A 72,089-nucleotide genomic window follows, 5' to 3' on the forward strand; every position below is an offset into this window, starting at 1 on the left:
AGTTCCAGGCGCTCGCTAGAAGGAATACATTCAAGAAACTCAATGCACACCAAGGTTCTTTTTAAATTGAAGAACAAAAAGCAGCTCATAACATGAAGCTGCACTAACAAACTATCAGTAGGTGTTCCATTTAATGTGAAATCATGACCGTGGCCTATCACTCCACTCAGCAGGGTTTGGAGCCTTCATCCACCTTCCTCTGCTGGTTTCTCCTCCAGGGGAAGAGCCGCTTATTTTGGAGGGAGAATTTTGCTGAGCTGAATGGTAGGATACAGGCTGGTAATCATAGAATTGGGAACCCTTGACTGCAAAGACAGAAAGGCACAGAGACCTACATACACCGTCACCATGTGAAGCTAGAGGAACACCATGATAAGATCTCCATTGTGAACTGGAACCAATATGCGACTGTCTCCACCAAGATTAATGCAGCAAGGAACTGCCTTTTGCATACTCTTATTAAAATGATAAGCCTTGTCTGGGACAAGGGAAAAGCTGAGCAAACAGTCAGAGCAATTAGAATTCCTTCCCGGCAAAAGGAGAGGGTCACACTGAAAGGAACAGTGATGTGTCTGATGGACTCGCAAAGACAGAGCTATGAAGATGTACAGCCCCTGTGCCAAACACCTATTGAAATGCAAATGATCCGTAAGCTGCTCGCACAGTCTCATCTGCTACCTCCTTATTCTCCAGGCACTAACAGTGATGGTAACAGATGCAAGCTATTATATGAATACAAAGGGAAAGCAAAATGAGAGGATCGTTTCAGAACTATAAAGCGTGCCTGGAGACTGTTTGCCTAACAGTCTGAATGGTAGGCTCAGAGTATGGAAATGAACTCTGGGTTGTAGTACAAGAATGGCTTAAGCAGCAACGCTTTGTGATTTAATGAACTTTACAAACCTGAATACGGGCCTTGACAAGCAGTCACAGCAGTTAAGTGTAACTCAGTTGTCTTACCTTGCTGTTAGGAAAATTGCAGTCCTTAATAATTACACCCTTCTAAACTCATTGATTTCAACAGATTTATAAGGGTGTTACTCTTCTTAGGATAGGGTTGCCAGGTCCTTCTTCCCCACCAGCAGGAGGGTTTTTGGGCAGAGACTGAGGAGGGCAGGGTTTGGAGAGGGATAGGACTTCAATGCCATAGAGTCCAATTGCCAAAGCGGCCATTGTCTCCAGGTGAACTGATCTCTAATGGCTGCAGATCAGTTGTAATAGCAGGAGATCTCCAGCTACTATCTTGAAGTTGGCAACCCTATCTTAGGATGTAGAAAAGAGCAAGAGTCCAGTAGCACCTTAAAAACAAAATTTCTGACAGGGTATGAGTTTTTCGTGAGCCTCAACTCATACCCTGCCAGAATTTTTGTTAGTCTTTAAGGTGCTGCTGGACTCTTACACTTTTCTACTGCTACAGACAGACTAACACAGCTACTCATTGTGATGCATCTTCTTAGGCTGTCCAATTATTTTCTTACTACCCGCCCCTCAATAACATAGGTTTAATGGCGAAATCCCCACTCCCTCCCCTGAGCTAAACCAAGAATGCCAGGCAGGGTTGCCAGGTCCCTCTTCGCCACCAGCAAGAGGTTTTGGGGGCAGCGGCTGGGGAAGGTAGGGTTTGGGGAGGGGAGGGACTTCAATTCCATAGAGTCCAATTGCCAAAGTGTCCATTTTCTACAGGGGAACTGATCTCTATCGGCTGGAGATCAGTTGTAATAGCAGGAGATCTCCAGCTAGTACCTGGAGGTTGGCCACCCTAACGCCAGGACAAGTACTCAAGCACTTGGTTTTATTTATCTGCAGCATTTGTATACCATTTTCATTCAGATAAAACCACAGTGGCACAGATTGTCTCTTCTATAAAAGGAGCAAAACTAGGTACTTCACATCACCACTTTTTGAGGTTTGCTAGGCTGTGTTTGCAAACTCTAATAAGTTTTCAATACTTGTCTTGCTTGTGCTAATTGACTTAACATATGTTAATTATGTTGGTGTTAATTGACTCATCCCCCCCAAAAAAGACGCTGGCCTCTGCTTTGATCTAGTAATTCAGTTCTTGAACTCTTCCGCCAGTCTTTACTCCCTTCATATAGTTTTTATATGAATGACCCCGAGGGCTTCCTAAGGACTCTGTCTAGTTGTTATATTTCTCTCCGGTAGATGCAAACACTGATACAAAATTTTAGCTTTAATAATGTAGAAAGTAGCTTGTGTATGCTCTCTCCACTCCTGCTGAATTAATTTGAAATACAGGTCACTGTAATTGGGATGGAGCTTTTATCTTCTTGTGCCAGGTTGCTTGGTGTAAAAAGTCATTCCTGGCAGGGCAAGAGTGTCCCTCTCTTTTATGATAGCATAGCTCAGGTTTTCTCGGGTACCTGTTGCTAAAATCGTTGCCAGGCTCAAAACTATTACGTTGATAGCCTCTCGCTACACCGGCTGGTGCATTGGCAATAAAGTGTGGAAGCTTTCACAGATAACAGAAATCTTCAAGCAAAATAATAATAATAATAAAAGAAGAGCCCAATAGGACCAGTGTAGATCACAATGTCTGGAAGATGTTGGCCCAATAAAGAAATCTACCAAGTGTGAGCTCGCACACTCAAGGATTTGCTTCTCTCAGTAGAAACTATTATTTTGGGCCGTGCAAATTCATTCTGCTTTGCCTGACTGCCAAATGCTTAATATTTTTCATTCCTTGCGGCCAGTTTTTTTTTAATTAATGCCATCCAAGATGCCCCAAAATAGCCCAGGCTTTTGCTAAACATGCAGCTATTTTATATTTAGTATGCATTATCCAAATATATTAATATAAGCACTTTGGCTGCAATACTGGGATGGGGGGGGGGAGCTTCTTAGGGGCCAGCATGATCCCGCACCAGCATAAGTGCCCATTTAACCCAGGATAAGGTGCACTTACAATGGCATGGGGGACATTCACACTGGCCCTGGGATGGCATGCTGCTGCAAGGGGCTTCAGTGTCAGCGTGGCCTCCCGCTGGCATTCTCCTGGCATATTTCCCCATGCCAGCATCCTGCGAGGCATTCCCGGGGTGTACCCGGGGGGGTGGAGTTGCCTTCAGGCAACTTCCTAACCCCTTTTTGTCCAGGAAGGCCCCCTTTGCCCTTACTGCAAGTTATGACATCTTTTTAGGTGGCATAGACCCATGGAACACTATGAAGCAGTTCCACAGGGGTTACAAGTGCCAAGCTTGGCAGCCTGCGGAGGCGGGCGGGGGCTTGGTTCAGATCCACGCTGCCAGGCTTGACAGCGTCGATCTCTGTCAAAAAATTTTCAGCATATTTTGGGTCCGGGTTTATTGACCCGGAATTTTTCAGAAAATCCGGGTTTTCCAGATTTCTTGAAAATTTTCTGGTTCAATAAACCCAAACCTGAAATATACCGGGGGGGGGGGAAATTAATCAACAGCCCTAGTTTGGGCCTTCGGAAGTAAATGTTGATTGCTTCACTACTGCTTCTGATACCGACTCTTCTGAATTCTGTGAAACAACCAAAGCTGCCTCAATTTTCTGTTGTTTCTTTCTTCTTTATTCCACATGCAGTTCCTTCAAAGATGCCAGCTCAACTTTCCTTATCAGCAGATATTTTATCTTGTAGTCACGGCCTTCTGTTTAATATCTGCCATTTCACTATAATGCTGTTTTGATTTAATACTGCATAGCATGTATGGCTGCATTTACTATTATCTACTTTTCTTTTTTATGAAATTTTTTTACTGTCAGACACCAACCCAGTATGTCATATGCTCTTTTCTGATACGGAATACACTCTATGCTTCTTTCAGTCTTTCTACACCTCCTGTTTTCTACTGACATTTTTTTTTTTTGCAGGTCATTAATACTGTTGCTGTTCTTGTCACTGATCTAGTCAAGTGCAACTTTTACATATGGCTTTTTTATTCAGCTAGATGTAAATTCTCCTCTTTTATTCAGCTAGATGTAAACATAACAAGTTGGAGGTCACTTTTACAATCTGTCCCAGATGGAGAAATAGTTAAATTAACACAAACCCAAATAATACTTATTTTCAATGAAGAATGCTAAAGACTGTTACATTTCCACCAGAATACCATAAACGCAGCCCCCCAGCCTGTCCATCCAGAGACTACGAGGCCATTCCTGAAGGGAGAGTGAAGCTCCTTAGGAGCTGGCATGACCAGCATAGGTGACACCTTATCATGGAATAAGGTGGTACCTACACCGGTGTGGGGCAAACACATCAGCATCCTAGAGCCACCAGCCCATGCCACCAGCACAGCAATGCCAGCTGGGCTTTCCTGGAAGGGAAAGCCCACACCAGCGTGTGTGTGTGTGTGTGTTCCAGGGTCTTAGGCAGCTTCCTCACCCCTTTTGCCCTAGGAATGCCCCATTGCGCTGTGGTAGTGTTGTGCCCCTTTTTTTGATGGTGCAGCCCCATTGGAGGCAATGGGGGATTTCCCCCTTTTTTGTGCTTTTTTCTTCTTCTTTTTTTGCCTCCATGGTGGCTGGGAAGCCTCCAAGGACTGCTCCCAAATGCTGCAGATCTACCCCCCTCTTCAGGATTGGGCTGCCCGAAGCACACTAGATGTTATGTAACTAGCAAACTAGATGTTGTGTAAGGCACGAGTTGGGTTGGGATTCCTCCACCCTCCCTGATATTTGTGAAGTCAAACTTAAGTTCCCAAGTGCTGCAGGGTCTGAATCAGCTTGGGAAAACACTGTGGGATGGAAGGTTGATTCCCCTCCTCTTGGCACACCAAGGGCCTGAGCCTAATCCAGCCCCAGAACTCTTGGGAACTTGCATTCTCCAATGTTACATTTGGCTGTTCAAATATCAAAATTATGCCAAACATAATGTGTGGCATGGACCGAACAATGCCATCCTAAGCAGAGTTACATCCTTCTAAGTCCATTGAAATCAATGAATTTAAGGTAGAACTCTACTTAGTGTTGCACCATGAGTAAATATCATTAGCTTGTCATGTTTGCCTGGGTCACTTCAATCTGTTTCCTCTTCAGATGTAAACAGAATGCTGGTGGTGAAGGAAGCACTTATTTGTAACCTTAACCTGACTTCCTGATGGTGGACCAGAAAGGATTGATTCATTTTTGTTGTGGTCATAAACATGGATTGCTATAAACCTACTATTTTGGCTACTCTTTCTCTTTCTCTATTTTAACATTGGATTGGTTTCTTTCTGATTGAGCTCAAGAAATAAGATTTCTAGACATTAGCACCTCAAAGAATTCAGAGCAAGAAGAAAGAGTAGGACTGTGCCGAATTTCATCATACTTACTGGGGAATATGACTTTTTCCAAGGCAAGCTGTATCTCGCCCAGTATACACCAATTTTACCATTACTCATGGCCTCTCAAGGGATTAATTGATGAGCTGTCAACAGCAAAAGGATTATGTTTTGTTAACAATCTGCCAAATAAAGAAATTTACTCACATTATCATTCCCCCTAATTTTGTAATTTGAAGGTTTTGAATTGTTCGCCTAAAACCCAGTCCAATAAGGTAATCAAGAGTGCCTCCAAACACATAGCTCTCACCTGGAGACACCCCCACTCCCATTTCTGTTTTTAAATATTTCCAGGACCTCACAGTAATTTCTCTTCAGCTTACCAGATGGCTTATCTGTCTACTCCTCTGGTACCCTCAACGGTTTCTATACCTAGAAGGAAAAGAATATGTTATTTCTAACTCGTGCTTCTTGTCCTATATCTGGAGTCAGAATCTGTCCTCAAATGTAAACTGCCTTGCTAAGTATCCAGAGGTTCATGCTGTAATGGCTCCAAATCACTCATGTTTGTGTGGAATTCCAGGACTGACATCCATCACTTACCTCAGTTGCCTTTCCCTTGGGTTCCATATTAGATTATTGGCTGAGCAGATGCTCAGGCCCCTGCCTACAGAATCAGATTTTTGTCAGACCAGCACAAACTGTAGTTTCTCCATCAGATATTTTATAGGTATTTTTGTGGGTTATGGCCCAGATTAGAAGTGCTTCTTAAACTGGGTGTAAAACTTAATCCAGGTGCTCATTTATTACAGGAGTGACAAGTAATAGATTTCTTCCTTATGTTCAGGCTTTTTTAGCATAGATTTGGGTGGAATTTGGAAAGTGGATTTGTTATATAACATACATGCACACGGTTATATAGGTTTAGAAGGGAAAGTCTAAATAATGGAGCCAAATGCCCATGGAATGCAAGAGGTACAATGTCTGGCAAATCTATGTAAAACTGAGATTTATAGAAATAGTATCCATTCATAACAGCAGTAATTGGCATACCTGTAGTGGGGGAGAAAATACTTTAAACCCAGCAATTTTATGGTAGAGATTTCCCCCCCCCCTAGATTTTGAAGATTCTTCATTGAAAATTGTGTCTTTCAGGTCAGCAGTGGAATGTCCCAGCAGACAGAAATTTCTCCCACTACTCTCTGAATATTGGACACTGTGGAGTCAGATCTGTCCTTATATTCTTTTCCATAGACTAACCTGTGTGAGATAAAGAGTAGAATATCATTGTTGGCAGGTGATGGCCTATTATACATTGTAGGCGGAGGAGCTGAATGAGCCCTTGACAGTATGGCTGATATCAACAGGGTCTGTAATCATTAATATGGAAGGGCAGGCAATATGGTATAGCCCGAAGCTAAGCAGGGTCAGTACTTGGATGGGAGACAACAGAGGAAGACTCTGCAGAGGAAGGTGATGGCAAATTACCTCTGCTTCTCATTTGTCTTAAAAGCCCCTTGCTGGGGTCACCATAAGTCAGTTTTTCTTTTTTACTATGCACCTTTAACAATTGAAGGCACGGCAAGTGAGAAATCGGTCTTATCATGCGGGAAGGTAGTGTAATTGCACAAATAAACACACCCAAGCAGCTTACTGAATGTTTGCCTCCCTACTTTCATAAGCAGTAAACAGTACATGTACTGAACCAGTCAGTATTCAAACTTAATTGCAGAGAACTCAAGGGCAGTTGCCAAGCGAAAGCCAGCAGGGACAAAATTCCACAAACAAAGCCCCATGGCACAGAAATCCCAGTTTCCGGGACCCACAATCTCATCTCAGAAGACGGGGGCAGACTGAGCAGGGCCTCTGAGGACAGTGATCTATGCAATGGAATAGACTCCTGTAGGAGTAGGCAGCCCTAAGACACCCTGGTCACAGTGCATTTAAGGCATTCAAGATAAGAACCGACACTTCAAATTCAGTCCTGAAAAAAATTATCCCCATGAAATCACTGGAAAGTGAGGAATAACCATAATTAGATCAAATAGCTATGCATATTACAAATTTAGTCATTCAGGGAGAAAAATCTTCCTGCTTTCAGGCAGATTCATGCATGGCCCTAAAAGACACCATATTCTCCATAGATCCTACAATGAAACTGCATCATCTGGAGTCAGACAAACCAAGCCATGTAAACTAGCACTGTGTACTCCAATTGGTGATGGGTCTCCGCTCTTTCTGGATGAGGTCTTTCCCTGACTTCTGCCTCTATTACTCAGCTATACCCCTACCCTAGGGATCCAGCATGGTGCAGTGGTTAAGAATGGTGGTTTGGAGTGGTGTACTCTGATTTGGAGAACAGGGTTTGATTCCCCACTCTTCCACACAAGCGGCGGACATTAATCTGGTGAACTAGATTTGTTTCCCCATTCCTACACATGAAGCCAGCTGGGTGTATTGGGCTAGTCACACTCTCTCAGCCCCACCTACCTCACAGGGTGTCTGTTGTGGGGAGGGGAAGGTAAGGTAAGTCGGTTTGATTCTTCCTTAAGTGGTAGAGAAAGTTGGCATATAAAAACCAACTCTTCTTCTTCTTCTTCTTTCAAGTCTCAAACATGGCAACACTGCCATTGTTTGCTAGCCAATGTATGATGCTCTAAGAGTACATTCTCCCTTACTGAAACAGGCTTTCATGGCACAGACAGAAGATGCAACTCCCTTTCTAATGCAATGTCTCCTTGTCAAGTGAGATGGATGAGGCTTTGGATATTTTTCTAAGTTTCTGTGCAATTTTTCACTTTCTCCATTTCCTCCTCACTGGCAGCCATCTAAATAATTCGCCTTCATCCTTAGCAGTTATGTTCCTTAAGTATTTGTAGACTAGGTCCCCTCCCCCTTAGTTGCTTTGCCAAGTGATACATTATTAACTCTTAAATCAATCCTTCTAGCCCACTAATTATGTTGCCTGCTCTTTGCTGATCTCCTCTTCCATTTGTCAATATGTGTCTGCTGGAAGCGAACACAGAATTCCAAATGCAGACATGCCATTGTTTGCTATGTGATGCAATGCTGATCTTAGGTTTCTATGCAAAGGCAACAGTTTGCTATGGCATCTAAATGCCTCCTTCTGTCTCAGTTGTACAAATATCACCTTAATCCTGAGTCAATATAGGAGGTTTGGGTCACATTTTCATATCTGCATGAGTTTGCATTTTTCCAAAGGTGAATATATACATATATCCGATGGGGGTGGGGAGTAGGGAATCTAGCGATCTCCATCATATAGATACAAGTGGAGCTCCAGGATTGCTTTTTCTAATCTGGAGAAGGGATTTGTGTGTTGGGGGCAAGATTCACAGCGAAGTCCTACTCTTGGATATATTCAGGTAAATATTGCAAAAAAACTTTTGCAAAAACCTTTGGTGATAAAATGACACCAGTACACTGTGATCTGGATGCCAACTGTAATATAGGCATTCTGCAGTCACTCCACTGGAATCAGTTACCAGGCTCAATTCAATGTATTGGCTATCACATACAAAGCCCTCATGGCTTGAGGAAGCCTAGCATAATATAGAGGAAGCCTAGCTAATATTGTATTTCATTACTAGGAATATGAATTCAGAATGTTTTTAAAAAACAAAATCCTGTTTTGTTGGTTAACCAAGAATAACCAACCTGAAAAAATTATTTCCAAGGTTCAGTAAATGTCCAAATGTAGCAAAGATATTTCCATTTAGTTTATTTCCACACACACACACACACACACACACACACACACACACACACACACACAAATCTGGTGCCAGGACCAGCTTTCCTTCTCTGTCTCTGTTTCTTGACATCACAGAGACAAAAAGCAGGGAGCTGGCAGAGGATGCAGGACCACACTTAATTCCTTCATGCCTGCCATTTAGAGCTTTCCCATTAAATAAGAGTCATGCCTCCATTCTGCTTCTGTCTCTGGGCTACTTGTACCAATAATCCAGTCTGTACAGTATTTATTGAGGACATGTCTGTGCTGCCTCTCCTGGATCCTACTCAGTGGCGTAGCGTGGGGGGTGCAGGGGGGGCCGGCCGCACCGGGCGCAACATCTGGGGGGGCGCACTCGCAGCTCTCTGCCCCTGCCTGGCTCACTCACTCACTCTCTCTCACTGCAGTGAAGACGTCTTCCAACCATTCATAAGCCGCGGTATCCAAAAAACCCTTTCAAAGCGGTGTTTTTTGTATAACATTTTCAAACTCTCAGCAGGCCTCCAGGGGGCGGGAAAGCCGCGGCCCCGCTCCCCAACTCACGGCAGGGCCGCCTCAGGCATTAATCTCCCTCCCCCTCGCCGCTGAGGCAGGGCCGCACGGCGGAGCCCACAGCGTCGGCCTCACCCGGCCCAGCCCACCTTGGGGGTGGGACTCAGCAGCTCCTCCCTGCCGGGCCAGCGGAAGGGGGGGGGAGTTTCAGAGGAGGCTGGAGGGCGGCGGCCGTCTTGTTTGTGGCGAGCAGAGGCGGCGGGGAAGGAGGGGTGGGGGGCGAAGGCGAGACAAAGCTGAAGGGCGCGGGGCGGCGCTGGGCCCTGAGAGAGGCGCCGGTCCCGCGAGGGCCGTCCCACCGGCCCGGGAGCGCCGCCTGCAACAGGTTCCTGGGCACGCGAGGCCGCCGCACTCCTCCAGGCCTCGGCCGTTGGTCTCCGCCTCGGTCCCGGGTGGTGGGAGCCGGCGCCACCCGCCTCAATGCGGTTCGGGGCGAAGATGATGCCGGTAAGTGGCCTCTGGGTTGCCATAAGTCGGCTGCGACTTGACGGCACTTTACACACACACACACACATTGTTAGAGAAACCACTTGTGGATTAGAATTTGATGCTTAGTGAGAATTGCCTCCTGGACTTTTCTTTTTCAAACTCATCTTCCACTTATTACTAATTGGTGAATTTGAATTGTATACAGTTAATTTAGTTTTGCAGCATGGGCCAATTTACTATACATCTTTGCCTCCTGTGGCCAGGATGTGCACAGAGGTGTATAGCAAGCATCATATCAGTAAACAGTAAATATATGTTTTGGGCATATGAAAATGAATGGGGGGGGGGGGTACATGAAGTCCCAAAAGGAAGCCAGTGGCTGCTTTCCACCTAAACAACACAGGAGGAGTATGGCCCAAAGACAAGCAGGCATAAGGTTTGTATTGCATCTTCCAAACACCTCTTAAACACAAATTATTAAGTACAGAGGTATTTGCAAGTCCCACAGCTGCTTGGTATACCGAAGGCCCCAGGTTCAGTCATTTTACTTTAATTACATCAGCACAAACAATACATGTGCTTAGGGGGTAAGGGTTTCTTTAACTAATCTAGTGGAAGAGACTCGAGTGCTAAAATCCACGGGTTAGGGGGCGCAAATTACTTGCCTTGCCCCGGGTGCTGACAACCCACGCTACGCCACTGATCCTACTTGAGGCAGCAGTATGCATTGCCCTCTAAAGCCCTACCTAACTGACCAGACTAAGATTTGCCCCTTCAAGCCCTTCCCACTCTACTTTTCTTAGTACTTTCTTTGGGGTTATTCCAGGACTCTGGACCAGCCCTTGTTTCCCTGTTGACTAGTGTTGCCAACCTCTAGCTGGTGATCTCCTGCTATTACAACTGATCTCCAGCCGACAGAGATCAGTTCACCTGGAGAAAATGGGTGGGGTTTGGGGAGGGGAGGGACTTCAATGTCACAGAGTCCAATTGCCAGAGCGGCCATTTTCTCCATGTGAACTGATCTCTATTGGCTGAAGAGAAGTTGTAATAGCGGGAGATCTCCAGCTACTACCTGGAGGTTGGCAACCCTATCTGCGGCATCCAGGTGCCAATGGAACTGCCCCTGCTGCCAGCGTAAGTGCCTCTTATTCTATGATAAGAGGGCAATTATGCTGGCAGCGGGGTCACGCTACCTCCACTACACTTTCAGCCCAATCCTCAGTAATGGGCTGTAATTCTGTATTTAAGGGGGGGAAAGGTTTAGCAAGAAGTTGACATAAAAAGATTTAACAAGAAATTACCATAAATTGAGCACAACGGGGGGCGGGGGGGGGGGAGAGCACCATGATGAAAATACTGAATATTTTGCAACCGTATTTGTGATCCTTCTTCCAGATTGCCAACTCTGAAGAGGCAGTGGACTTTAGGAAATCCATCCATATGCTATCCCTGAATGGGAAAGTGACCAGATTTTAACAACTACACAGCAAATCCTGCACATTATTGTAGTTTGCTGCTTTAAACCTCTCTGAAAAGTAAGGCAGAAGCCTATTATTTTTCATGGCAGCGGAGCTTCTGGAAGGATTAGGCTAAATCTAGCAACCTTTCCTCATTTACTATCAAATCTGCAGAGAAGTGTTAAGCTGCAAATTCACTGCCACTGCTCATAGAAAGTCTGAGGAAGAAAAACAAAATGCTATAGAACTGCCAAATCTTCCTATTTGGATCTCAGACATCACCACAGAGGTCTCACTGCCAATTTGGAATAATGGCCAGTACCTTGTAACTTTTTTTTTTTTTTGCTTTCTTGAAACATTCCATTTTTAAAAATAGTGAATACACATAAGTAAATGTGTTCCTGTGTGTGTGTGTGTGTGTGTGTGTGTGTGTGTGTGGGAGCACATGTATTTGATCCAAGTCATTTAACAATTGAACCCAGCAATCACACCACAACTGAAGGATACTAGTGAAGCAGAATTCTCTTCCCTCTAGAGCCACTATTTTGTAACTCTTCTGATGCAGCTGTTCCCTATGAAGTGGGATTTGATACATAGTGTCCATTAAGAGCCAGTGTGGTATGATGGCTAGATTTGAGTAGATCTAGGCTCAAATTTCTGTTTGCTGTGAAACAAACAGCACATTCCTGACAACAAAAGGTGGCATATCACAGGGGGGGAAGAGGGTGTTCCCGAGCCGAAATGGCTCAGGAGGCTGCCTAACAGCGGCCTCGTACCTTAGCCACATCTCCGCCTGGCCCCAAAAACCCGGTTGCACGGGAGATACGCCACCTGAAAGGTGGAGTATCTTGGGGGGGAAGGGGGCGTTCCCAAGCTGAAAAGGCTCAGGAGGCCGCCTAATGGTGGCCCCACAACTTAGCCGGCACCGTAATGCCCCAGAAATGCCTCCCGGGTCGCCACCGTGGCCTTTGCCGGCGTCCAGATGCCAGCGGCAGGGTCCATCGGCGTGCGGGCCTGGCGCTGCCGCGCCAGCGGTCGGAGACCAATGTTTAGCCCGGCACTCTGGTGCTTGGGCCACAAACGCTGGTGTGTGCCTCCCGGATGCCAGCGCTGTGGGCCCTTGCGCCGGCGTGGGCCTTTGCCGGCCTCCAAAGGCCTTTGGGCGTGGTCACTGGCGCAGCTCAGGAATGGGCTGAAACTGGGTGACCTTGGGCAAGTCATTCTCTCACATTCTCTCTACATTGCACTGTTGTTGAGGGAAGGGAAGAGTCTTGTGACAAAGATGTATGCAAGCCTCCCTGAGCTCCTTGAAGGAAAGATGGGATATAATATATTTCTCTTTCTCCCCGCAAAGTTGTCCATAGCCCCTTTCCAGGCAAAGATTCAAGGAGTAAGACAGAAATGAAAGCCAAACTTTCAAGGCCATGTGCAGCTGCCTTTTACTGAGTTAGATCAGTGGTCAATCCAGCCCTGGTCTGTCTCCTCTGAGTAGCAGTAACTCTCCAAGGTCACAGGCAAAGAAAGGTCTTTCCCAGCCATGCCGCCAGAGATCTTTTAAAATGGAAATGTTAGAGACAGAACTTGGGTCTTTGCATGCCGAGCATGTGCTCTGCCATTAAACTATGGTCACTCCCCGAGGGGCCAATTTCCCCTTTTTAATTATAAGCACAGAGCAGACAGATAAGAATCTACCCTGATCTTGATTTTATATTTTGTCCGTTATTACAAAATGCAAATGTTGAAGAAAGACATTTTGCAAGCTCTTTCTTAGGCTGCCAACGATACAGCCTCAGCTGAGCCAGTGGGACAGAAGCAGGCTGGAACCTGGCATAAGGTAGAAACTGCCTGGCTTTTGAAGCATATTGGCTTTTCAGGAGAAAATACAGGGTTTTTTTTGGCAGTGCAGGGCTTTACTATAAGAATAGTGGCCAGTTCGCAATCTCATTCCCTGTTGGAATGTGCCTGATTGACAATCATAGCTGTGAGCTCAGGAGATCTCCAGCTAGTACCTGGAGGTTTGGTAGTCAAACAGAAATAACTAGTGCCCCAAAGGTGACTGTGAAATCAAAAAATTGAGCACTTATGGCATAAAAAAAGCTGTTAAGCCTATTTCAGAGTAGTGCAACCTTTATCTAGGTCCTTGACACTTGTAAAATACAGTGTGTAGCCCGCTAGCAAGGGAGCGCCTTGCCGCTGTACAATTTACAATTTTTTCACAATAAAGTGGCTTTTTAATATTTGTGGTGTATAACACAACACAATAGAAATGTCCATAGAGGCCACCGACAATGGGGTTCTGGTATTTTATCCCATTTCGCATCTGCTTCTTGGGTTGTGGGGATCCTATGTTGATTGTTCTGACTGGAATTTTTGTTTTGCAAAAATTTAATATATACCACACTGCATAGTGAAAAGGGGAGGAGCAACCTGCTCAGCCTCCTCTTTAGTTAGTCAAAAACGTTTAACAAGAATTTGGCAATATGGAGGGTGTGTGTAATGCATACTGTAGCCCCCATGAGGCAGTGCAAAAATACCATGGACATGCATGAATTATTTCAGATTCTGAGCATTCATTTGCCTTTGCTGTTAATTATTAGAGTCCAGCAGAAATAAGGAACACTGAGGCCATTTATGCAGGCTCAATTTGATGCTCTCTCAAAGCTCCATTTTTAAATCCGACCTTTAAAATGCGTATTCATGGTCCAGACGCAAGAGGAGAAAGTCAAACAAATTCCACCCCCACTCGCCTGCTCCTTTGTTTGCATAGCCATTAGCAATCCTTGTTTGCATAGCTAAGCCGCAGCTGTGATTCTTCATGCTTCCTTCAGTGAATGCTTTGATGTGTGGGCGGAGCAAATACCAAAGGTCGCGTTAAAGGGGTTCTTAAGAAATGCAAAGCAGGTATGCACTGGCTTCCCAGTGACATCTGGAATGATGGTTCAGCATGAAGATCTAAATATATATACGGGGCACTTCAGTCTGGAAAGTGCTGCTAATTACCAAGCATAAATGGCCCGAGAGGCACCATGAAATTGTAAGTCACTAAATGTACATTACTGTTTTGTGCTGCTAAAATTATGGCAAATAGCAGATGGAGGGGTAGCAATGATGGTGGGTGGGAAAGTGGATGTGAATAAGTTGGGAGATACAGTATACAATTTGCAGATGCACAATTCACTATTTTGCACCATCAGGCACAGGTGAACATTTTGAATACAGGTAAATAGTTTGCCCAATGTTTAACTGTGCAACTGTCTAACCGACCATGAGGCAAACCAGTGCATGGCCAGTCATACAGTGCTGGTAATACAGCTGCCATCAGGTTTTAAACAAGCCTTTGAGTTTTTTTTTTCTGCCATCAAGCTTGGCTTCGAGGAGCAAACAAGTAGTAATTTGTTAGTATTTGAAATAAGGGTGTAGTTTTGTGCCAGGACTCAAAATTATCTCATCACACTGCAGAAAAATGACGTAGTCAATTATTGCCCTGTCACCAATCTGCATTTCTGGGCAAGGTGATTAGGAGAGCAATGATGGAACAGCTCCAGACCTCCTTGGATAACTCATAATCTCTGGACATAGATGATGTTTGTGGCTTTAAGTTAATGATCTCCATCATAATATGGACAAAGGCCATGCCTCTTTGCTTCTCTTATTGGATTTAAGCACAGCTTTTTGATACAGTGGACCTGATATCTTATTGAGCTATCTGGAGGCAGAAATGTGTATCGGGTTGTCCTCTGGATTGGCCTAAATAATTCCTTGTGAGCCAGACTCAAAAGGTTGCCATTGGACACCAGTTATCGTCAAGGTGGGATTTGTCCTGTGGGGGTTCCATCGGGTGCGCACTAGTCCCTCGTGCTATTCAATCTCGATTTAAAGCCCTTAGGAGAAATCATTTGCAGTTTTGAAATTGGATGCCATCAATCAGCTGACAACACCCAGCTCTATACCTCTCTATCGAAATCTCCGAGTGATGTGGTAGAGGTGTAGTGGTTAAGAGTGGCAGACTCTAATCTGGTTAACTGAGTTTGATTCGCTACACTTACACATAGAATCATGGAATCATAGAGTTGGAAGGGGCCATACAGGCCATCTAGTCCAACCTCCTGCTTAATGCAGGATCAGCCTAGAGCATCCCTGACAAGTGTTTGTCCAGACACTACTTAAAGACTGCCAGTGAGAGGGAGCTCACCACCTCCCTAGGTAGCTGATTCCACTGTCGAACAACACTTACTGTAAAAATGTTTTTCCTAATATAACCTTGCCGCCCACAATTTAAACTCATTATTGTGAGTCCTATCTTCTGCTGCCAACAGGAACAGCTCCTTGCCCTCCTGTAAGTGACAGCCCTTCAAATACTTAAATACATGAAGCCTGCTGGGTGACCATGGGCTAGTTATAATTTTCTCAGCCCCACCTATCTCACAAGGTATCTGTTGTGGGGAGGGGGAGGGAAGGCGATTGTGAGCCACTTTGAGACTCCTTAAAGGTAGAGAAAAAATCATGGTATAAAAAACAACTCTTCTTCTTTGGTCACTCACTGCCTATCTGCAGTAGTTAAATGGCTTCGTATGAACAAACTGAAACTGAATCTTGATAAGATAGTGGTAATGCTGGTTGGGAAGACTGAGGTCTTGAAAGAGTTCAGCTGACCCTTGTTGACTTCATGAAGAGCCTAAGAGTTAATGTAGACCCATCTAGGAATTAAATAATCTGAAAATTTATAAGCATAGTGATTTACTTCATTACTGAATGCTTATTATGCATATAGAATCATAGAAACATAGAATTTGAAGGGTCCACCAGGGTCATCTAGTCCAAACCCCTGCACAATGCAGGAAATTCACAGGTGTTTCCTCCCACACACACCCAGTGACCCCTACTCCATGCCCAGAAGATGGCCAAGATACCCTCCCTCTCATCATCTGCTTAAGGTCATAGAATCAGCATTGCTGACAGATAACCATCTAACCTCTTCTTAAAAACCTCCAGGGAAGAAGAGCTTTCTACCTCCTGAGGAAGCCTGTTCCACTGAGGAACCGCTCTGACTGTTAGAAAATTCTTCCTAATGTCTAGACGGAAACTCTTTTGATTTAATTTCATCCCTTTGGTTCTTGTCCGACTTTCTGGGGCAACAGAAAACAACTCGGCACCCTCCTCTATATGACAGCCCTTCAAGTACTTGAATATAGGTGTAAGGGTTAAGATTTTTTGAGCATTAGGCATAAGTCCAAGGTTGGCTTTAGCTTTGGCACCTCTATTTCATTTTTACTTACATATTTTCTCCCAACGGAGACCCAAAGTGGCTGACATCATTCCACTCCCCTCCATTTTATCCTCATAACAACCCTGTGAGGTAGATTAAGCTAATAGAAAGTGACTGGTCACCCAGTGAGCTTCCACGGTAAAGCAGAGTTTGAACCTGGGTCTGCCAGATCATAGCCTATCACCGTAACCAATTCAACATGCTGGCAATGTGGTCAACTACTCTATGCCTTCAAACTGAGGTAAGAGAAAGGTACCTCCCGATGATAGAAAATGGCAAATTGCTACAACTTTTCCAATGGAAAATGGCAAGAATTTTTCATGTACTGTTGCCTCAGTCAAGGGAGAGATCAGAAGACAGTAAATTTGTCTATGGTAAACAGGAACATTAATAACATTATTCTTCCACTTCTAATGTTTCCACCCCCGCCCTTCACAGAGTTTATCATGAACCCTTTGAAAGTAAAGTGTAGGGCACATAAATATTAAAATGGGAAAAAAAGGATTTTCACAGCTCTATCAATTAAAGATGTGCTCAGAAAATATATTGTGGTGCTGTGAGTTCATTTGTTATCAGTATTCTTCTATTCTTTTTTTTCTTCATTTTCATTGTTTGCAAAGGAAAACACATTTCTACCTGCAACCCCTCTCCTCATTCCAACCAATTGGGATCATCTTCTAAAAGACTATATCCAAAGTGAGTTCCCTCTACCAAATTTATGGTGATAGGATAACATATTCCCATTGGAGAGAGAATTACAATTTTCATGACCACAAGGAGGCATGACTTGGCATGAGAATGCACTTTTCTGCCTCTCCTGACATCTTCAAGTGTGGGAGATAGGAGTGGGTGGATAGGGGAAGCACATTGGAGAGGGAAACTAAACCTCCCTGTTCTTAGTTGATTTCAATACATTTCTCCTAGAGATGTTGATTTATGGTACTGAAACAGGGCTGAAAGGAAAATGCCTGGAGCACCAGAGTGAGGTACTATTTTTGTGCTTCAAGACAGATCCCCATCCCACACACTTTCTTTACATGTGAACATAACATTGCCTCTCTTTTTTTCTGGTGGGGATAATAGCAGCTCTATGTGTGTGTGGGGAGGTTGTACTGTGTGGCTGGTTTGACAACAACTTGAAGATGGGGGAGATCTAGAACCAGAAGTTCTGTCTTGCAGAAGGGGGGCAAATTTTTGGCCTTTCAGAGACCTCTTGTGTCTCATGTGGTTTTTTTGTGAGTGCACTCTACCCTGTCTCTACTTCTCACACACATTCTGCACATCCATGCCTGTCAACGAATATAAGCCCAGTGATTGCTGCTGTCATCCCCTACAGGACATGTACACTACCTATCATTGCTGGGGAGGGGATCCAAAGCCTGGCTTCTGCATCTGTCCCCACCACTTTGCGAGCTTTGTTTTTTCCTCACCAAAATTAACCCCAACTAACAAAATTGCTCATGCAAACAGAGCCATGGGTTGGATCCAGTCAGCTTTACAACTGGTGAACAAAGACCACCCAAAATACCATGCTGGGGATCATGAGATAACAGTCATGTGGGATGGGGGATGTGGTAAGGAGGGGAAATGGACAGAATCAGGTGGAAAAAACCCTGCTAAATCCAACTCATGGTTATGCAGAACCGGAAAATCTTCCCAAAGCCTTAGATGGAGTAAAAATTGGTAGAAAGAAGAATCAATGAACACAGAAATGCTCTGTGTTCTGGCTTGCTGGTGAATAATTGCTGAATTTTTATCTGTCTTTGATGTCCTTTCCACTGCCTGAGGAACTGTCTGAAGCCAGTCAGTAAGTAAGGTGCCAGTGCAACCCTTGTAATTACTTAGTCTCAGAAATTATTGCACTCATATTTATTTTTTTAACTATGGTAAAGAATGGGGATGACTCTGGTTAGATTTAGATTAGTTATTATGTGCACCCACATCTGTACTGTCAATATCATCAGGGCCATCCATGAGGTATCTTTATTCCTCCTATGTAAGCACCTTTGAATTGATCTACTGGTAAACATTTGGCACAAATGTTAACAAATACACCATGTATCCTGTGCTCCCTCCCTATTGAGCAAAAGATCTACAGAACAGAAGCACTGGACAGAACTTGCCAAAGATGAGAGAAATGATCCATGGCTTGGAGTATTTGTATAATGCCATTCTAAATAACTAAGAATGGTATGTTGTCTAGAAGAAGAAGAGTTGGTTTTTATGTGCTGACTTTCTTTACCACTTAAGGAAGAATCAAACTGGCTTACAATCACCTTCCCTTCCCCTCCCCACAACAGACACCCTGTGAGGTAGGTGGGGCAGAGAGAGTATGACTAGCCCAAGATCACCCAGCTGGCTTCATGTGGTGGAGTGGGGAAACAAATCCAGTTCACCAGATTAGCCTCTCCAGATCAGAGTCTACCGCTCCAAACCACCGCTCTTAACCACTACACCGGCTCTCTCTTTTTATAAGGGTGGGATGCTATGATACAGCACCTCAGAGATAAGGGACAAAATCAGGGGTGGGGTATGTGTGGGTTATGTCCTTACTCTCTCGCCAGTTTTTTCAGGGCCAAACTAGATATGTTGGCATCCTAGTGTCTGCCATGGGGATGCCGCTGTCATATCAAAGTGGTTTAAAAATGTTGTCAGGGCCCTCAGTGCAGCAGGATGAGGTACTCTTGTCTCCCACCCACCCACCCTTGTGCTATTTCAAGTGCTGAAAGGGCTGTCCCCAATGGCTGTTTTGCCACTTTAAAAGGCATGTGGTGATCTTTTAAACACAACGCATATTAAATTGTGGAACTCCTTGCCCCAGGATGTGGTGATGGCTGCCAACTTGGAAGGCTTTAAGAGGGGAGTGGACATGTTCATGGAGGAGAGGGCTATTCATGGCTACTAGTAAAATGGATACTAGTCAATGTGCATACCTATTCTCTCCAGGATCAGAGGAACATGCCTATTATATTAGGTGCTGTGAAATACAGGGAGGATGCTGCTGCAGTCGTCTTGTTTGTGAACAGACTGCTGGACCTTGGTGTGATCCAGTATGACCTCTCTTAAGTTCTTATGACAGTGTCTCAGCCCACTGTGCTGTGGGCCAGATGAGGACTGGGCCCTTGTGGCATTTTTTAAACCACTTTGAAATGGCCGCTGTGGTCCTGTGCTGGACACCAGGATGCCATCACATCTAGTCTGGCCCTTAGTGACTGTCATCTAAGCTTGGTACCTCCCTTCCACCAAGCCTGAAAAAATACCTTAAGGAACCTGGTACAAATCCCAATTTGGCATTTTTCTCTCATCTTGACCCTTACAAAAGGACAAGAAGAGTTTGCATTTTGGTCTTCATTCATCATATTTACAGAGTCTTAATGCATGTAGTTATCTAAGGAAGAACATCTGCTTTTGTCCAACTCATATAACTTTGAGACCACTTATGAATGAATAAACAGGCAGCCGACGTTGTGCTCTACCGTCACAGAATTTCTCTGAAGTAACTCAAAGGGTTGTGGTGCATGCGTGTGTGTGTGTGTGTGAAAGAAAGAGAGACCTACCCAATCCAATAATTGTATAAGTGGTTTTCATTCATTTAACAGGCTGCCAACTCTGAAAAATACAGTATTTCAACACAGATCTTTAGTTATCGAGTAGAAATCTGCAGAAAACCATTATACAGAAAACCCTCATGCTCTGTTTTATGCAGGGCTACATTTCATAAGCAAGGCGGGCAATTTCCCCCTTATATTTCAGAACATGGTGTGGGTGTTACTGTAGAGCAGCTGGCTTTTGATGTGAGAGAACCCACTCGTTCATACCCAATATATTAGCCCAAGGCTCTGATGTTTGATTTTGAACTCCGGACTTCCTCAGACAGCATTTGTAGCTGGCTCCCATTTATACTCTGTTTAAGAAAAAAACTGCCGACTGAGAAGCTGCAGTCCACTGATGTCTTTAACTTTATTTGAAAGCAGCTGCGGGGTTGGCAATTTGGAAGGGGGGAAAACCAGCCTGCCAGATTCAGGGGCAAACTACTCAACCGTCATTATGCTGAAGTTCCTACGTAAAGCAGTGAAGGGGGGCAAAGGAAGCCAAACCCTGCAAGCTTGTGTGCCTTTCCTAACCATGCTCCACTGGTTCAAGCATTTGTCCCAACACTGCTCCCAAATAAGACACAGGATAACAAATCTTGGGGTTAACTTGTTTATTGTACACTGAGATAGGCAGCATTTCATTTAAGCCACTTCATCTTGGCTCCAAATGAGGCCAGAAATCTTGGCTGACTTTGTTTATCCTCACCTGCACATGAGCAGTGCTGTGAGGAATCAAACTTAATCTCCTTCCTTCTGCCGCACAGGCAGCCAAGGGTTCGGTTGGTTCATCACAGAAACAAGGGCATTCCTTCCCAACTCAACATACTGTGCAACAAATGATGGGGTGGTTCATGAAGGGCCCTTCATCATATGATGCCTCAGGGATAGGGTTGCCAGCTCTGGGTTGGGAAATACCTGGAGATTTTGAGGGTGGACCCTGGGGAGGGCAGGGTTGGGGACAGGAGGGACCTCAGAAGGATATAATGCCACAGAGTCCATCCTCCAAAGCAGGCATTTTCTCCAGTGGAACTGATCTCGGTTGTCTGGAGATCAATTCTAATAGCGGGAGATCTCCAGGTACAACCTGGTGTTTGGCAACCCTGAGGTGCTCACTATATAATCCTACCCATCATGAGGAACCCAACCTATTCCTGCCATTCCTAGTTGTAGTCTAGAAAGGTGGAAAACCAGGCCTATTTATCCCATCGCCCCGGAACCAATATGAAGCAGGTTAAAAATGGTCTCCTAAAAGGCCAGTCACAGGACAATCAACCACTGGTGCTTGGCCATGAAGCAACCAGCTAGTCCCATGTTGGGTGGATGGGTCATAGCATACAACAAATGCCTGCATCAGGAATGTAGGCAGCTCCCTTTATGGCTCTACCATCCCCTATGGGAGCAATCAGCTGTCTTTATGCCTTATTTCTGGAAGATGCTGTGACAATGGCATTCCTGGCCCCAATGGCTGTGAGGGGATTTTTCTCCCAGAACAATTCCAATACTAAAAGTCAGGTGGGCTGGGAGAAAAATGCTAAAAGTCTGCTGATGATAGTGGGGAGAGGATGTGGCTCAGTGGTAGAGCATCTGCTTGGCAGAAGGTCACAGGTTCAATCCCTGGCATCTCCAATTAAAGGGACTAGGCAGGTAGGTGATGTGAAAGACCCCTGCCTGAGACCCTGGAGAGCCATTGCGGGTCTGAGTAGACAATACTGACTTTGATGGACCAAGGGTCTGATTCAGTAGAAGGCAACTTCATGAGTTCATGTGGCAGGGGAGCGGGGCTGAGCTCACCTTGCTTGTGCCCTCCATTTTTGTAAAAAAAACAAAACACAAAACCTGCCCACCACCTGTTAGAGGATCATGGGAACAGAGGAAGAACTCATATACCAAAGTTGGAACACTTTGCAAGGAGTATTATTTACTGAGCAGAGCCTTTAAATGGCAATGCAGCAGGAGTGCCTCAGCTCAAGCCCTCTGACAGAATATACCATAATACGAGGCTTGATGGTGGTGGCAATTCCCAGAGAGAGAGAGAGAAGTCCTGCTGGATGGGTAACTAGCATGGCTGCATAACTTTCTTACTCCCACTTGGGCAGAAATAAGTGCTTGAGAGACTATTTCCCCACAGGCAGTATTGCTAATAGGGACTCAAAAATGTCATTTTAAAAACTGAGTCCAACATGACTAAGCCATGACTCTGTAGCAAGAGTAGCTAGAGCTCAGACAGAAAGCTGCTCAGTAGGGTTGTGCATATCGATAAACCCGAACCAAAAATAAACTCAAAATTAGCCATTTTGGCTTCGTTCGGTTTTTGGGTTTACCGAATGCCAAAACCTGGGGATCTCCCCGAAGCCGAATAGGCAATTCCCCAAAAAGCCAAATAATTATAATTAAACCCGGTAATAAGCCGAATGCCGATATTTACCGGTATGGGTATTTGGCTTATTCCAGGTTTAATGGGAAAAACTGGGCCCAATAAATCTGAACTCAAAATTTACCGATTTTTTTTTTGCACAACCCTACTGCTCAGCTTAGCATGTGAATCAAACTCATGTCATAGTAAATGTATAAGTATTTAAGTTGCTCAGCCTACAGGAGGCTGCAGGAAGCAGCTTTATCTCAACTGAATAAGTTGATATGAAATACGTGTGAAAAACGTCAGTTTTTTACAATCGTGTTTCACATGTTTTGGAAAAAAACAATCATTAAAAAATTATTCTTGAGAAACAGATCTTGGAGCAGCACTTTTCAAAAGTCTGTGTTCATTAAAATCAAAACAGGAGTACTAAGAACACAGCTGAGAAATTGAGTACTATTTCAACAAATACTTCAGTGGAATCTTCAAGACAAACACATTTACGGTGGGATAAATTTTTATGAGCCAGAAACTGATTCAACCTATTTTAACAATGTTTAAAACATTTCAAAATTTTGCTTTGAAACGAGTTTTAAAGTTTAGAGCTCCGGTTCACAAAAGTTTATGTCATGTTACATTCATTACTGTGCAAACCTGAGCAGAGTTATACCCTTCTAAATCCATCGAATGAGGAAAGTGTCACTTCGGTTAGGATGGCACTGTTAGCCTTTAAGATTGCAAAAGACACTTTGCTGACCCATGGCTAAAAGTGGGAGATCCCAATAATCAGGCTTTAACGAAAACTCATGCTTAATGATTTAACATTATTTGGAGAAAGATTTAATAGTTATTGGAGAAATGGCCACAACTATGTTTGGCATTGGCGATGCTGCATTGGCACAGCATGGAAGCTGGATAGCAGGCATAGTCTGACCCCAATGCAGACAGTAGAGCCTGACCCTACCCCCAGAGGTCCCGCTGGGAGTAGCAGGGATGACGGTCCATGGATACACCTGGGCACAGGCCACTAGATGTTCCCCGACACTTTTGAGAGGCTAACCAATTGCCCACCGATCCGGGCTTGTTCACCCCAAGCCTCTCCTCAAAATCCCTTAATGGGATCCCCCATGTGAGGGAAAGGGGCACGCAGGCCGCTTTCCCCCCATAAACCCATCCAGCCCCATGCTGCTACCATCATAATTGTGATGTAATAAGATCTAACAACCAACATTAACAATGCCTTAAAGCATTCAGTAACACACATACATTTTTTTAACAATAGCAAAACACAACAGCTATTCAAAGAGGGTGGGTGGGACGGGCAACGCCGGTGATGACTGAGCTCTGCCGAGGCAAAGCTCCCATTTTTTTGTGGTCCAGCCAGACCTGAGTGAGAACTGCCCTTCTGTCCTCCGACAGCAGCCCTGTCCAAACTGTTCTTCCTTACAGCCTGCTCCTGATTGGTTCAATTTGAACTATCTTGGGAGCTGATTGGCTGAGTGGCAAATTAGCCGCACGTGGGAACGGGAGCAGACTGACCGGCCCGACTCTCAGCTGTTGCCGCCCTCGGACTCCGCAGCCCTGCCTGCTCCTTCTTTATTCTCTTCCCACTGCCCGGGCAGCAAAAGGGGGATTCCCGGTGATTCGGGAATCAGTGCTTGTCGTTTTAGCTGCAATAAAGTCTCACAGCTACCCCTCTAGAATTGAATACTTGTACACTTTGCCCCACTGAAAACCTTTAATGCTTTAACTTCTGCAAATTGGGAATGCTGAACTAATTGCAACTGGAATTTACAGGGAATTTAGTAGTGACCAGAGATAGAATGTCCTTTTAAAAAAAGAAAAAAAAGAACTGATCTCAAATTTGTTTCCTCTTTAGTGCATGCATCCATTTTTCCGCAACACAATTTCAGTACCAGAATACAGTCAAACTAAAAAAAAAAAAGTTTATAGACTTGGTATGAGAGTTTTGTAAAAGGAAAATGTCCTTACACTGCATGCATGCTGTTCTTCCTCTGGTTTCCCTTTGAAAAGCTCTCATACCAAATCTTGCCTCAGCAAAAGAACGAGTTCTCATCTTATAAGGAACACTTAGCTGTAGCTTATTGGAAAACCATATTTCCCTTGAATGTGTATCCCTGCAAAGTAATAGGAGAGAGCAGGGCAGGGGAGGGGGTGGAATGTGGAAAGAAAATTGCCGAAAGTTCTACAGACATAGACAACTATAAAAAAGGAGAAACTCTTCTTTTGCTTTTCCCCCTTTTGTTTGCTCCCTCTGATTTCTGACAGTCACTATAGCAACCAGAACAGAGGAAATGAAGAATTGGAGCACATACACTTCAGTATGATGAGTCCAATTTGCGGCCAGCTGAGCGGTGTAACAAAAATCTATGTCATACCTAATGAGACTCTATACTTCTAGTAACTGATCGGCCTAAACTTGCAGCATGTTGCCACACGGATATATCCAATTTTATGTATCCTGTTTTTTCTTTCCCATTAACAACAGTAGAAAGGATAGAAGAAGCATCATTTCTCCTAGGTTCCTATCTTAGATATGACTGAAGTCATGAATCCTATATGTCAAGCACCTCCCCACCAACCAAGATCTTTTGTGAGGAGTCATCACTAGGGCTGGGAAATACCAGGTTGGGAAATACCTGGAGGTTGGGAAATACTTGGAGATTTCGGGGGTAGAGTCTGAGGAGGGCAGGGTTTGGAAAAGGGAAGGACTTCAATGGCATAGAGTCCAATTGCCAAAACGGCCATTTTCTCCAGGTGAACTGATTTCTGTCACCTGGAGATCAGTTGAAAAAGCAGGAGATCTCCAGCTACCACCTTCTTAGTGGCCTTCTTAGCCTTGAATGTGCCATCAAGAAACAGGCTGCTTCCTAACTTTGGGGATACAAGAGGAGAAATGGCAGGAAGGACCGAAACCTTCCTCTCTCCCTTTGAAGAGATGAGTAATGACCTAACCTCTGAATACCCATTTTCAGGCAAGATAAATGGGCAATTTATCTTTTATTTATTTAGAACATTTTTATTCTGCCTCTCCAGGAACCTGCCTGAGGCAGCTTATGAAACAAAAATAATTAAAAGGTATTAATTAATATCCAGCATTAAAAAGAGGCAGCCCAGCATAAAAACATTGCTCATAACAGAGCACAGACAGCTTTAAACAACAATTGGTAGGATAAAATAGTGTTAAAAAGTCAGCCAATCCCTTAATTGAAATTAAAATTGAGCGAACAGAAATGTTTTGGTTTGGAACCTAAATGAAAGTAACGTAGGCATCAGAGGAGTTTCAAAAGGAAGTGAGGTGCCACTACTGAAAGAGCCCAGTCTCTGTTTGCCACCTGCCTCAGCTCTGTAGGTGGGGACACAGAGAGCAGGGCTTTTAAGGAAGATCTTAACTGGTGGGCTAAAGCATATGGAAAAGCAGACTCCTTCAATCCTTCAGGTTTATTGATTGACGAACTGACTAGTTGATTGATTGATATCTTGCTTTTCTCCACAAAACAAGCTTACAATCCACAAATAAAACACAAAAACACAATCGAAACAGACCAAGCCATTCCTTGTGTAATGCTGGATCAAGGCCACTGGCCTTGTGCTATGTGCCCATCCAAATGGCACCTTCCTGAGAATATCTGTTAAGGGTATTCATTCAGCATATGACTAATCAAAATCTAAATCTAACAGTACTTTATTACCTTTGCGAGGGTAAATCATCCAAATGAAATTGCTTCCTATTTTTGAAACTGAGCTGATGAAGCCACATCTGCCACAACATTTGCAACTGCACCCTGTTCTTCGGTTCCATTTCCTAGGAGTGGCAAAGGGGAGGGGCAATGAGGGGAAAGATATGTGCCCGACAGACACACCTTTCAGCTAAAACACTTAGGCTGCAATCCTGAAGGGGGGGCAAAGCTCTTTAGGAGCCAGAGTGACCACGCATCGGCGTAGGTGCCACCTTATCATGGAATGAAGTGGCACCTACGCCGGCGAGGGTGCAAACATACCGACACCAGGAAGCCACATTGTGCAGGGCTCCGCCACTAGCACTGCTACACCAGCAGTGAAATCCCACACCAGTATGTGGGGGGGCATTTCCAGGATAATCCTGGGGACGGAGCTGCTTTTAGGCAGCTTCCTAACCCCTTTGGACATGGGAATGCCCCCTCGAGATGGTGGCGGAGCCTGACTGTTTTCAGTGGGGACATTTTCACTGTTTTCTTTTTAAATTTCCTTTTATTTTATTTTCTAGCTCCCCCCCTTCAGAAATGGGCTGTTAGCCTCAAAATGAGCCAAACTAGGGTGGGGGAACTCAGGCTCGGATCCTTGCACTTGATAGTCTCTTGCACATTTACGGGCCATTCCTACAGTGTCTGTGATTCTTTTTGATCTGTGCATAATTTTAGTTTCATTTCTCAATCTATTAGTAGCCTTTGCTCTAGCCTAGCTACTCTGGGTATTGTTAGGTAGGACTGGTTTGATCCAGCCTTTTGAATGATCATATATAGAATATTGGGAGTATCTGGAAGTTATTTCACCATCCTTCACATATTTGCTTTTATAACCTGGATGGCCCAGTCTAGCCCATTCTCGTCACTTCTTGGAAACTAAGCAGGGTCAGCCTTGGTTATTACTTGGATGGGAGACCACCAAAGAAGTCCAGGGTCACTACACGGAGGTAGGCAATGGCAAACCATCTCTGCTCATCTCTTGCCTTAGAAACTCCATGGGGTTGCCATAAGTCGGTTGTAACTCGATGCCACTATCCACCACCATTAATTTACACCATTCATAACCTCCCTTTCTCCCAGCAGGACTCACATGACCATTGGTTTTGATGAACTTAGATGGGTATACTCTGTTTAGGATGACCCCTAATTGCTTGATTGCTTGCATGGGACTCAGAAGTGGAGAAAGTTTCCCCTGAAGAAGCTTGTGCAAAATGCATAGAGGTTACAAAAATTATTAAAATATAATTCCCTTGCACCAATTATTGTGTTTTTCCCCCCTTAGGATGGCCCCTGGCAATCTTTTTAATTAAAAAAAAATCACACGTTGCAATTATTAATCACATATGGCAGCTTCATGTTTGTGTCTTCAGTTCACATCCGTTGCACTGAACTGTAAGTATAGGATGGGTATTTTGTTCTGGAAGAAAACAGGTACCTTTTCATAGGCGTGATAACATCACAGATCCTGCCACTCCAGCAGAATGCCGATTGCCCCCCCCCCTTTCCCCATTGTCCCTGTGCAGTGTGGACTCTGGGAGCTGGCAGGGGAGTCGTGCTGCACAAACCCCCTTGGCCTCTGAGCACTGCAGCTCCTCGATGTGCATTCCACGCACATCCTCCCTCCTTTCCCCGAACTGCAGCGTAATGGGGACATGAATAACCAGATGCAGGGGCTTTCAAAGAGACTTCGGATTCCCTCCAGGAGTCGCAGAAATTTTACAAAGCCATTATGCCTCCAGAAGCAGCTAAGTTGACAAAACATAAACCAGTGGGAACCCATATAGTCTCTCATTAAAAATTGAGAGACAAAAGCCTTGCCTGCATGAGGAGGTATATGCATTCAGATAAACCAAAAGGCATGAATTTAAACTGCGTTACTTAATGCTGCTTAAGACCTCCAGAGGACGACTTCGCATTCAGAGCAAGCGCTGCGTTTTCCTGGTGCAATTTTAATTCAGTCGGGAATCAAGTAATCCGCCATAAAACACTCCTAATTCGCGTTACGCTGTGTCTGTCATGGGTTTTTAAAAATAATTATCTCATTTTTACAAAAAAAACCCCTCATTTAATTAATAAAAGACAAATGGTGGGATCCGGCTATCCACCGGTAGAAGGTGCTGATGTAGCTGTAAATGATAGCTCTCTGTCATGAAGAGCTGGAGCCAGGAATCCTCTCATGCAAAGATCATGGATTTTTACGAAAGGATTGTTTACCTTCACCACTTTCCCCTTCCTTCATCAGCCATTTCTGACGGCAGGGGCCATGGAAGAGTTCATCCCCAGGGCCACACAACAGTTATAGCCACACAGTTTAGGGGCTTCAGGGAGGAGGGGAAGGGGACCAAAGTCCCCTTCCCGCCTCTTCCATGAGTGGACCTGGTTTTTCTGTCAGCAGAGTGCTACTAAAAGAAGAGGGAGGAGAGAATGACTTCTCCTGCTTCCCCCTCCCCACTGCAGCTCCTTGAGCCATGTGGCTATTACTCCCAGGGAGTTATAGCCACATGGCTCATGACCCTGGGAATAAAATTTTCTGAGGTAAGAAATGGCTCCCATGGGGAAGGGAAAGTATGGAAGACCCTTTCACAAAAATCCATGCTCTTTGCATGAGTGGATTGCTGGATCCCACCTTTCATGACAGAGATTTATCATGAGAGGCAGTGTGGTGTAGTGACTAGGGTGTTGGACCAAGATCTGGAAGGCCCAGGTTTGAATCCCTGCTCGGCCAGCATGGTGTAGTGGTTAAGAGTGGTGGTTTGGAGCGGTGGACTCTGATCTGGAGAACCGGGTTTGATTCCCCACTCCTCCACATGAGCGGTGGATGCTAATCTGGTGAACTGGATTTGTTTTCCCACTCCTACACACGAAGCCAGCTTTTTGACCTTGTGCTAGTCACACTCAGCCCCACCTACCTCACAGGGTGTCTGTTGTGGAGAGGGGAAGGGAAGATAATTATAAGCTGGTTTGATTCTTCCATAAGTGGTAGAGAAAGTCAGCATATAAAAACCAACTCTTCTTCTGCCATGGACGCTTGCTGGGCGACCTTGGGCCAGGCACACACTCTCCACCTAACCTACCTCACAGTGTTTATGTGAGGATAAAATGGAGAAGAGAATAATGTAAGCCATGTTGGGTCCCCATTGGGGAGAAAGGTGGGATAGAAATAAATAAATAAATAAATAAATGTACAGCTATAACTTTTACTTTCTCAGAACAAGAGACACTTCAAGGGAAACACATTACTTCTACAGGCTGGATCCTAGAGTGATTCCGGTGGAAATATTTGTTTCAATGTATGGCTAATGTTGCACTTAGTTCTCCTCTGCTGAGTAAGCATTGGTGCTGCAGGCTTTTCTTTCGAATTCTAGTGAGAGCAAGATCAACCTTACACACACCAGGTTAGATTTACAATTAAACCAGTTCATTAAGCACAATAGCACACAGCACTAATGACAGCAAATAATCAAGTAAAAGCATTCAAAACATGTCAGTGTACATCACCCCAGATCCCAATGAAGTTACAGGGTAGCCAGTCAGTCACCTCAGAGGGAGACAGCAGCATGTCAGGTCTTCTCAGGGATGGTGAGGAGGAAGCTAGCTCCCATGGTCATGTTTAGCATTGCTTCTTGCTATGGTTGGGAACATAGAAACAAGCTTGGTTTCTTGGTTTGGGAAGGTGATTGTAAGCAGCTTTGAGACTCCTTAAAAGGTAAAGAAAATCAATTATGAGCTCAAGTAATGTAATAACTTTTGACAGTATCGACTATCCATTGTTCGGACAAAGAAATAATAATAATAATAAGAGTTGGTTTTTATATGCCGACTTTCTCTACCACTTAAGGAAGAATTAAACCAGCTTACAATCACCTTCCCTTCCCCTCCCCACAGCAGACACCCTGTGAGGTAGGTGGGGCCAAGAGAGTGTAACTAGACCAAGGCTACCCAGCTGGCTTCATGTGTAGGAGTCAGGAAACAAATCTAGTTCACCAGATTAGCCTCCGCCACTCATGTGTAGGAGTGGGGAATCAAACCCGGTTCTCCAGATCAGAATCCACCACTCCAAACCACCACTCTAAATCACTACGCCATGCTGACTCCCAGCATGTGGGTTGTGGCTGTGCAGCTCCAGGCATCCTAAACAAAATCAATGTTTTAGAACTATTTCAGTCTGGTTTATGGCCCTGGTTCTGTGATTCAAACTGTCTTAGTCTCCCTGAAGGACAATGTTCACTACTCAGAAGACTAGGCCAGTGTGACTATGTACATTGAACATATGACCACATACTAAATCAGAACTTTTAATCCATCAAGATTTATATTGACTACTCAGACCAGCACCAGCTTTCCAGGGTCTTAGATAGAGGTCGTTCATGTCACCTACTAACTTCTCCCTTCAACTGAAGATGCTAGGAAATTAACCTGAGACCTTCTGCATACTAAGCAGATGCTCTACCACTGAGCCACAGCCCCTCCACAATTTCCCTGGACCACTCATCAGTATCAATATTATTGACCCTGGTATCCTTCTAGACTGGTTGTTCAAGATGTGCATCAAGCAGCAGAGGTTCTACTACAATCTTGCTGTCTGGTCTGCAGGACCTCTGCCCACCTTTGCAGCACCGCCAGTTCCGTCCTGCCTGCCATGCTGTTTAACATATACACGAAAAGACTTGGGAAGGTCATCTGGGGATTTGGAAAGAGGTGTCAGCAATTCACTGATGATACTTAATTCTACTACTCCTTGTCAACAGGCTCAGATGCACCAGTGGGTGGTTCTGAACAAGTGACTAGAGGAGATAATGAGCTGGACGAGGACCAGTAAACTAAAGCTCAGTCATTACAAGACTGAGATGCTGTTGGCTGATGATGTAGCAAATCTGAAATGAACAATTCAACCTGCTCTGGACAGCCCCAGAGGAGAAAGTTCACAGCTAGGGCTGTTGAAATTTTTTTTTGGTATAGTTAGGATTCGGCAGAATTCGGCCTGTTTTAATTTGGGAAATGCCGAAGTCTGAACTCCCCCAATTTGGATCAGTGGAATTCGGCACCTAGTTCGAGTTCGGGGGGAAATTCGGCCGAATAAAGTCATTAAAAATGAACTCGCGCCTTTCCGCTGCTCCGGGCGGCATTTTTGGGGGTAGAGGTCTCAAACTTTCAGGGTAGCTTGAGGGGACGCTTCTTGCAAGAACCCCCAAGTTTTGTAAAGATTGGGTCAGGGGTCCCGAGATATGGGGCCCAGAAGAGGTTGCCCCCCCCAAAAAAACACCTACAGTGACAGGAATAAAGCCACTTAAAGCACATTGGCGCTTTTCCGCGGCTCAGGGGGGGCATTTTTTTTGGGTAGAGGTCTCAAACTTTCAGGGTAGCTTCAGAAGAACCTTCTTGCAAGAACCCCCAAGTTTTGTAAAGATTGGGTCAGGGGGTCCCGAGATATGGGCCCGAAAGGGGTCCCCCCTTAATGTGCATTTTTATTCCGTTTACAGCACACATTCAAGCCATTCAGTGGCTGCAGGGGGTGCATTTTTGGGGGTGCAGCCCCCAAACTTTCAGTGTAGCTTCAGATGAGGCTTCTTGCAAGAACCCCCAAGTTTTGTAAAGATGGGATCAGGGGGTCCAGAGATATGGGTTCCCCCCTTTTCCCTATTGGGATGAATGGGATCAGCCAATCCTATGCATCCAGAGAGCGGCAAATCCAAGGCAAAACCTCCCGTGCTAACCATTGCAATGCAAAGCAACATGCGAGCCACCATGGAAAGGAACAGAGGCGCACTTGGCTAGCTATAGAAAAAAGGGAAAAAGGAGCAGGTGACTTGGACCGTGAAAATGTATTGTGAAAGTCAGATTTTTCAAAAACATTTTTGAGTGAGCAGCAAAACAGACAGTGCAAAAAAAACACCCAGAGTTTGTATTTTCTGCCCTGCTCCTTCTTCTCATGGTGGAGGGATGCTCCCCCCTTATGCAAACGACCCCACCAAACTCAAGCAAGTCTCACCAGCACCACCCCCACCTCTCCAACCAATACAGCGCCGCGGTGCACCCCCCAAAGGGAAAAAATCCAAGACGCAGGGGATCTCACGCAAGCCACCCCATTGCACTCAACCCCAGGCTAGAGGCAAAAACAGTGAAAAACACCAAGGAGGAGGCTCGACACCAAGGGTGCCAAGCGGAGAGAGACTTGCTAGCCACTGCACAGACTCAACTTTAAACTTAACTTTAAAAGCAGTACACACACTCCCACAGAGGTGAGCGGTCACACACCCCTTGGCAGAATGGGCGAAAGCCTCCTTTGGCTTCCCCCCCACAGAAACTACCCCCACCCACAGACTCTGCTTCCCCACCCCCACATACACACGGGAAAAAATTATAGATTAAAGCCTCCAAAGGGGTCTTACTGTGGATGTCTTCTGTTCCATCAGGAGGGACTGGGTAATCCAATACGATTCTATTTAAGCACGGGAGGTTTTGCCTTGGATCTGCCACTCTCTAGATGCATAGGATCGGCTGATCCCATTCATCCCAATAGGGAAAAGGGGGGAACCCATATCTCTGGACCCCCTGATCCCATCTTTACAAAACTTGGGGGTTCTTGCAAGAAGCCTCATCTGAAGCTACGCTGAAAGTTTGGGGGCTGCATCCCAAAAAATGCGCCCCCTGCAGCCACGGAAAGAAGCGAATGTGTACACGCACCCCCCCACGGGGATTTCTCTCTCACACAAACAGATACTCTCTCTTTCTCTCCCCGGGCCACACAGAAGCTGGGCTCACATGCTCAATCGTGACTGATTGGCCAGAAGAAGACCCTGCTTGGCCACGGGAGAATGCTGCTTACTAACTGACGATTATGCTGCTGTGCCAAACCCCGAATTTGCTGAATTTATTCACCGAACACTGAATTCAGCTCCCCGTTTTCCAGCCTTTTTTGAGTTTGGTTCCATCAGAACTAAAAACAGCCGAATTGGGAGAAATTCGGCTGTTTTTTGGTTCGGGACAAACCGAATCAACAGCCCTATTCACAGCTTTAGGGTATGATTAGAACTGTGGTTACAAATGGACCTTCCTGTGCCAGCCAGGGTTAGTTTGTGCCCAAGTTGAGGGCATTGCCCAAGCTCCCAAGTGCAATTAGGGCCTGGTTATCTAATCATATCCTCTTGAGATGACTGAATGTGCTGTATATAGGTATTGAATCTGACTACTGTTCATAACCATTAAATGATATAGAATGTGGCAGCAAGGTTATTGCCTGGTGCGAGTTTTACATTCTGCTAGCTTTAAAAGAACTTCACTGGCTGCCAATCTGTTTCCAGGCAGAATTCAAAGTGCTGATTCTTGCCTTCGAGGCTGAAATGCTGCCTTCTCCCAAATTAACCAGCTCGCCAGTTAACATTCTGCATCTGAGGCACTGCTTAGTGTTCTCTACCTTGTGAAGTAAGGCAGGCAGTGACCTCACCAAATACTTTTGTAGTGGCTCCTCATTTGCAGGGTACACAGTAGTTTACCTGGCTTTTTGAAGTTTAAAGCACCAGTTGAAAACCCTTTTTGTTGGTCCAGGCATTCTGCTAATAATGTCATGTTATTGATACTTATTCCCTTGCTGAAACTGTTTTTTTTTTTTTTGCTATGACTGATAACTGTCCCAGATGATTTTTGTGTGTGTCTTTTATGCCATTGTTACTGGTGATTTTTCATAGCACTGATTGATTGTTGCTTATAAATTTTCTTTTGCGGGGGGTCTTGTTATATGCCAGTTCAAATCTTTCATGCAGGATGCAGCTAATAAGAAATGTAAATAAACACAGTAATAAATAATGTGTTGACAATCGTGTGCCCCATCCCTGATAGTTTAGGTGTGACTATTAGAATCCCGCCAACATTTATTTGTGGGAAGCTATTCTGGGAGTATTGCTAAGGCTCTGCTAAGTGACAAACCACAGCTATCTAGAAACTGTCCTCAGCATATTTAATAGTTAATAGTTGAACTGTGCCTTCTCCCACAAGAAGCCAGTTGCTAGGTAACAAAGGCTAAGTTTAACTAGGTCTTTGGGAAGACCACGTGTGTGTCCTTTAGAGGCATTCTTTACTTCTTATTGCCTGATGTTTCCATATGCAATTATGGAGCCACAGTGTTTAATTTGTTTACAAGATGCCCATCTGGATTGACTGAGTCAAATCTGATTGTCATGTTTTTATCTCATGCTCGGATCCAAAGGACCTAGAACCAATCTATAATTTTTTAAACAAACTCTCTGTGTGACTAACCTAAGCCAATCATATGAATGTTTGCGACTACTTGCATGACATTTCCTGGAGCTATTGGCCAGGATCCAAAGAGCAAAAACAAGAAAGCTGCATCAATCCATGACAGAAATGACAGGATAAAAATGTCCAAACCTGTTGTAGGAGAGAAAAAAAGTTGCAAAGCATTTTGAGCTTTATAGCTCTTTTTCAAGTGTATTTAACTTCAGGGAAGTGAGGTGGGGGGTCACCTACATAGAAACAAACCACACTACTCTTCCTTGAAGAAAAATGGGAATACTTGTAAAAACATCTAAAAATATGAAAACATGCTACACTGTAAAAATAAAACTGGCCTTTTCGCCATAGTTTGTTCATGAAGAGAATCTCCGGTCTCCCTCCCTCTCTCTTCCTGCACCATGCCAAGGTTAAAAACTCCCTAGTTTAGAACTAAGACCACCATCTAAGAACCTGGTCTGTGTTCCCCCATCTCTGAATAAAGGGGGTTGCGACCAGCGCCACATTCTTCATAACGATGGCCTTAATTGCATTCTTTGTGACTTTTGAATTAAGTCAGCATGAGGTTAGATCCAAAAAGGTTAAGTATGGTAGAATTGAATACAGGGATACGCTTTTTTAAAAAATATATTATTTTTTTATTTTTAAATAAAAGGATAAGCATTTTTTAAAAGGGGGGATGGGGGAGTGGAGGTTACGGTGATACTTCACAAGTCTTATCTACTGTTCAATTGTTTTGACAAAAGTATGCATGTCTACCCTGGGTGTGGATATCTGTTATATCCCAATACATTCTAAAGTATATTATATTTATTGTCTGTTTCTATATTTCTATTAAACTTGAACAACAATACATTTTAATTTTTTATATCCTCCATATCAAACTGCTCATACCTTATATTGTTCTTGCATAAGGATAACAGGGCCTCCAGTTTGAGATAAATTCTTCTCTAGGTCTTTTATTTACTAGATTGGTTAGTTTCGCCATTAGGGATATAATTTTTTAGGTTGTAGAGATTCTAATCATCCCCTATAAATAAAAAAATATGGAACAGGGAGGTGGGGGACACTGTGGCCTTTTATGCAGGGACCCTCCACCCCATGGTCACCTCCACCAACTGCTTCGGGGCTTCCTTTTGATTATGCATGCCTTTTCCACCCGTCAGGGGTTGCCTCGCTCTCCCCATGCGTTTGGCCTGCATTTTCCAGATTCTGGCTAAAACAGCATTTGGAAAACATGGGCAAAATGTGCAGGGAGAGCGAGGCAATCTCTGATGAATGGAAAAGGCATGCATAATCAAAAGGAAGCCCCGAAGCAGTCAACGGGGGTGACTGTGGGGAAATGTCCCTGCATAAAAGGCCTATGTTGTACAAAGGATCTCAGAGATCGAAATCACATGTACAAGCTCTTGGGGAATTATTGTCGAAGGCTTTCACGGTCAGAGTTCATTGGTTCTTGTAGGTTATCCGGGCTGTGTAACCGTGGTCTTGGAATTTTCTTTCCTGACGTTTCGCCAGCAACTGTGGCAGGCATCTTCAGAGTAGTAACACTGAAGGACAGTGTCTCTCAGTGTCAAGGGTGTAGGAAGAGTAATATATAGTCAGAAAGGGGTTGGGTTTGAGCTGAGTATTGTCCTGCAAAAGTATTGTCCTGTAAGTATCAAGATAATGTGCTAATGAGGGTATGGTATGTTAATATGGAACCATTGTATCCTGAAGTGATCTGTTAATGGGTGTAATCCAAAACTAATCTGTATGGCTATTGTTGAATGTTGTCTTTGTCTGGAGGTTTTTCAGGGCAGGAAGCCAAGCCTTATTCATTCTTAAACTCTCCTCTTTTCTGTTAAAGTTGTGCTGATGTTTATGAATTTCAATGGCTTCTCTGTGCAATCTGACAAAATAGTTGGTAGAATTGTCCAGTCTTTCAGTGTCTTGGAATAAGACCCTGTGTCCTGTTTGTGTCAGTCCATGTTCAGCCACTGCTGATTTCTCAGGTTGGCCAAGTCTGCAGTATCTTTCCCCAAGTACTCTTGGGGAATTCTTGTAGCATGGCATCAATGGGAGTTCTGTGTTTGCACTACGATGGAACTCGGCTGAAGTTGTTTCAGTTTGGGGTGGCGCTTCACCAAGTGTTGCATTTGGCTTGGCTGAATTCAGCAACTTCCCTTCTCACACATTTTGTGCTGGAGCAGCAGCCGCAGCTGCCAGGTTAGGCTTTAATGATCATGAAAATCGGAGAGTGAGCAGGTGCAGCCTAGAAAGCAATTGGGGTTTTACACAGTGAGAAATGGGCAATCCGATCATTTGTTAATTTGTTCCCCTATTGCAGTTTGCATGCATCGTTGAATTGTGTGATTAGAGGGGTTTGTTAGCTGGGCAGTGGTTGTTGGACCTGCTTGGGCTGTTTGCACTGTTTAACAGTTTGTCTCCTCTAGCAGGATTAGGCCATCAAGAAGGTCCAATGTGGGCGCTTATCTGTGGCCATTCAATCATCTTCCATACATTTGGCACGGAGACCAGGAGAGGCTTGAATAACTAACCAGGACTAATTCCACTTTGGGGGTGGGTGGGTGTTAGATGGTAGCTATGTTGCCAGTGTGATTGTTGCTGAATTCACACTTGCAACAGAAGTTCCACACTACAGAGTTGCCAGCCATGCTTTCCATTTCTCACCAGATATGGATGGAATCCTTCCAGTTGTTGTCCTGCAGCTCAAGGAAAGCAAAATACTACACTTTAACAACAACAACAAAAGTGCCCTTATATAGCGTTGCTCCAGAATGATGCAATTTTTGCATCCTTTGGTAATTATAATTGCTGGAAGGTACTGGGTGTCCTCTTGCAGTCAGGTACATTTGAAAGATTAATTGGTCTCCTATTGCTTGGGGAAAGAGGAGAGAGCACTTCAGGAACTTTTGAAATGCTAATAGAGAGAGCAGAGAAAAGTAAGTCGCCCCTTGTATTGTCAGAATGTAGTAACAGGGCTACAACAGTGCCATGACCACAGCTTGGGGGGGATCACTTTTTTTTGTTCAGAAATATATCTGATTGTTAGGGGGTAAGACCTCTTCCTGTCTGATTGGCAATAATACTTGCAAGAAGTGCTGATTAGCAGGCTGAAAGAAGCATGTTGAGCAAGGCTAGCAGTGCCTTATGGTAGGTTCAGATTGTGTTGGTGGGAAACCTGTGGATGAGGGAACAATTAGCAAGCACCCTGAGGCATTAGCATGATCAAGGGAGGGATCATAATCCAACTTTTTGTAATTGAACAGCTTGAAAGGATGAGGTGTTGAGAGTTGTGCTACACTGACACCATTGCTTCCAGTGGGGAGGTTTAGGCTACCTTTCAGGGACTCCTCTGCATCCTTTTGAGATGTGAAGCTAGTGAAAAACAAGGAATGGTGTTTCCCAAGACATTTCCCAAGACAGAGAGCCAGTGTGGCATAGTGGTTAAGAGTGGCGGACTCTAATCTGGAGAACCAGGTTTGATTCCCCACTCCTCCACATGAGCAACTGACTCTAATCTGGTAGACTGGGTTTGTTTCCCCACTTCTACACATGAAGCCAACTGGGTGACTTTGGGCTACTCACAGTTCTCTCAGATCTCTCTCAGCTCCACCTACCTCACAAAGTGTCTGTTGTGGAAAGGAGAAGGAAAGGTGATTGTAAGCCGCTTTGAGACTCCTTAAAGGTAGAAAAAAGCAGGGTATAAAATCCAACTCTTCTTCTTCTTGTGTCAGGGCAGGAACATAAAGAGCATCATCTACACATGTAGAACTATGACACAAGTTTCAGGGTTAAAGGGATCAATTGAACCTGTTATATACACAGTTTCCACTTTGCCCTAATAATTCTCCTAAGCAAAAGGACGAAGGTAAAAGGGAGAAAGTCATTGGGAAACAGGAATGTGGTGATATCTGCCAACCGGGAGGGCCGAAGGTAGAATGTTGAAACATGCAAGGGTAAAAGACCTCCAGTACTTAGGAACTTCAAGGGATTTGAGATAGACTGCCAGCTGAAAATATTTGGTGTAGTGCAGGATGGACACAGGATGGATGAATATTTGTGTATATGAGCCCTATTATCTGATTGAAGGGGGTGATCCCGAAGCCTTTGTTTTATAATTTCTTTTGCTTTTTGATATCCCAGGGGCAGTAAGACTTGGGGGGAGAGGCCGTGTTTCTGAAGTTTCCTCTCTATTGCACTTTGCAAGGTTGCGTGATGGTTATTGGCAAGAGCTAGGCCAGTAGGTAGGGTTACCAACCTCCAGGTACTAGCTGGAGATCTCCCGCTATTACAATTGATGCTTTGGCAATTGGACTCTATGACATTGAAATCCCTCCCCAAACCCTGCCCTCCTCAGGCTCTGCCCTAAAAACCTCCTGCCAGTGGATAGGAGGGACCTGGCAACCCTTCCAGTAGGGTCAAAAATGAGTTTTAGCCAGTATTTGGTTGCGTGGATCCACATTAGGGCTATTGAAAAAAAAATTCTGTAAAATTTGGATTCGGCAAAATTTGGCCCATTTTTATTCAGGAAATGCCAAAGTCCAAACTCCCCCGATTCGGATCTGTGGAATTCGCCGCAAGATTTGGAGTTCGGGGAAAAAATTGGCCGTTTAAAGCCATTAAAAACACATTCAAGCCTTTCCGTGGCTCGGGGGGGGGGCATTTTTGGAGATAGAGGTCCCAATATTTCAGTGTATCTTCAGGGGACCCTTCTTGCAAGAACCCCCAAGTTTTGTAAAGATTGTGTCAGGGAGTCCCGAGATATGGGGCCTGGAAGGGGTCCCCCCCAAAATTGCCAATTGGAATAAAGGCATTAAAAACACATACGCGCCTTTCCATGGCTCTGGGGGGCAGTGTGATTGGAGGTAGAGGTCCCAAACTTTCAGTGTAGCTTCAGGGGACCCTTATTGCAAGAACCCCCAAGTTTTGTAAAGATTGGGTCAGGGGGTCCCGAGATATGGGGCCTGGAAGTGGTCCCCCCCTTTGCCCATTTGGAATGAATAGAAATAAATAGACCGTCTGGACTTGGAGTTTGCAAAACTATGCAAAGCAACACGTGACGCGACCTTGGAGTTTGCAAACCATGGAAAGGAACAGAGGCGCGCTAGCTATGCATAAGGAGCAGGTGGGGGTGGAATTTCCCCTTTTGCATTGGACTCGGTAGTCGGTAGTCTCGGGACCGGGCAAATGCATTGTTTAAGTCACAATTCAAAAACCAGTTTTGAGCAAGCATCAAAATAAACCATGCAAAAATGGCCCCACAGTATTTTCTGCCCTGCTCCTTTTGTCATGGTGGAGGGAAGCCCCTCCTTACACAAATGACCCCTCCAAATGTGAGAAAAGTTGTGCACCTCTCCTCTCTTTCTCTTTTGTATGTTTCTATTCTTTGACTTTCCAAGGTGGGGTTACCTATTCGGCCCGGTTGCCACGCTGCGCCGGGGAGAGACTCACGCAAGCCGCACCATTGCACTCAACCCCAAGCTAGGGGCAAAAAACAAAAGCACAGCACACACTCCCGCAGAGGCGAGCAGGCACACACCCTCTGCAGAATGAGCGAAGCCCCCACCCTCAAACCAGTACGGCTCGGCTCAACCCCAAAGGGGAAAAAAATCAAGGAGGAGGAGGCGCGGCCCGGGTGCCAAGCGGAGAGAGACTTGCTAGACACCACACATACTCAACTTTAAACTTTAAAACTTTAAAAGCAGAACACACACTCCCGCAGAGGCAAGCGGGCACACCCCCCTCAGCAGAATGGGCGAAAGCCCCATTTGGCTTCCCCCCCACCCACAGAAACTGCTCCCCCCACAGACTCTGCTTCCCCCCCCACACACACATGCAGGAAAAAACATTATAGAGAAAAGCCTCTAAACGAGTCTTACTGTGGATGTCTTCCATCAGGAGCAGGGACTGGGAGTCAGGACTCAGGAGTAATAATATGATTCCAATTATGCATGGGAGGTTTTGCCTTGGATTTGCCGCTCTCTAGATGCACAGGATCGCGCCTGCTCCCATTCATTCCAGTGGGTGGATGGGGGGGACCGCATAACTCGGGGGGCCCTGACCCAATCTTCACAAAACTTGGGGGTTCTTGCAAGAAGGGTCCCCTGAAGCTGCACTGAAATTTTGGGACCTCTACCTCCAAAAATGCTCCCCAGAGCTGCGGAAAGGCGTTAACGTGCACATGCATCTCCCCCCACAGGGATCTCTCTCACACACAAACAGACACTCTCTCTTTCTCTCCCTGGGCCATGCAGCAGGTGGGCTCATGTACTCAACCACGACTGATTGGCCAGAAGAAGACCCGGCTTGGCCACCACTGGCCGTTGGAGAATGCTGCTAGCTGCTTACTAACTGATGGTTATGCTGCTGATTCGGAGCCCCCGAATTTGCCAAATTTATTTAGTGATCGCCCCGAACTTGCCGAATTCGGCTTGTCATTTTCCCGCCTTTTTTGAATTCGGTTCCATTTGAACTAGAAACCGCCGAATTGGGGAAAATTCGGCTGTTTTCAGTTTGGGACTAACCGAATCGACAGCCCTAATCCACATATGGTTGTTAATTCAAATCTGTAAAGCATGGTCCTTAATCCATTTAATAGTGTGTCTTGTGTTTAATCCAAGAGTATGGAGGCAATGAGTAGGGTTGCCAGCCTCCAGGTAATAGCTGGAGATCTCCTACTATTTCAACTGATCTCCAGCCAACAGAGACCAGTTCACCTGGAGAAAATGGCCACTTTGCCAATTGGACTCTATGGCATTGAAGTCCTTCCCCTCCCCAAATCCTGCCCTCCTCAGGCTCCACCCCAAAAACTTCCCACCAGTGGCGAAGAGGGACCTGGCAACCCTAGCAATCTGAATACTCTGTGAATCAATGTTAGCTGTAGCAATATCACTTAAATGTCAGCAGTAGAGTTTCTCTTTAAGAGCTTGTGAGTTTACTTGCATGAGTAGTAGTTACCCTGGTGAGAAAGTGTGGCTTTGAAAGGTATGAGTTTATCTTAAGCATTTACTGGTAGGCAAGCAGCAAGCCCAAAATTTGATAAAATGCTTAATGTGTACATTATAGATATTTCTAAACCAAGAACACATCCATTTTTGGTGCAGTCAGCAGGGGAGAAAGGAAGCTGGATAACACAGAGGGAAACTAAATGGTAACCAAAAATAAAGTGCGGGAGTGCACTCATCCTGAAGACTTCCTGGCTTGTTCTCCTCAGGAACAAACTGTGGGTTTTTTAAATGTCTGAATAAAGTCAATATTTTGCTTGTACAGGACAACAGGACCCAGATGTATTGTGGAGATTATTTTTCTTCTCTGTGTGATCATGAATTAATTGAACAGGTAGAACTTCATTCCACGCTGTTTCCCACAGACACAGATTTTTGTGTGTGTGGTATTAAAAATAAAACACATCATTTAGGTCAAGTACTACACATCTTAGAGAGTAAACAAGCCAAAGAGAAAAGACTGGGGCAAAAGAGCCATTAAATATGTCTAGTTAGCATGTCTGTTATTTTCATAAGTGCACTATGATCGCAATAGTTAAAATGATTCACTGCTATTATTTATAACAGTGATTAACTACTGTAGATAATTCAATCACACAGAATGTGAACTATAAATATGTATATAGTGCTTGGATGATTAAAATGGGTAACATTTAGATAAAAGTCTTCTGTTTCATGTGATTCGTATCAAGTTTTCATTGGCATTTACTAAATGGGCTGGCTTCACTAAGAGAAAAACTAAAAAAGCGTTTGGGAGGGGGGAAATCACCAGGGAAAGTTTCACAAGGTATTAAATATATAAAGGTCTACCAAAAGTATGAAACTCATTAGAGATGCATTGAATGCATTGTTTGTTTCAACTTCATAGAAAACCTGAGTGTCAAATGCACTTACCACATCCCGGATTGCTAAGTATTTATTTATTTCACACCATTTTTCTAAAAATCTCACCTTGTATTATTGCCACACCAGATTTTCTTACCTGGAGATGTATACATGTATAAAAATCATATATAATGCAGTCTTACGGTGGCTATTTAATTTTTTTTCCAGTTCAAAATATCTCTTAATCATGAGTTGAAAGCCCATACCTTCACTGATGAGTCCTCAGTATACCTACAACACTATTTTTGTATTATATATTGCAGGGTTTTTCCCCCCGTGTACAACTGATATGTATCTCTCCGAAGAAAATGGTGGTGTGAGAATAAGCCTTAAGGTAATAAATATATGGAGGTTTGGGTAATATATGTATATACAGCATGTAGCTTCCTAAATCAATGTGCTTCTCAAGTCCATCTAAGTCCAAGTACTGTGTATATGCAACAATTCATTGCCTCCAGGGACACAGATTATTGGATATGAGCCTACATTAGATAATTATTGTTCAGCTCCTCTGAGAAAACAGCACTCATTTAAAAAAGGGGGAAATGCAAGTTTAGAGTTTATATGTTACTGTGAGGTCATAGAATATCACCATTCTACTGATCTCATTATTTTTTATTTGCTTTTTAAATTATTGTTTAATCATCTGATGTTAGCTACCTTGGGAGATAAGGCTGTAGCATAGGATATAAATTAATAAATAAAGTGCATTTAGATGGGTATTTCATTGTTTCTGCATTGCTCTGCAGCATATACTACATGAAAGTGTGACCGGCCACATCTACCCACTGAACACTGAAACCGAATATTGTACTGAATCACTAATACAGGGAAAGCGGGTTAATGGATGCCTGCTTTTCTCTACCTTTAAGGAGTCTCAAAGCGGCTTACAATCACCTTTCCTTCTCCTTTCCACAACAGACACTTTGTGAGGTAGGTGGGGCTGAGAGAGATCTGAGAGAACTGTGAGTAGCCCAAAGTCACCCAGTTGGCTTCATGTGTAGGAGTGGGGAAACAAACCCAGTCCACCAGATTAGAGTCAGTTGCTCATGTGGAGGAGTGGGGAATCAAACCTGGTTCTCCAGATTAGAGTCCGACACTCTTAACCACTATGCCACACTGGCTCTCTGTCTTGGGAAATGTCTTGGGAAACACCATTCCGGGTCCCTCCTTTCCTCTTGCCACTCCACACATTATTCATTATAATATTGCCAATAGATAAATTGATAGGAACAAGACAATATGTATCATGATAGGGTTGGAAGCGCGCTCGCGCAAGGAGAAAACGAATGTCTGTTTTACAAGGGGAACAATATTTGGCCAGCCGTCTCTGATCTCTTACAGCAACCAGCAGTGTCATATTTGCCCCTGAAGGGGGGATTCACATGAACACAATGAAGAGGTAACTGAGCGCTAACTCTATTACCAAAATTCAGGCAGCAGTATTAAGAGGGCAATATATAGATTTACCATGCCTGTCTTGCTAAATGAACTCATGATCGATTGTGCTGACAGAAGCAGACTTCGGCCCATGAGGTTTATTGTAGTATAGAGGAACTGCTTAGGTCATTATTTTAGGGTATCCTTCATATTGTGTGGTTTTCCCCAATATGCAGTATTTGATGCACTATTCCACTTCTGGTTAACAGCTGCAGATTGCAGGCATAAATTTTATGCATAAGGTCTTCACTATCAGTATGGGACTTTCAAATTCGGCTTACTCCACTTACTTTCAGTGCCATTATATACCAGAAAAATTAAAAATGTTCAGCAAAGTTGTCTCATTTAAATGATGTACTACAGAGCAAAATGTCTCTCTGTTCCAGTTTCTCTCAAAACAACCTTCATCAGGTAACCTAAATATCAGTTTCATACTAGGAATCTTTCCAAAATTTTCATCAGAATTTGTAATTAGATTGATGAGTTCTGAATTACCAGGCTTTCTTTCTGAAGTGGAACCAATGTATTAAGAATCTTCTGTAGATCTGTTTCTTATTGTTGAATTTTGTATAAAGTGCAGTGTATGTATAGTTTTCCACAGTTTTCTGTGTAAGCAAAAATGAAGGTGATTTTAAATTATACATAACCTACCCATGGCTATAAAAGATTCACAGCCTTCAGGCCGAATTCATCAGGCCAGTACATTGTGAGAGTATTTAAATACCTAGAGTAGCCACCTAGTTCATCACCATGCTGAATGCCACCAACTACACAGATACGAGCCAACTCAAAATACTACTAACTGAATGTTGCAAACAAATCACTGATGAAATCATGATGTGGCATGCTCAATTTGAAGGGGAACTAGCATTGTGAGCAACCTAAATTCAATTTTCAAATGCCTTATTTGTGAAAATCAAATGTTTGCTAGTTACATTGCTGGTGCCTTAATGAAGCATCTAAGTATCAGCTCTGTCAACTTTCATACTTAATCAGTTTGTTGGGATTTACAATGTGATAGATGGATAGACAGATCATCAGTACATCAAGAATAACAAAAACACAGTAAAATTATGTCCGCCCCTTTCTGTGTTAGTCTGCCTGCTAGGGTTGCAAGCAAGACTGTCTGTTATCTATCTGTAACACTTCCCTATGGCCATGTTGTGATGCTGCTTGCGTTCTTACATATGTAAGTGCCATCAAGTCACCACCAACATGTGGCAACCCCAGCAAGGGGCTTTCAAGGTAAGTCAGAAGCAGAAGTGGTTTGCCATTGCCTTCCTCTGCAGAGTCTTCCTTGGTGGTCCAAGTACTGACCCTGCTTACCTTCTGAGATCTGATGAGATCAGGCTACACCATGCCACCTTTCCTGACACCTGACTTCTTAGGGTGTGTCAAATGCAAACCACTGCTACTGTGCAACTACTGTTGTTATTTTAAACCCCCAATACTCTCTCAGCAATCTGCTTTCTCAGAAAGAAATGGACCTCCAAAGAAGTGCACTAAGAAATCTACAAAAAAAACCTTCATGGACTGTCAAATTGCTTACCTCTGAGCTTGCTCTGTTCTGCTGCCTGCTTTCCTTGGTGCTAAATGCCCCCCCCCCCCCCGTCATTCTGCATGCTTCCTTGAGTTGCCAAATATCTGCAATCCCATACTACCTTCTTTTCTTTTGTTGCAAAATTCAATCATGTATACCTTTTCTAGTTTGTTGGAAATCCATATTACCAGGAACCATGGAACTTTCCTCTATGAGTCACTCTCAAGGACCATCTCCAAACATTCTTACTTTCTAACTTCAAGCAAACTAAATGCCTATTTTCCATACTGCTGCTTATCCTTGCAATATCATGCAAAAACAAGTATAGCTTAACCCCCTCTGTACTCCTTCTTACCTTTGCCTGTTCCTTTTCTTTTCACCAAAACATACCAAAGGATCAGCAGTCAGGCTAAATGAAGTGGCTTTTTCTCCCTGTTGATACTTTCAATACTACTAGTAGCTTATCTGCTACTACAGGTACAATTATATACATGTCACCTGGTTGACCAAAGCTTTTCTTCCAAAACTCCAGAAAGCGCCACTTTGGTCGTTTATGCATGGGTACTTTTTCTCACGTTCGCCCCCCGTCTGTCTTGGTTGTTCCTTGGAGTTATGCATGAGTTTTCTGTCCATTAGAGATGACTTCGCTGCCAGCCCTCAAAAATGCCAGGACTTCCCATTCTTCTGTTAACCTGATTCTTCCATCTCCCCTGAGCTCAGCCCGGGTGAAATCTCCATGCATAAGGCAAAGTGCGGGATATGGAAGCTTTCTCTCACAGCCAATTACAAAGCAGGATGTAAAGAGGTGGGGATTCAAATGCTTCCTGCTTCATCTGAGCTCTTTCTGAGTAGAAGAAAGGCTTTTTAAAAATGAGGCTTGGATTTCTTCCCACCCCCCCTTCAGACTGATCTTAAAATGCTTTTTTATGCTGCCATTGGGTGTTTTGGGGGAGGGCTTTTCTCTCACAGTAAACACTACAAAGCAAGCCAATTACAAAGCAGCATTTAAAGGGCCGGGAACTTGATTTGAGTTTGGAGACTGCTGGTGCATAGATTCCCAACAGGAAAGTGTGGGTCCAGTGAGCAACAAACCTCAGGTAAAACTCCCATGAATAAATGACCTTTGTTTCTAAAGAAGACCAGGTAATTTGGAATTTGGAAACCTAAGAAGAAATATGAAGGAGCAGAATTCAAAAGTATCTGAATTGCCCTGTTATATTGTCCCCATATCACATCCAGAAATCTGAGCCACGGTGTAGCTAAATTAGTTGTCTAGTCAGACTTCCAAACAGTAGAGAATTAAATAGCAATCTTCAAGTCTCTGGCTAGCTCCATACATCATCCCTTCTCTGGCAGTAAACTTGTTTGCTTCGTTGTAAAAGAGCAGCACTGTCTGCCACCCCCCCCCCCAACAGCGCTTCCTACGTTACAATTGAAAACCATAATAGTGCTCCTGTGAGTGACTGTCATGTCTGAAAACATCACGTAAAAATGATTAATATGTGTAACTTTTTTGAGGGAAAGACATGTGTTCTGGCATCCTGCTTTGTAAGCCTAGCAGAATATCTATCTTCTACAAACCATTTCCTTTGCCTTAATTGTTCCGACATGAAGGGAGTACATGAACTGGAGAACATGAATACCAACAAGAGTACAAGGCATCCCAGAATTACACCAGGATTAAACGCCAGCTGTATCATCTTCCCTGAAGCACCATGTCTGAAGGAGAGAAGATAGAAGTTATTGCAAACCGTCTTTTAGAATAAACAGGATCTAAGGTGTAGGGGAATCTGGCAAGCGCAAGAGGCAGGGATGCTTACTGCAGACCAAATGGGTTCAGTGTTACATAATTGCATCTCCCAGTTGTATAGGACAATGTTCCTGTTGAAAGAAAGACTTCACCCACATATTTATCCATGCCCACTTTAGATGGCCAGTTCCTCCTGCTTTGTATATTTGGGCAGTATGCAGAACCGTGGACAAACTTACTGGCATGCGTACACATAACTTGACTTTCTCCGGTTTGTTTATTCATCATTTGGAGACTCTCCATTGGATGTGTGAACTGACTCAAGTCTTGTGTCTGAGGTGAGGGAGGGTGATACAAAATATGTGTCTGGGGTGTTTTATTTTTATTTATTTATTAATCAAAACATTTCTATCCCACCTTTCCTTGTGCTTCAAGGCAATTTGTGAGGCAAATGCAAGTGTGAACCAGCACATGCTGGTAGGATGTCCTGTCGAGAATCCCCTAGTCCAAGAGAGTTCACAGGATGGACAGTTAACACAGGCCATTTTTGCATGGTCAATTTTGATGCTCGCTCAAAGCTCTTTTAAAAATGCAACTTTAAAAATGCCTATTCATGGTCCCGACGCAAAAGGAGAAGTTCCACTCCCCCCACTCACCTGCTCCTTTGTTCCTGTTTGCATAGCCATTAGCATATGCATAGCTAACACGCCTCTGTTGTTTTGCATTGTTCCTTGAGGAGGATTCTTCGTGGCAAACAGAAAAGGTCACTTTAAATGGGCTCTTTTGTAATGCAAAGCAGGAATGCGCCAGTTTCGCAGTCACTTCCGGAATGACGGTTCAGCGTGCAAAATTCAAAAAAATATGTGGCGTACTTCAGCCTGGAACATGCTGCTAATTACCATGCAAAAATCCCCACAGAGATTACAAAATCCTGAGGTGTGAATCCCCATGCTTCAATCTTGGTAGCTGCCACCAGTCCCCTCAACTACTCAAATAGCCAGAAGCCAAGGGGCAAGCTTCCAACCTCCTTGGGATTAAAGACAAGAAAGTCACCCCTGCAAGGTAGACCACTTGCAAAGTGAGTTTGACAAGAAAACAGTTAACTTGGTAGCCAGAGCCAATCCAGGCCAAGGCACCAGAATTAGACTGAAGCCTCCTGAAGTCAAAGACACCACAAGAATATAATTAAAGAGATTTATTAAAATTATGCAAGGAATATGAATGAAAGAAACAGTGAACGGCGAGGGCAGAAAATAAAAATTCTAATTCGAAAGGGCTAACTACACAGTAATAGCATTGGTTCAAATATTAGATGTTACCGCACAGGCTGAAGTCCTTCAGCTGTCAGAGTCCACTTCTTTCTGGGAGCAGTCAGGTTTCCAGTCAGCAAGATTCACCCACACGACAGGTTCAAGGAAGGACCAGGAACATCTTACTTGGCCAATCATATACATTGCCAGTGATGTCAATTGACCATGGAACCCTCTTGCTTGCCATGTGACCAGGGGGAGGGGTCAGAAGGGATGGATGGCCTCTGCAGCAAAGTCCAGCCCCCACTTCAAAGGCTCTGTTACCATCATGATTTCATTCTGCTAATGGGATGGAATACGCTTCTTGGCTTCCCATCCTTGAGGGTGCTAGGAGACGGATTGATTCCCTGCACCTGGGGTCTGTTATCTTGGTTTTTAAAGCGTGTTCGGTTTCAGAAAACAGCTCTGAATATTTTCAGTTGGAAACTTTTCCATTCTTTACTAGGCCTAAAGCCTGAACCAGTCTCTGAAAGAACAAGAAACTGCATGAAGGGGCTCAGTTTCTTGACAGTCCCCTTTACACTCTAGCTTTTCTTGAAAACAACACATTTCATGCGTGAACAAGGCAGATCCAGAACTGGACACATTGCAATTGCATTGTCCGCTTAGTTTGGCCAAATACAAACAAATACTGTAAAAGCCATCTTATCCAGCCCCCGTCCCCCTTATTCATCAAACGGAGTTAACTGGCACCTCCACTGCTGCCTGCAGGCTGCCCACCCTTTTGCCAGGCAAGCGATGGCCATGGCCAAGAGCCCATAGCTAGAAGAAGCACTCTGCTTGCTGTCACATGAAAGTCGGTGGGGGAGGGACTGGGAGCACTACCACCTCATGCTGCTGCCAGGCCCACAATGCCCATGGCCAGAAGCCAACTGGGACACCTCGCCTGCTCCTCCTTCATCCATTCTTGTGTGAGAGTGGGTGACAAAAGGATCAAGGAATGCTTTTCAGCCACAGGTGCCACCTGTTTATGCTGCTGCTGAGCAAGTAATGCCCATGGCCAGAAGCTAGCCAGGATGCCTTGCCAGTGCTGAACACGGAGTGTGTCCCAGCTAGGCCTGGCCATGGCTGCCATCCTAGGATTGCCAACCTCCAGGAGGTGGCTGGAGATCTCCCACTATTATAACTCATCTCCAGCCAATAGAGATCAGTTCACTTGGAGAAATGGCCTCTTTGGCAATTGGGCTCTATGGCATTGAAGTCCCTCCCTTCCTCAAACCCTGCCCTCTTCAGGCTCCGCCCCAAAATCTCCAGGTATTTCCTGACCTGGAGCTGGCAACCCTATGCCATCCTCTATGTGCTGCTGAGTTGTAAAAGCTTTCTTAACTGGCAGGTTGGGCTAACCAGCAAACCCAGTGAAATCAGAAAAAGAAAGAAAACATTGGCATTTCCTGTTGACAAAAAAAGAAAAGCAAACTATAAAGATACCATGCGTGAAAGCATAAAGGGCCACCAAGTCGCAGCCAACTTATGGAGACCCCATAAGGTTTTTAAGTAGGGTTGTCAGCTCTAGGTTGGGAAATACCTGGAGATTTTGGGGGTGGAGCCTGAGGAAGGCTGGGTTTGGAGAGGGGAGGGACTTAAATGCCATCAAGTCCAATTGCCAAAGCAGCCATTTTCTCTAGGGGGACTGATCTCTGTCGCCTGGAGATCAGTTGTCCTAGTGGGAGATCTCCAGCCACCACCTGGAGATTGGCCACCCTATTTTTAAGGCAAGAGGTTCAGACGTGATTCGCCATGTAGCAACCTTGGTATTCCTTAGTGTTCTCTCATCCAAATACCAACCAGGGCCAACACTGCTTGGTTTCCAAGATCTGAAAAGATTGGGCTAGCCTGGGTCATCCAGGTCAGAGCAAAACAGGCACCATACAAATGAAAATGCCTTCATGTGGAAAACTAGTATATCAGAGAGAAAACTAGCCTAGAGCCCTTCTTTCTGATTTCTCATTTTGTATATTTTAATAGATGAGCATCCAGTAATTGAACTCCTACCTGCACTCTGATGTGGTACAGCCCAGACAAAGATTGACCCTTACTTTTGGAGAGAAATAGGCCTCCATCTCAGTGTTCCCATTATTTTTATGTGACACGTTGCAGTCCAAGCTGTCTGGAGTACCACTCCAATGGAATCAGCATACATTTTGTGAGTTGAAATAATTAGGATTACATAAGCAATATAATAATGTAGATTACCGTAAAATAATGCAGCACTCTTTATTAACACTCTCGCCGTCACTCCATGAGAAGAGTTTATAGAAGCCTGCAGACAATCAGAAACTAGGTAATAGGAAATATATTAAAACTGGATTAGAATGGTAAATCCATCAAACTTGGCAGCTCAGAGGGTGTTGAAGCTGAAGCCAGCTAATCCTACACATCACACTGATATTCTCAAACCCTCCCCAGAATGGTGTGCTAGCATCACACATCTATCTAGCATTTGTTTTTCATCTTGTCTTAAACTTGTCTGCTTGTTCTGAGTGACCCTTGGTAATGCATGCCTTTGATTAACAGGGAAAAATATTTAAAAATATTAGGATTTTTTTTTACAGTAATAGTTGTTTGACAGTGGAATCAGCTACCTAGGGAAGTGGTGAGCTCCCCCTCACTGGGGAGGGGAGGGACGTCAATGCCATAGAGTGCAATTGCCAAAGCGGCCATTTTCTCTATCGGCTGGAAATCAGTTGTAATAGCAGGAGATCTCCAGCTAATACCTGGAGGTTGGCAACCCTATCTCAGAAGCTAAGCAGGGTTGGTACTTGGAAGGGAGACTATCGAGGAAGACGCTTAGGGTTGCCAGCCTCCACGTACTGGAAAAGATCCAAACAGCACTACAAAATAATTTTAACCAGAAATAAGTTTATCTAAGTGCAGAAGTGCAAAAAAGTGAAACTATATACAAAGGAAACACAAACAACAATATCTATACAGTATGCAAAACAGTCCAGCAAAATATGCAATATGACAGAAAATTTGTTCAATGAGTCATTTAGGAGCAATGTCACTGTCCATGGGAGACTTTCCTGTGCTTCAAAGTAGCTGGACACGAGATGTCAAAAAGAGGACCACAACAAGGAGGTGCCAAGAGGAGGTGTCCGGACGTGTCGTCTAGATCCTACACACGTTTCGCACGTGGCTTCATCAGCTAAGCATATCTGCATATCATAATATATAAGAAATACCCTGCTAGTACAAAAAACTTTTTCCAATGAATAACAATGTAATAATATTATTAAAAATTAAGCACTTATTTCACAATAATTCTTTATATTAAAACAACTATACCATCAAGAATATAAATATATAATTATATAAAATATCTTACCAGAAAGATTTGTAATAATCATATCAATTTCAAAAAGGACCGAAGGAATTTCTATCAAGGTCTCCAAAGCTTGTAATGAAACTTGCCAAATTGCAGGTTAAAATAGGAAACAACATGAGGAAATGAACTGCAGCTGTTAGAACAGTCAGAAATACTTAAAGGAGAAAACTCCTTATAAAAAACAAGAGTAATCTAGTTCATTATTTAAGCCATTAGGGGATAAGGATCCCAGGAAAAAAATGAGTTTCGTTTCCATTTGATGTAAAAATTTTTGTACATTTTGGGAATCGTAGGGGCGACCTTGATACTGCCACAAAACGCAGAAGGACATGTCAGTATCTCGGTGTCCTTTATTAATAAAGTGCGGGGTGAGTGGAGCCTCAAGATTACCAGAACGGATCCTGGACCGATGCTCAGAGATTCTTGTCCTAATAGGTCTAATTGTACTGCCAATATAAGAAAATCCACATTTACATAAAATATAGTAAACGACCTGTTTTGAGGAACAGTTAAAAAACTGTCTCAAAGTAAACCTAAAACCAGTAACCGGGGAGATAACTTCTTTCACGGTGAGACACAAATCGCACACTGAGCAGGAGCCACACGGGTAATGACCCAAGACAGGTGGTAAAAAATGAAGTGTTGGAGAAGGCTCATGTAAAGAGGTGTCTGTATGCACTAGGAGATCACGAATAGTCCGAGGACGACGAAGTCCACACAAAGGCGGAGTTAGGCAACCCGGTAAGCTCTGTATGAGGTGCCAATGTTTCTTGACTATTTTATTAATCATGTTGGACTTAGAACTAAATTGTAGAGACCAAGTGATCCCAGTGTGAGAAGTGCGAGTTTGCTTGGGGGTAAGAAGTGCCCTTCTGTCTAGAGAATCGGCTCTCGTTCTGGCAGAATGTAAGACGTGGTCAGGATAACCCTTGTTCTGCAATGCTATCTGCAACTCGCGGGCGGATTGTTGATAATCACTGTCAAGGCTAGAATTCCGTTTTAAACGCAGAAAATGACTATAGGGAAGATTCTTAAGAAGGTGAGGCGGATGACAGGAAGAAAAATCTAGCCCCGCATGCCTGGAAGACGGCTTGGTAAACGGTTTGATGAATAAGGTGGAGTCATGGGATAAGAACACTTCAAGGTCAAGGTAAAAAATAGAAGAATCACTCACAGTACCTGTAAATGATAAATGGGGATGAAGAGAATTAATCCATTCTAAAAAAAGGTTGTAGGTAGTAATAGACCGGAAATTAAATATTAAATCATCCACAAAATGTCTGTAAAATAAAATGTCCTGGGAAAAGGGGTTGTGCTGAAATAAGTACTGTTTCTCAAAATGAATCATGAAAATATTGGCTATAGAAGGGGCACAAGCAGCACCCATGGAGACTCCGTTGACTTGTAGGAAAAATTGGTTTTTATACCTAAAAAAATTGTGTTCAAACAAAATGTCAAGAAGTTGCAAAAGAAATTCAGTGGGGGAGATGAATCAATTCTGGTGTCCAATAGATCTTGTATGATATTTCGTGCCTCATCTAGAGGGATGTTTGTATACAGGGATGCAACGTCCAATGTTGCCAGAACGCTGGCCACTGGAGCTCTATAGCCTTCTAATTGGGAAATGAAGTCTCTGGAATCAAGAATAAATGAAGGAGTGTCAGAAGCAAAAGGCTTTAAATAAAAATCTAAGTATTGCGCAATAGGTTCAAGAAGGGAACCAGAGCCAGAAATTATGGGACGTCCAATGGGGGGGCGGATAGGTTTATGGACCTTGGGTAGGGTATAAAAGATAGGGGTTCTGGGGTATTTATTAATAAGAAACTCAGCAGTTTGCTGATTGATATAGCCAGCAGAAGATGCCTCATAAACAGAGGTTCTGATAATTAAGTCAACAGCTTTACAAGGGTTTGATTGAATAGGACGGTAAAAGTTCCGATCTGATAGCTGTCTCAGATTCTCCTTATCGTACTCATCGTAATTGAGAATAACGATAGCTCCGCCCTTGCCAGCTTCCTTAATAATAATTGAATCATCCTTATGAATTTGCTCTAGTATGGCTTTTTGTTCGGGTGTAAAATTGATATGAGGCGGTATGTGTTTCTTTTCCATATTGGCAACATCCCGGAGCACCAATACAAGGTTTGTATTAAGTGGTGTGGATTAGATGGAATGAACGTCGAAGGTCTTCTGAAGGGAACAGGATCAATGATCAAGTTTTTAAAAAAATCTTTTAATCTGATTTGACGAAATAATTTGAACAAATCCACGCGAGTGTGGAACGCAGAATACTTAGGCGTGGCAGCAAAACCCAGCCCCAGGTTGAGAATGTCAAGCTCAGCTTTAGAAAATGACCTATTGGATAAATTTAGAACTAAGTTCTCCCGTTCGGGTTCCTCCCGCCTCGTTGGCGGGAGCCTGGAGGTCGATAATTTTTTGGATGTCCTCCTGTTCTCAAAAAATAAGGTTTTTTATTATGGAAAGAAGAATTAGAAAAGCTAGAGCCAGCACTCGATGAACTGTAGGAATCAAAATCCCTTTCAAAATTGGAGTGAGATTGCTGATGTGAGGTTCCTCGGGAGGAAGGAAAAGAAGGACCGGATTGTTTGTATTGCCAGTAATATACCTTCTTTTGTTCATAATCATTTTTGTCCCTAGAGAACTTACGTATTTTCAGGGACTTAATGTTTTGTGTATAGTCATTAAGCTCTTTCTCAATGTTATCAAGGTGTTTTTTATAATCATCAATCGGGACCTTTCCACGTAAATCATCTTTGGTTTTCTTTATCTCATCTTCAGTATTATTAGCTTCAATGGTAGCTTGTTGGATTATTAACAACATCAAATCTATTGAGCACCGATTTAGAATAGCAGCCCATCGTTCTTTAAAAGAAGAACTGTCTAGAAAAAGGGCAGGGGCTTTTTGGATTCTAAGACCCCGAGGGATAAGCTCAGCTTTACAATAATCAGCTAGAGAGGAAGCATGAAGGTCAAGTCTAGTCTTTTTCTTCACAAGATTCTATAAAGCAGTAAAGTCAGTATCATTGGAATGTGAAGTTACATCACATAAAGATGGCATAATTTTCAAAATATTTTCTTTTTCAATCACACTAAAAGTAAACATATCAAGCTTATGAGCCATATTGGTAAACCTGGAGAGAATAAAGGCTCAGTGCTGTATAGATAATGGAAAAGATCCAAACAGCGCTACAAAATAATTTTAACCAGAAATAAGTTTATCTAAGTGCAGAAGTGCAAAAAAGTGAAACTATATACAAAGGAAACACAAACAACAATATCTATATAGTATGCAAAACAGTCCAGCAAAATATGCAATATGACAGAAAATTTGTTCAATGAGTCATTTAGGAACAATGTCACTGTCCATGGGAGACTTTCCTGTGCTTCAAAGTAGCTGGACACGAGATGTCAAAAAGAGGACCACAACAAGGAGGTGCCAAGAGGAGGTGTCCGGACGTGTCGTCTAGATCCTACACATGTTTCGCACGTGGCTTCATCAGCTAAGCATATCTGCATATCATAATATATAAGAAATACCCGTTTACCAAGCCGTCTTCCAGGCATGCGGGGCTAGATTTTTCTTCCTGTCATCCGCCTCACCTTCTTAAGAATCTTCCCTATAGTCATTTTTTGCGTTTAAAACGGAATTCTAGCCTTGACAGTGATTATCAACAATCCGCCCGCGAGTTGCAGATAGCATTGCGGAACAAGGGTTATCCTGACCACGTCTTACATTCTGCCAGAACGAGAGCCGATTCTCTAGACAGAAGGGCACTTCTTACCCCCAAGCAAACTCGCACTTCTCACACTGGGATCACTTGGTCTCTACAATTTAGTTCTAAGTCCAACATGATTAATAAAATAGTCAAGAAACATTGGCACCTCATACAGAGCTTACCGGGTTGCCTAACTCCGCCTTTGTGTGGACTTCGTCGTCCTCGGACTATTCATGATCTCCTAGTGCATACAGACACCTCTTTACATGAGCCTTCTCCAACACTTCATTTTTTACCACCTGTCTTGGGTCATTACCCGTGTGGCTCCTGCTCAGTGTGCGATTTGTGTCTCACCGTGAAAGAAGTTATCTCCCCGGTTACTGGTTTTAGGTTTACTTTGAGACAGTTTTTTAACTGTTCCTCAAAACAGGTCGTTTACTATATTTTATGTAAATGTGGATTTTCTTATATTGGCAGTACAATTAGACCTATTAGGACAAGAATCTCTGAGCATCGGTCCAGGATCCGTTCTGGTAATCTTGAGGCTCCACTCACCCCGCACTTTATTGATAAAGGACACCGAGATACTGACATGTCCTTCTGCGTTTTGTGGCAGTATCAAGGTCGCCCCTACGATTCCCAAAATGTACAAATTTTTTTACATCAAATGGAAACGAAACTCATTTTTTTCCTGGGATCCTTATCCCCTAATGGCTTAAATAATGAACTAGATTACTCTTGTTTTTTATAAGGAGTTTTCTCCTTTAAGTATTTCTGACTGTTCTAACAGCTGCAGTTCATTTCCTCATGTTGTTTCCTATTTTAACCTGCAATTTGGCAAGTTTCATTACAAGCTTTGGAGACCTTGATAGAAATTCCTTCGGTCCTTTTTGAAATTGATATGATTATTACAAATCTTTCTGGTAAGATATTTTATATAATTATATATTTATATTCTTGATGGTATAGTTGTTTTAATATAAAGAATTATTGTGAAATAAGTGCTTAATTTTTAATAATATTATTACATTGTTATTCATTGGAAAAAGTTTTTTGTACTAGCAGGGTATTTCTTATATATTATGATATGCAGATATGCTTAGCTGATGAAGCCACGTGCGAAACGTGTGTAGGATCTAGACGACATGTCCGGACACCTCCTCTTGGCACCTCCTTGTTGTGGTCCTCTTTTTGACATCTCGTGTCCAGCTTCTTTGAAGCACAGGAAAGTCTCCCATGGACAGTGACATTGTTCCTAAATGACTCATTGAACAAATTTTCTGTCATATTGCATATTTTGCTGGACTGTTTTGCATACTGTATAGATATTGTTGTTTGTGTTTCCTTTGTATATAGTTTCACTTTTTTGCACTTCTGCACTTAGATAAACTTATTTCTGGTTAAAATTATTTTGTAGCGCTGTTTGGATCTTTTCCATTATCTATACAGCACTGAGCCTTTATTCTCTCCAGCCTCCACGTACTAGCTGGAGATCTCCTGATATTACAACTGATCTCCAGGCGATAGAAGTCAGTTCACCTGGAGAAAATGGCCGCTTTGGCAATTGGACTCTATGGCATTGAAGCCCCTCCCCTCCCCAAACCTCACCCTCCTCAGGGTCTGCCCCAAAAATCTCCCGCTGGTTGCAAAGAGGGACCTGGAAACCCTAAAGACACTGCAGAGGAAGGGAATGACTCTACTTCTCATTTGCCTTGAAAGCCCTTTGCTGGGGTCCCTGTAAGTTGGCTGTAAGTTACACACACACACATTGTAAGTTACACACTGTAATTTACACACACACACAATTGTTCAATCCAATGCATAGTGTCCTGCGAACCCCGGAACCCCAGGCGTCGCCGGACTCGGCCCCACTTCCCCGACCCCCCTGTCAAGGGGGGACCAAAGAGGAGGGGCACCCGGGAGGCTGCAACAAGCAGCAGTGGGGGTCAGGCCGGCAGCGGAGCGCTCGAGCAACACGGGGGGAGGCAGGGCCCCAGGGGAACGGCACAACCCCGGCGTCGACTCACCTGGCTCCCTGGTCTCCTCCACAGGCGGCCCCGAGCCATGCCAGGGGCCGGGTAAGCCGGAGAGCGGCGGCAGAGACGGAGACGGGTGGCGGCAAGGAGGCGGCCCCGAGGAAGAACGGAGGGGGAGGCGGCCCGATGGACAGCCACTAAGCGGACGCGCCCGACAGGGAAAGGGGCGGGGACGCCCAGCACCGGCACGGGCGGGGCCAGGGGAGAGGGAGGAAACACTGAGGCGGGGCAGCTGAGGGAAAAGGTGGGGAGAACGGGAAAGGTGGAGGGCGGCACCCGGTGGAGGAGGAGGATAGAAGGGGCGGGGGAAGAAGAGGCCGAGGAGGAGCTCAGGAAGCCTGACAGGTCGACTGGGCAGGCGGCGCGGTGACCCTGGCTTCTTCTGAGGAGGAGTACAGCTCAAACTCACCCTTAGAATGGTCTGAGGCCAAGGAAGCTCCTCTGACCCGACCTCCTCCTCTACCCACGGGAGGCGCCCCAGGTCCGGGGGGGGGGGCCCTGAGCGCCCCACACATAGTTTATCAGAAGCAAGTTGTTCTATGTTCAGTAGGATTCACTCTCAAGCAACTGTATACAGGTTTATAGACTGGATTGAAAAAGGTTTGGTTTTCTCTGAGCAAAGGACTTCAGAAATGGGAGGGGGGGCTCCAGCTTTCCTTTGAGCAAGTCGGTTACTGAAGGAATAGCCTTCCATCATCCATCTCAGACCCAGAGAATAGCTGAACGATGATATTTTTCCCCCATTCACATTAAGAAGCAGTTGCTGCTGCAGCAAAATTTCATGGTGAAATAAATACCTGTGAATCTTCCTCTGCTTGCTTCCCCCTTTGACTAACAGAAAATGTCTGTCCTCACGGTGAATGTGAAGGGGCAGGACTAAATATCCTGAGCAAGTGGCAAAAGCCCCCCCCCCCGATTCATCTCATTGTGTTGGCCTGCTTTCAAACAATAGAGAAATTGAGGCTTTAAAGAGATAATAGATTACTTAAGCTTTAGTAAACCATCAGATTTCTTCAGCTGATTGGTCAAAGTTTCCTTCTCTCTCCTTCCTGAGAAAGAGGAAAGACTGATGGGAAAACCTGCCAGTGAACTAGTGTACTGGTGTGGATGGTGAGTCGGGTGGCCAGCTCTGGGTTGGGAAATACCTGGAGATTTGGGGTTGGAGCCTGAGGAGGGTGGGGTTAGGAGAGGGGAGGGACTTTATCACCATAGAGTCCAATTGCCAAAGCAGCCATTTTCTCCAGGGGAACGGATCTCTGTCGCCTGGAGATCAGTTGTAATAGCAGGAGATCTCCAGCCACCACCTGGAGGTTGGCAACCCTAATGGGGAGGGGGACGTCTCTCTGCCTCTTCAGGGAGGGACTTGCTTACTTGCAGTGCTGAATTCCTGCAGTGCTGCATGCAAGACAGAGACTGCAGGGCTGACAGTTGGCTGCTCCCTTAGCCAACAAGATAAAGTCAGTAAAGAGGCAGGTGGGTGGGGGCTGGGGGGCAACCTGTGTTGGTGGGATATTACCCCATTCACCCTAATGAACCAGCCTCCACTGGTAGTACATATTGGGTACAGGAGCTCCTTAGAAGCATCCCAGAGGTTGGACATGGAATTTTCTCCTAGAAACACTTCTGTTCAGCACAGGATCATCCGATGAAATGTGAGAATGTCAGGACACAATGGTGTGCCACTATCTAGTTAAACAGCATGAATCCAAAAGAATGGAAACCCAGTTTATGATAGAGATACAATGGTCCTGCCAATGCCATGGGAAAGTTAGCCTTGGAAATATCTGCAAGGCCCTGAAAACTGAGCTGTACTCAGTCTTTGTTTCCTGGAAAATCTCTGAAAACACAAAAACTCAAAGTCAAACAAGATATAGATATTAGATAGGCTTGCCAGCTCCCGTTTGGGAAATACTTGGAGATTTTTCAGGCAAAGCCTGAGGAGGGTGGGGTTTGGGGAGGGGGGATGTCAATGCCATAGAGTCCAGTAGCCAAAACGGCCATTTTCTCCAGGTGAACCGATCTCTATCGGCTAGAAATCAGTTGTAATAGCAGATCTCCAGCTAGTCCATGGAGGTTGGTAACCCTAATATTACATGAAGATGCATGAAAGATTCTCCTGACTTAAAAAAAAAGCAAAATGAACAGCTGTGTTGGAAGGTTATAATCAGAAGGCTGATTGGGACATCCCCATTTATCTATCTGTCACAGGAAAAAGAAGAAGAAGAGTTGGTTTTTATATGATGACTTTCTCTACCACTTAAGGAAGAATCAAACTGGCTTACAATCACCTTCCCTTCCTCTCCCCACAACAGACATCTTGTGAGGTAGGTGGGGCTGAGAGAGTTCAGAGAGCCCAAGGTCACCCAGCTGGCTTCATGTATAGGAGTGGGGAAACCAGCCTGGTTCACCAGACTAGTGTCTACTGTTCATATGGAGGAATGGGGAATCAAATCGGGTTCTCCAGATTAAAGTCCACCGCTCCAAACCATTGCTCTTATCCTCTACACCACTCTGTCTCTATGCTCCCTTCTGCCATCAGGTTTCCAGGACCATGAATAATATATCTAAAATCCAAACATATCCCATCAACAATTACCAGAATCAGTTCCCACATCCATAGGAACCCATCAGATCAACAAGAACACAGATACAAACAGAAAGAAAACTATCACAGTTTCACCAAAGCTGATCAAAACCTTCTGGTCCTGAGGCAACTTTATTTTTAAAAGGTTGGGAGAATTTCACATGCATCTGTAGGTAGCACTTAGCCTGGCCCTCATTAACGGAAGAAATGCTTAAGGCTCAAATACTTATTCATTCATGACCCCTGTCCCTTTTCATCCATTGACATAAATCATTGATAAAAGTAGACAGCTTCTCGAGCCGGGTTTGACAGAGCTAGGCTGCAATCCAGAGGGCCAGGGGAACCTCAGACAAAAGTCGTCGATGTCGGCTGGCCGGCAGTCAACCCAGAGGACGTGCAGCTGCTTCCTTTGGAAAGCAAGCAAGACAGAAGACTCCCCTCCTGTTCAGTCAATCACCCCAATCCATAGACGCTCGACAATCAAGACATACGGCAGCGATGAGGGATGGCAAGAGCGAACTTGAGAATAAATAGCTGCTAGTTACACATTCAGCATAATGTGGTCGGTAATATTTTGGATCCTGTGGATACATAATTGGCTTTTAGCTACTTGGGATACCAGGGTTTAATTATTCTGGATTCTGCTGTTAAATAATTAGAGTTGTCTTGTTTACCAGCTGATTTTCAGTCCTTTGCTCTAGGGTGATTTGTTTTTATCACATATTCCGTTCCTAGGACACGCAACATCCACCAAGCCGCGAGCGTTAGAATTTTTTTTTTTTTTGGCATTTGTGTTTATTTCACCTTTAGCAGTTTTGACATGTTTCCAGCATGGACAGTGTGCTGCTGTCACTTGATGGGGACTCACTCCCTGACACATCTAGTTCCCCCTTTACTTCCCTTTGGCTTGTGGTAGGCAGATACGAAATCTAATATTGCTCACCTACAATCTAGGGCATTTGTAATCTTTGTGATTACCCTATGATTCTTATAGAGCTGCCAGTTTACATATCATGTCTGTTATATTACAGTGAAGGTGAATTTACAGTCATGTGTGCATGTGTCAACCAATGTATATCGGTATAATCATTTGTATCTACTCACTCGGGTTGCCAACCTTTCCGTTGGGCCTGGAGTTCTCCCAGGATTACAGTTGATCTCCACACTACAGGTCAGTCGCCCTGGAGAAAATCCCATCTTTGGAGGGTGAACTCTATGGTATCACATCCCTGCTGAGTAGCATTGCCAACTGCCAGGTAGTACAGGATAATATATATACACAAAGTGCAAATATATATACAAAGTGCAAATTTTATGAGCTACTGAGATGAAACAAGGACCATATACATAACACATACAAAGCACAAATATATACAATATATACAATCCGCATAAAGCAGAAATGATTCCAAAGGTCTCAACAGAGTACCAGGTAAGCATTAGTATTGTAATCTTTGTGTATAAAGTCCATATAAAGCCACAATCATCAATGGATACGGCCGTTTCAGATCCACAACAGTGGAAATCTTTCTTCAGTCCTTCAAGAAAGTGCTGTTATACATTCATAATTCCTTCCCATGCAGGGTAAGTACAATTTGTTTCAATCAGACGTCAGCAAAGTACATCACATAGTGGATCTGAAACGACCGTATCAATTGATGATCCTTGTTTCATCTCAGTAGCTCATAAAATTTGCACTTTGTGTATATATATTATCCTGTACTTTTTTCCTAACCTCGTGGTATTAGTACAGAGGTGCCTTTTTTCTCCCCCCCCCCAAAAAAAACTGCCAGGTAGTAGCAGGAGATCTCCTGCTAATTCAACTGATCTCCAGCCGATAGGGATCAGTTCACCTGGAGAAAAATGACCGCTTTGGAAATTGAACTCTCTCTATGGCATTGAAGCCCCTCCCAAACCCCGCCCTCCTCAGGCTCCACCCCCAAAATCTCCCACCGGTGGTGAAGAGGGACCTGGCAACCCTACTGCTGAGCTCCCTCCTTTCCCGAAATTCCATTTTACCCAGGCTCTGCCCCCAAATCTCCAGGAATTTCCCAACCTGGAGTTGCCAGCCCTAATATACACACACATCTGTATGGTAATTCAGCAGTTCTTTGCAGATATGGAAACCACTAATCACGTGCACTAAAGCCAAAAGATTTTACAAATAGATTCCAATACTGTTAAACTTGAAAAAGATTCATTAAAGACAAAGCCACTCCATATCTTCATTTAAGCCTTTTGGAGCCAAGGTTCCCAAAGAATAAATCCAAAACATCTCTCTTTTCCTTAGAGGCCTCTGATGTAGATGAGGTGTTGCTGGTACTTTTTCAACAATCCAGAAGCGAATGAAACCACTAATGCCAACTTTAGGGGAGATAGATCATGATGGGTAGTCATGTTAGTCTGTCTGTAGCAGGAGGAAAGAGCAAGAGTCCAGTCGCACCTGAAAGACTAACAAAATGTCTGGCAGGGTATGAGCTTTTGTCACAGCTCACTTCTTCAGAGCTGTGACTCACGAAAACTTTAATGGATTGTGGTGATGATGATGATGATGATGCTCCACATGTGCACTGCACCACACATAGGGCTCTCTGTGCTAGTAGCGTTAGAATCATAGAATCATAGAGTTGGAAAGGACCACCAGGGTCATCAAGTCCAACCAACCCCCTGCACAATGCAGGAAATTCACAACTACCTCCCCCCCACACACACATCCCTAGTGACCAGAAGATGGCCAAGATGCCCTCCCTCTCATTATCTGCCTAAGGTCAGAGAATCAGCATTGCTGACAGATGGCCATCTAGCCTCTTCTTAAAAACCTCCAGGGAAGGAGCACTCACCACCTCCCGAGGAAGCCTGTTCCACTGAGGAACCGCTCTAACTGTTAGAAAATTCTTCCTAATGTCTAGATGGAAACTCTTTTGGTTTAATTTCAACCCGTTGGTTTTGGTCCAGCCTCCTTGGGCAACAGAAAACAACTCGGCACCATCCTCTATAGGACAGCCCCTCAAATACTTGAACATGGTTATCATATCCCCTCTCAGTCTTCTCCTCTTCAGGCTAAACATACCCAGATCCTTCAGCCTTTCCTCATAGGACTTGGTCTCCAGACCCCTCACCATCTTTGTTGCCCTCCTCTGGACACATTCCAGCTTGTCTACATCTTTCTAAAATTGTGGTGCCCAAAACTGAACACAGTACTCTAGGTGAGATCTAACCAGAGCAGAGTAAAGTGATACCATCACTTCACATCTGTGTTGTCATGAGACCATTTACAAATCTTTGTAGTCACAAATGGGAATTCATAAATGATATTATCTGTGTCAGGGACAAATTTCCTCTGCCGTGTGAATAGCAGAAATGGTAATTGAGGAAAGAAGAAACAGCTGCAGGGTTTTTCCCCACCATGCAGCTACTTCACATTCAGCAATCTTTGTATGAGGCATTTTGTAAACAAGGTACATGGAGTGAGGCATACTGGCACTCCATGTTTTCCATTTGCAATTTAACTGGTACATTTCAATATTTTTATGAATGATATGGATGAGGGTGTGGAGAGACTACTCATTTAATCTGTAGATGTCACCAAATTGGGAGGAACAGCAAAAGCACCAGAAGACAGAGATAGAATTCAACGAGATCTGAACACACTGGAAAAGTGGGCGGATGTGGACAAGATGCAATTCAACAAGGATAAGTGTTGAGTTCTACATCTGGGTAACAAAAATGAGGGACATGCATACTGGATGGGGGATACACGTCTGGGTAGCAGTGTGTGCAAACAAGATATTGGGGTATGGGTGGATCATAAGTTAAATATGAGCAGCCAGTGTGACGCAGCGACAAAAAAGGCTAATGCGATCTTGGGGAGCATCAACAGAGGCATAATATCCAAATCGCCAAGATGTCATGGTTCCACTGTACGCAGCATTGGTCAGGCCACATCTGGAGTATTGTGTGCCGTTCTGGAGGCCTCACTTCAAAAAGGATGTGGACAGAATGGAACGAGTACATAGGAGAGCGATGAGGATGATCAGGGGCCTGGAGACCAAGCCCTATGAGGAAAGGCTGAGGGAGCTGGAAATGTTTAGTCTGGAGAAGAGGAGGATGAGGGGGGACATGACTGCTCTCTTTAAGTATTTGAAGGGCTGTCACTTAGAGGAGGTCAGGGATCTGTTCCTGTTGGCAGCAGAGGATAGGATTCACAATTATGGGTTTAAATTGCAGGCGGAGAGGTACTGGCTGGATATTAGGGGGGAAATTTGCATTAAGAGTTTGACAGTGGAATCAGCTGCCTAGGGAGGTGGTGAGCTCCCCCTCACTGGCAGTCTTTAAGCAGAGGCTGGACAAGCACTTGTCGGGGATGCTCTAGGCTGATCCTGCAGTCTTTAAGCAGAGGCTGGACAAGCACTTGTCGGGGATGCTCTAGGCTGATCCTGCATTGAGCAGGAGGTTGGACTAGATGGCCTTTATGGACCCTTCCAACTCCATGGTTCTATGCTTCTAGTGGGCAGGGGAATCAGCAAATTTTTCTTGGGGTTCTTGGGGTTCCAGCCCATCAACTGTTTCATTGTACCATACAGATGTACTGAGCTCTTCCTACATGATTCTCAAAATAACTATGTTGAAAAGATCCCAAAGGCAACAAGATGTACAGAAGCAGGAAGACCGGGATGTACAGGAAGGTGCAAATTGTCTGATACGGCTTTCTGTTCCATATCCCATGATCACCCACGAGCTAAATTCTTATAACGTTTAAGATGAACCACAATATAGTTACCTCTTATCAGCCATTCCAGGTTGATTTTCACAAATTATCTATGAAATGGACTGGATGGCCCTTGTGGTCTCTTCCAACCTTGTGTGATTTTGTGAAATGTAAAATACTAAGTGGAGGATGCATTCAAATCTAGCTTGAAACTAACTCCCACTTCCTGAAGGATGACCCCAAAAGGAGAGACTTCCCTCATTGTATGCCATACTCTGCTCAGCTCCAACAAGTGCATTTGCCCCCCCCCCCCAAACATTTAGGCATTTCATTTCAGTGCGTGCAAAATCATCAGAGCAAGAAGAAGATTTTGGACTCACCTTCATGAAAGAGACACTGAAGGATGAGCAAAAGCAAAGTGCATTCTGGATTTTAAGTGGTTTTCTGTGGAAGCGGTGAGAAAAACAAACAAAAAAGGAGTCAACAAGAAACTGAAATTAGTTGTACTCAGGTTGAAAGCATCTGACGCCAGGAATTGCTTACAGTAGCACCGGGCTTTGCTTTTCATTTTAGAAGAACATTGGTGAGATGTGCAGAGCTACAATAAGCTAACAGAGATTCACTGTTGTTGCTGGTTTTTTTTTTTTTTTAGCAACACAAAGGAAAAGCAATCAGCACAAGTGTCCATGTTCAGAATTCAGCTTTTTTTATGTCATCCTACTCATAAAACCATCACCAAGCCTTGTATGCATGCCATAACATGTACAGACAACACATGTGTAGAGGGTAGGCAGGGAGGCTACTAAGCGTGATGCAAAAAATCCCGCTGGACTTTTCCTTCCCCCTCATATGAATCCAACCCATAAGTGTTTCTTGTATGACATTTTTTTAATTCCTTATGCCAATTTCCCCCCATATATTTACACAACTTGAATGTCACTTTGGCAGAAATGGCATAGAAAAGGGTATCAAACGCCAATCAAATGCTGCAGACCTGCTGTAAAAGAAATACATGGATGGAGAAACAAGCAATAAAAATGCTCTCAGCACAGCAAAAAAAGAAATAGAATAAAATGAAACCCAAAAGGGCATACCCATAACTCCCTAGGAATGTGTTGGCACCTACTCCTTCCCCTACCCACCCCTGCCTCTTTGTGAGCATTTCCACAAAAAACATAAGCATGTGGCCTTCATAAGTACAGCCAGATGTTGGTGTTTGGAAGAAGTATCAGACACCCCAGAGGCAAGTGAATACCGCAGAGTCAGCACGTATACAAAAGTGCTATTTTATTTCACAGTGTCAAAGTGCTTCGCAAAGCATCCACTTCTCTCAACCCACAACCAAATACATATATGTTACACTTATATACATTACTGGCATAGTCTCCCAGCCAATCAACTGTTGGCTGCCTTGTCTCCAGGACCATCTAGCTCAGTCCAGTGCAAGCCAGTTTTTCTGCTCAGTCATTGAGCTGTCATGTGACATCACCAATCACCTGGTTGTCACTTAGATCTTTTCTATCTGCTTGCCAATGTGCAGTCTTACATGTCAACACCAGAATCCCTCAAAAAGTCACATTCAGAGTCATTGGGATGGACCTTACACACATGGAGTTTGAGGTTGTTCCCCCTCTGTGCCTTTGCCTATACACACATGTACACAGAGCGACTGTTTACAGACCTGGTGAAGTGTTATATGTATAATTCCAAAAGCATTTGTCTGAATGTATTCATCTCACAACGTATCAGTTTACTTGTTCGGAGCAACTTACCCTAAAAATGAAAATACAATACTTATAATGCAAGAGGGAACCCGCCAGACTTGTGTGAGGGGAACATCTGGCCTGCTGGGCCAGCCACTTGCCCTTCACCTTTCCTTGTCACCTGCCTACCTGCCTGCTTAGTTAACCCTCCCATTCAACCACCAGCCAAAGTGGCCATTTTCTCCAGGTGAAGTGATCTCTATCAGCTGGAGAGCAGTTGTAATAGCAGGACATCTCCAGATAGTACCTGGAGGTTAGCAACCCTAGTTTGAGGGGGTGGCTATACTAAATCTTAATGGAAATGTACCCCCCCCCAAAAAAAGTTTGCTCCCCGTTTCCCCTGTAAGAAAAAGAAGCATTGAGACTGTCTGTAATTTGTGTACTTTGCACAGGTATCTCATGAACATGCAGGGTCTTTCAGGAAGAACAATACTTTCTCTGTCTTTCTTCCCATTAATCTACCCTTCAAGGGTCTATGTTCTAACATATGAGACAGCTAGGTGATGACAGCTTTATAATAAGAGCACGACCATCTGTGAGGGAGTTAGCTTCCTCCTCTCCCCAACTAAGGTCAAGAGCAGAGCTGGCCCAAGACCAAATGGTGCTGTAGGCAAGGAATATCTTTGACACCCCTCCCTTTGTTTGATTTTGAAGTATCTTTTTATTGCATCTGTAGCCCAATTGATACACAGTTTGCATGCATGATTTATCCCTGTCATATATGATGATTTTTTTTTCACACTAGGAGCAGGAATCTATATTTATTCATGCCATAGATAAGCAAATAAAAACAAGTCTTAAGTAATAGAAACATTTTCAGTTGGAGAATAGCTGAAATGCAGTGGTATAAAGAAATCAGGCTATGCACCAACATGGGGTGGGAAAGCAATAAATAATGTAGGTAATGGCTTTAGAAAGCTAACCCCATTCTTTAATTTATGCCTTTTATTTCAGATGTTTATTTATTTGCTTTATTTATATCCCATTTTTCTCCCCAAAGCTGCTTACATCATTCTCCTCTCCATTTTATCCTCACGGCAGCCCTGTGAGGTAGGTCAGGCTGAAAGTGTGAGACTGGCCCAAGGTCACCCAGCGAGCTTCCATGGCAGAGTAGACTGGCTGCGACAGATGCCCCTCATATTCATCATCCTACATTGATGTCCCATTGACGACCCCTTCCAGACGCCATAACATCGGACCCCCTTACCCAAACTTAACCAATCATCGAGGGAGATGCAAGGAGAGTCCCATCACTGTGAATTTGGGGGCTCTACCTCGAAAAATGCTCCCCCAGGAGAATTTTAAATGTACTTACATTTTAGACTTGTCAGTAATGGCTGCCCGTCTGCTTCCTTCTCCATGGTCAATTGCAAGGTTGCAGTCAGTCATGGGAAATTCAGTTTTCCCACTGGCCACTTCCTCCCTCCCTTAAGAGTCCTTCACAGCCTGTAAGACAGAGCTATTCCACCGGGCCTACGTTTGAGGACAGCTATGGTTCTCTCAGTCAGGGCTGGCCTGTTCCTTATCCCCCCTTTCATTTATCACCTTTATCTTCATTAGCTTGAGTATTAGGGGAGATTCCTGCGCACTGACTTGCTTTTAGTTGGCTCCTGTGCCCTGAGTACTCCACCAAGGAGTGCCATATTTATAAATTATTAACACTGGCTATAGATATTATGGGGCTGTTGTAGTTTTTAGTTTTTAGTCTATTTCTATTAATGGTTTTAATGTATTTGTGGGATACACTTTGTTCCAATTTTGTTGTAAGCTGCTCTGAGCCCGGCTTTGCCGGGGAGAGCAGGATACAAGAATCAACATAAATAAATAAGTGATCCTTTTAAGTAGAATCATAGAGTTGGAAGGGACCACCATGGACATCCAGTCCAACCCCCTGCACAATGCAGGAAATTCCGAACTATCTCACACACACACACACACACACACACACTGATCCCTACTCCATGCCCAGAAGATGGCCAAGGTGCCCTCCCTCTCATGAACTGCCTACGGTCATAGAATCAGCATTGCTGACAGATGGCCATCAAGCCTCTACTTAAAAACCTCCAAGTAGGGATGCCAGAGGTTGAACCCAGGACTTTCTGTATGCCAAGCAGAGGCTTTGCCACTGAGCTACTCTGCCTGAAGCCTTTCCTTGGTTTTGTCCAAGTCAAGCAAAAGCCTTTCCCAGTCGGCTGTTTGGTATTGTTGCCTTGAATCTATATGTGTGAAGACTGAGTTCTGCTTCTGCCAGCGTGGTATAGTGGTTTAAGAGCGGTGATTTGGAGCGGTGGAGTTTGATCTGGAGAACCGGGTTTGATTCCGCACTCCTCCACATGAGCAGTGGAGACTAATCTGGTGAACTGGATTTGTTTCCCCACTCCTAAACATGAAGCCAGCTGAGTGACCGTGAGCTAGTCACAGTTCTCTTAAAGCTCTCTCAACTTCACCTACCTCACAGGGTGTCTGTTGTGGGGAGGGGAAGGGAAAGTGATTGTAAGCCGGTTTGAGTCTCCCTTAAGTGGTAGAGAAAAGTCGGCATATAAAAACCAACTCTTCTTCTTCTGTGCTGGGCCTCATCTGGCATTCAGAAGAGAGCCCGTGTTTGAGCCCAAGACTCCCAGAGCCAAGCAAATGGCACAGTGAATAACTCCAACACCATCTTTTTCAATACAACTGTCCTGAAATTGACCTTGCTTTGGTCACATCCATTTTGCATTTGGCATGTGGGCTCTTTGGAAGATGCAGAAGGGCTCTCGGAGAGCTGGACTTTAATAACAGCTAGCAGCTTTCCCAGCGGAAATTAAGTGCATACAATTCCGAACAACAGAAGAAAAAAGAATTTTTTTTTTTTTTGTAATTGATGGCATGGAGGCCATTTTAACAATAGACTGCAGTGCAGTGAGAAAAGGCCATTTGAGACTGGGAAATTCAAAGCAAGGCAAATTCATTTCCAGCTGGGCAAACAGCTCTCAATTCCTCTCCCCAGCTGAAATGGGGAAAAAAATGCTTCATTGTTGTGGCAAGAGCCTAGCAACAGGCCAGTTGAGTTTGCCAACAAGTGAGCTGAGCAGCTTGGTCAGCGTAGGAATAATTCGGAGAATCATTCTGGCTTTAATTGGGTGTAAGTGTTTAATAGCCCTACACAGTTATTTAAATATCATGTAAACAGAAACAAACTCAATGATCAGAGGTACGTGTGGCGGTTATGGTCAGACTACATTTGCAACTACTCAAATAAAAGACAGCACCAGACCCTGATTCTCTCTTTCCCCATAGCCTTCTACTGCATGGAAAACATGAGGGCTGCCAGATGAGTACCCCAGAAATAAGAGGCATCATTTAGCTGTTCAGAAGAATGGCTTTAAGAGGGGAGTGGACATGTTCATGGAGGAGAGGGCTATCCATGGCTACTAGTCAAAATGAATACTAGCCATGATGCATACCTATTATCTACAGTATTAGAAGAGCATGCCCATTATATTAGGTGCTGCAGAACGCAGGCTGGAGAATGCTGCTGCAGTCATCTTGTTTGTGGGCTTCCTAGAGGCACCTGGTTGGCCACTGTGTGAACAGACTGCTGGACGAGTGGACCTTGGTCTGATTCAGCAGGGCTTTTCTTATGTCAGGGGCAGGAGCATTTCAAAAGGTAAACTGATTTTCAAAAACGTTCAGGGTTGCTGAGGGCTGGCAGAAAGAGCCAATTGGAAGGCAGGCACCTCAAAGTCTGGGGACTCCATTCCTTTCTGGGGCACATAGCATGATGTTCATGCAAATTAACTTCCGAACTGAGGAAAAAGGCTTAAATGCAAGAAAAATAAGGCATGGAAAACATTTATTTTGGTTGCAGATGACATCCTGTGAACAGTCCTTTAACATAGTCATCAAAAACCTGATTGCAAGAGATGGTCATGGTGCAGGGAAACAAAGCCACTACTTGGGGTGACCTTCAGTTTGAGAGCAGGTTTTCATGGGGGGTGATATCAGAGCCAGCAGAAGTCATGACCAAGGCAGCTCTTGTGAAGAAGATCGCTTATCCACGTGGGTGAGGAGTCTTCTTCAGAAGCCCAATAAGCAGCTGAAGAAACTAGTGTTTTTTAGTTGGAGGGTATATCCCTCCGGACGGGACTGGGTGAGCCCCGTCTTTTAAGTGCAAATCAGCCCACCGCCTGGTTGGTCAGACCAAGTTGGCTCTGATTACACGACCCCTACCTCAAAATGGCCCCAACTATGGGGCCCTAACAAAACCAGTAAAAAAAGAAGAGGAGAAAAATGGAAGAAAGCACAGAGCCATGCATCTGAGCAAAGGTGAATAGCTGATCCCAATTTTTTTTTTGATAATTGCCTATTTGGCTTCAGAAAGATTCCCAGGTTTTGGTAAAACTGAAACCCAAATATTGCTGAAATAGCTAATTTTGGGTTTATTATTGGCTTGGGAATATCAATATACAGAAATGAGCTGGTACAGTGTCCATTTCATCACTTCAACATTCTGCTACCCCATTCTCCTGCTTGGATAAACCAGGCCTCAAAATTACAGATTTGAGAGAAACCACAGGATCATTAATTTGAAGACTTTACCTCAAGGCAGGGCAGACATATATCAGTTCAACCCCATAATATGGAGATATATGCCTGTGTGAGAGGGGAGAAGGGAGGGAGAGTGAGATGAGTGAGAAGTACACACTTTTAACACAGTGGGCAGGCATGTTAGTCTGTCTGTAACAGTAGAAAAGAGCAAAACTCCAGTAGCATTTTAAAGACTAACAAAATTTCTGGCAGGGTATTTCTGGCAGAGCTTTCATGAGTCACAGCTCACTTCTTCAGATAACGTCTTCAGCTCACTTCTTCTTCACTTTCCTTCTCTTCTAACATATTCCCTCTCCTGAAATCTGCATGCAGTGGATATAGGTGAAGAAGATGTGAAACAAATATTTGGGCTCTGGTTTTCCCTTGGATCACTCTCCGCACATTGTTTGGCCAACGTATACACGAGGATGGCGTCAGTTTCTAAAAGAGGTGTATGTCTCAAAATAAATTAAACAGGAAAGCAAAGCACTTTGCCATCTCCACAAAAACTTCTGTTTCTTTGTATGCCAAAACGTCTCTTCCTCTTTTTCCCTTCTCTTCCCCAGCACAGCATATGGCATAAATACATACTAAATCAAGCCCACAGATGATTCAGAACAGAAGGCACTCCACCCCCAGTCTGTTAGAAGCCTCGAACTAATCGTGCTGTTATACTCACATCAAAAGAGCTACCAACCTTGCACTGGGCTAACGATAATGATAAGCAACATACTGACACACAGGAGACAAATCGGTGCCAGTAATCTAAAAACAAGTCTTATTATC

Source organism: Euleptes europaea, chromosome 1, assembly GCF_029931775.1.
Source record: "Euleptes europaea isolate rEulEur1 chromosome 1, rEulEur1.hap1, whole genome shotgun sequence".
In the NCBI taxonomy this organism is placed as follows: Eukaryota; Metazoa; Chordata; class Lepidosauria; order Squamata; family Sphaerodactylidae; genus Euleptes; species Euleptes europaea.